Here is a 71,683-nt window from a genome sequence, read left to right on the forward strand (position 1 = left end):
ACTTGTCTCCATCTGACCTGGGTTATTTCTTCCTACTTCCTTTGGGTGCAGTCATTCACCCCTAGAGAGCTGAGTAGGAACAGTCTTCCTACAGGCAATTTCAGGAGATGAGACTTGAGAAAACTGTCTCAGCAATGTTTCACTGAAGCACATTGGGACTGAACTGAGAACAGACTCATATCAGACCCCTGGGATGACTCAACACAGTTGTAGAGCTGTGTCCCTCACCATTGCAGAAGCTGGCATGCCTCTGTCCCCTTCATCTGTCTGTTTCTCCTTTCTCCTACCTGACTTCTATGAGTTATCTCACTTTCAAAATTCCTACACAGAAGATCAGTTTGAGCTAGCTAGTAACCGCTGAATATGGAACACCCTGCTACAGAAATCCTGTCACTAGAGTGGCTCATGAGCAGCTCACCTCCAGTCCACAGACAGCTTCCTTGGGCTGTTGTGCTTCCTGGCCAATCAGTGTGATCAAAGGAGCTCCAGATCACAACACCATGGATTTCTGGAAGTGACAGTCACAAAGACCATCATTTTCGGTACTCACCCTGTGAATACAGGGACTCAGGGCTGGTGGGCTATGGGGAGCTAAAATATGGTAATAGACATGACTCTGCAGCAGCTGCTTCCTGGAGGCACAGCCAGCTGTAACCATGAGCAGGAAGTGTGAATAGGCTAGAAGAAAGAAGCCTGCATTGCATATTTATTGCCCAAGCAGAGCCATCCAGGAGAGACTTGGCCACAGAGAGCAAAAAAGAGTGTAGCCATGGGTGTCTGCAGGCATCTTGGCAGGCCAGGCAGCCAGGTGCAACCCAACAGCAGCCTGGGTTCCCTGGAAGGGAGGGAAGTATGCAATAAAGTGGTAAGTACAAGAGACAGACCAACACCTGGATAGACTGGAGTTCCTGGAAGCAGCCAGGCAGGATTCAAGACAAGCCCTCATCTCTGGAGCTGGGTTGTTAAGTTACAACAAGGCTGAAGATCATAGAAAATAGCACTGTCTTGTCCAATTACAGATCACCTTCTTACATGCCCCACAGCTCTTATTGGGATTTATTCCTGAATTAACTCACTAGATAGCTGGGCAGCAACCTGGCCTTGGCTGTAGAGGAAGGAAGGTCAGAGAAATGTGAAGACATCCCAGCCACTGGTGCCAATTAGGTCCTCCCAGGATGACTCCAAATAGTTTGGATGAAATAGATATTGCTGCCCCCTACCTGGCCTCCACTCCTACCACCTAATTTGTAAGTACTTAGGAATGAACATGAAGGAATGTCACAGGTCTGTCAAGCAGAGCTAGTTTGGTTCTTGTTGTTCATATTCCATTTCTATTTGTGTATATGTGTGTGCAGGTACTAGAACTTGAATTCAGAGACTTGTGCACTAGCTTGGCTTTTTCCACTCAAGGCTGGTGTTCCAGCTATGTTAATTGCAGCATTATTTACGATAGCTAAGATATGGAATAAGCCCAGATGCCCCTCAGTAGATGAATGGATCAAGAAAATGTGGTATATATACACAATGGAATTCTATGCTTCCATCAGAAAGAATGACATCTTCCCATTCATAAGGAAATGGAAAGACTTGGAAAAAAAAAAGAAAAAAAAAACTTATCAAGTGATGTAAGCCAGACCCAAAGAAACATAGGCTCCATGGTGTGTGTGTGTGTGTGTGTGTGTGTGTGTGTGTGTGTGTGTACTGTTTGCAGTTATTTATTTTTTCTTTTGTTTTTTCCTGGGGTATTAGTTTTATTCCCTGTTGTTACTGTTTTGTTTTTTTATTTTGGTACCCTTTATCTTGTATATAAGTTTATCTGATTTGTGGAAGGGAAAGGGAATCACAGAAATGGTGGGACAAAGGACACAGGGTGAACCAATGTAACATCAATACTCACAAGATACTATATTGGAAATGAAGTTACAACTTGGGGGAGGGGAGCTGGGAGGAGAAAAAATGGGAGAAAACAAAGGAGGGGAATTACACTCCTTACCTTACTTATGTAACTGTAACCCCTCTGTACATCACCTTTGTAATAAAATTTGAAATTTTTAAATCTAATTTTTAAAAGGCTGATGCTCTACCACTTGAGCCACACTTCCTCCTGGTTAATTGAAGAAAAGGTTCTCTCAGGTTTGTATGACCGAGTTAGCTTTTGAATCATGATCCTCAGAGCTCAGCTTCCTAAGTAGCTAGGATTGCAGCTGTTAGCCACTGGCACCCTGCCCATTTTTCTTTATATAGATCCACAATCTGTATTTTTATGCACCCTCTCTAAGATCCTACTTGGGTTTGGTACATTGTATCATGATCCATTTTTTATCTGGTTTGTAAATTCTGACACTCAGGCATTCCTGAGCCTCTCCAGGGTTCCATGAAAGCTTGGCCCTGTACAATTGCACGGTTCTCTCCAGGCCTGCCAATCCAGACCTACAACCTACTAGCAGGATATAAGAAGATTGCTTGAGTGCCCTGGGGCCATGGTTGGTTACTATCTGAGTCATAAAAAGAGGGCAGTCATAGAAATTGAACATCTGCATTGTTCTGAATGGTTCACCTATGGGAAGGTTACAGTCAGCCCAAGGACAACAGATGCAGCCCTGGTTTGCAATAAAGGAAGACTCTAGGGGGCTGGTTAGCATATGAGCCAATTCCTCACTCATTGAGTGAGCTGAACTTCTCAGCTTCATATGAGGAAATGACTCTATAGTAAATAGCAGTCTTTAATGTATTACTACTGTGTATTTTGAAACATGCATCTAAGCCAGTAGTGATAAGATACTAGAAACATATTTCACTTGAAATTCAGGCCAGAAGGAGGCCTTGGGTGTTGGAGAAGTCTGGTGAGTCAACTCTTCCCTTCACACATGTCGGAAATCAAGTGCCCCCAGGCTGGAAGCAGGCAATGTGAAGGTTCTAGAAAGACCATGAACTTAAGAGTAGGCATCTCTTTCTCCCTGGTCCTTCAGCTTCTTCTTCTACAAACATGAAAGTTCCAGAAACTACAACAAAAATAACTTCACCAATAGGAAAGGGTTAAGTAAATTATAAGGTTATTTGATTCAGATTATTTACTATAACAACAAATAATAGGACATGATATACTCATATCTTGTTATTAATATTCAACTTTTAAATAGCACACAGTGTTTATAATAAGAAAATATCAACATTACTAAAACAAAGCCAAAACTTGTGGATTAAAAGCATTCAAATTTTGAGTTTCTATTAATCCTCCTTTACATTTTCATTCAGTCCTTTATACATTGTCTAGATAAGGTGTCTATTAGCTTTTCTTATCATTTGTTTTTAGAAATTTCTTATAAATAGCTTTCCAAACTCTCTGAAACTCTGCTCAATTTATTTGTCCCTTCCTCCTCCTCCCTCCTTTCCTGCCTCTCTTCTCTCTCTCTCAATCTCTTTCTCGTTCTCTTTCTCTCCTCATGTTCATATATTTTAATTATAGAAAGAAGTTTCATTGTGATATTTCCCTATATGCAGGTAATGTACTTAGCTCAAACTCATCTCCTTCATTACTTGTTTTTTTAATTCCTCTCACTCCTTCCTGTCACCATCTCTTTTTGCTCCTATTCCCAAACATCTTCTCCATAGAAGCCTAGCTGGCTTACCACCCCTACCTACTTCCTTCCCATTTCTCTCCACCCAGTGCTTGGAAGTAAGACTCTGCTCCCATCACTCCATGAAGACTGTTGGCCAAAGTCACCAGGTGACTAAGTGACCAATCAATAACAGTGTCAGCCCTTCCGTATGTGATTTCTTTAGTGTTTTATACTCAGCAACTTTCTGCTACTCCTCCCAAGGTTCTCTCCTTTCATTTCCCATATCATGTCTTAGAGAGTTCACTCATAGCCCTCCTTCAGCCTCCCTCCTTCCTAGCCTTCCTAAGTGGTCAGCCTTCTGTTCTCTCCTAAGAACCCTTTCTGGTTTTGTTTTTGTTTTTGTTTATGGAGTTGTATGAGTGTGTGTGAGCCAGTCCTGGGGGTTAGGTGCTGTCCCCAAGTTTCTTTGCTCAAGGCTAGTGCTCTATCTCTTGAGTCACAGCTTTACTTCTAGCTTCTGGGTGTTTGATTGGAGATAAAAGTCTCATGGACTTTTTTGCTGGACTAGCTTGGAACCATGGTCCTCAAATCTCAGATTCCTGAGTAGCTAAAATTATAGGTGTGAACCAATAATTTTTTATAAAGAGTATATCATCTACTGACACCCTTTCTTTTAGCTCCCCTCTTATAGGTTTAGTTCCATTGATTCATTCATAATCAGCTTGAGCTTCAGTTACAACTCCAGCAAGCACCTTGAGCCCAAAAGATTCAAAATCCAACCCAACATGTCCTCCCTACATGCCATTGTCTCTGCTCCTCCAGCTCTGCTGCTCATTTCTGCTAGTGGTTCCTCACTCCAACCAGCTTCTGGGTGCAAAAATGAGGTGATATTCTGCATCCCTCTCTTTCCTTTACCTCCCTCACCCAACCTATCTCCAATCCTTTAACTTCCTCCTCCTCAGGAGCCCATCAACTTCTCCAACTCCTCCTTAGATACATTCTTCTCACCTCTCCAGGACACTGTGGAGTCTCCTTACTGATCTTATTGATCATCTCCCTCCCTACCCACTCCTTTCTCTAGCCTTTCTCCGATTTATCCTCCATGTTGGAGTAATTTTCATAAAATGCACACCTGATGACATTATTCCTACTTTAAAAGTATCTCCAGGTGATATCCTATCACCTTTGTACAGGCAAGCCCCATCACAGGCCAGGCCTTCAGCCCTTACATCCTTACATTCACAGTGCCTGGCCTGCACCAGGTCTCACCCTTAGCCAATCCATCCCAATCTGTTTTAATTCTTCAAGCAGATAATGATACTTCAGGCCTCCAGGTCTAATTCTAAAACGCTACCATTGTGTAACTTGGGCTGGCCAAGCCCTCCTTAGCCTCTGGGAACAAATGAGAACACTCTCCTGATGACAGCCTAGATTTCTTTGATCCATGTCATCCAAGAATTTGGCGTCTTACAATCTCTACTCCAAGGATTTTGAGGAGACCTCAGGAGTATGTCACTGCTGTCCACATACAAGTCCAGTTGCCACCTAGTGGTCTGCTGGGCACTTGGCGAGTCCCCAATGTTGCCTTCCCAGCATCCATTTCTGCCTTGCTTGCTGTGTAGCAGCCAAAGTATTGTAGTGTCCTGTACCTGCTTCAACTCTGAGGGAGCACCCTGATTGACTTGATCTAGGGTTTCTCAACATTAGTACTATTCACATTTTGGGGCAGGTGGAAGTGGAGCTAGGACTGTCCTGTACATTGTAGGATGTTTAGCAGCACCATTGTCCTATATCCTTTTGAGATGTCAGGCACACGCATACATATTCCTTATGACACACTGTTCCAGACATCGACAAATGTTTACTGGAGTGCACAATTACCTCTGTTCAAGTACCAATGGCTTAAGCCATTTCTATAATAACATTTCCCTCCACTGATATTAGCTAGTTTGGCACATATGTGCTAAATTGGTCTAACTTGAATAAAATTATAAGCTTATTTTTATCATTTAGTAGTCTCTCTTTTACCTGCTGGGTGAATCATCCTGGGAACTGGAAGCAGACATCTTGCAAAGACAAGGGGAGCCAGCTGTAGGAAGAGGCTAATACCATGGAAACAACATAAAATGTTTTCCAAATCAAGTTGCCTTAAGCTCACTGTACTGCTGGACATTTCTGTATACTAAACCTGTAAATCTTCATTATTTGTAGCCTTGTCACTTGCAACTAAAGCCAGCATGATCTCTCTATGCATTGTTTAGCCCCTGTGACTTAGTGTGCATTCTAGTGATCACCACTGTTCTTGTGCAAGTCTTCCAGAGGCCCTGGGACATGGTGTGAGGCCCAGGGGCCTGCATGTGTGATTTCTCAAGGACATGGTGATGTGATATCGACAGACTGCACACAGGATTGCTCAAGGCTGTGATAAAAGATGCAGACCTTTTATGGAGGCCTTTGCCCTGATTGCTCAGCCAAGCTCTTTACTTGCTCTCACCATCAGTGAGTAGTTGTTCAAAAATATGTATGGGTGCAACAGTCCCAGAATATTTTGGTGTTTATGAATAGCTAGTGCTTTGGACTTGAGTGACAACTTGTTGAGTCACTCTTCTCTGGAAGTTTACAGACAATACCCTACTACTTGTTGCAATTGAGTGTCACTGGGGATATGCCTGAGGCTGCTTGACACTATTTTCTCCCTCTGCCTGACTCCTTTTCTACCTGTATGGGCATAGGTTCTTTACATTTATTTAATGCTTATTTTATAGGGATGCTTTTTTGTAACATAAAGTACCATTTCAAATTATACATTTGGTTTCCCTTTACAAAAGAATTTTCTTTTCTTTTTGAATTTTTTCGATTCCACTTGTTCTGCCTACCACGGAGACAATTGAATTTATGCCGGACTTCTTTTATCTGCCTTGAACATCTATCTATGTTTCTCTACCTTTGTTCCTCACTATTTCATTTTATGAGATTTTTTTTCAGGTTTATCTATTATACATCTCACTCTTTCAAAACTCGATTCCACTCTTGCCATTGCCAATAAGGTTAGTATCTTTGTATTATCATCTCACATTTCTCCAGTTTGTCATCTGCCTTTTCACCTCTTCTCATTCTCTTCTTGCCACTTCTTAAATCTCTTGAGCTTCTTCTGAGTTCTTCTCTTCCTTCTTAGGAATTCATATTTTCATACATTCCTTTGAGATAAGGAACAGAATATTTTTCTGAAAATGTTTCCTCTATTCCCTAACATGTTTCTTTTATATGTTTTTCATCAGGTGTCTTTTTTTCTCTCTGTTGAAACAATTTCCTTGTAGTTTCTCTCTGTTTATTATTTAACTTGCAATAGAGAAGGTTCTGTCTAGGTTAACACTTTTTTTAAAAAGATTTATAGAGACTGTAAAGGGGCAAAGCAGGCCACTGACAGCATCAGCATCATTATACTCTAACCACATTCTCACCCAAAGCCCTATGTCCTCTGTCATGGACTCACTATGCCCTCAGGCCTTGGCAACCTACTCCTGCCTTAAACCATGAGGATAAGCAGGAGATTGTACCTGTAAGTTTATCTTCTTTGAATATTCTATTGTTTCTATGGTTTACTTCCATTTGTTTCTAAATAATAAGCTTTGCTGAGGAATAAATTATACACATTGCAATAGATCCATTTTTAAATGTATCATTTGAAAAGAGATTTAGTATTTGTATGCTGTCATGAAATCACTACCACAATGAAGATATAAAAAATTCTCTTCTTAAAGTATTTCTGTGTCTCTTCCTTTAGCTGCCCCATTCCCAGACAATCTAGCAATCTAGTTTCTGTCCTATAACTTTGCTTTTTCTACAATTTCATATTATAGCATAGTATGCAGAATTTTATGTGTTACTTCTTTCACTTGGAGATGTGAGCATATTGTTGTGTTTATCAATGTTTTGCTATTTTTATTGTGGAGTGATAGTATATGCAAATACTATGCTTTATTCACTAGTGAACTAAGAGGATGTAACAGTGGTAGAGTGCATGGCTGACATGCATGAGGCCCTGGATTTGGGTTTATAAACAAATGAATTGTTTCAGGTTTTGGACATTTATGAATCAAACTGGTACAAACATTTATCTACAAGTATCTGAGTGGACAATTATTTTTCCTCTTGGGCAAATACTAGGAATGAGTTTGATTGTTTGTATGCTAAGTGGGAACAATAGTTTTCCACAGTGGTATCCTAGATACATTCCTAAGTAGCCTGTCAGCTTTCCTGTTACTTATCCTCAATATTTAGTACTACAATTGTGTAAACAATTCAAAGTGTAGTGATATCTCATTGTTGTTTTAATATGTACTTTAGCATAAAAAATAGTGAGGACAAGCATCTCTCCATATGCATATTGGCTGTTCACATGTCTTCCAAAGAATGAATCAGTGTGTGTGTGTGTGTATGTATGTGTGTGTGTGTTTGGGTGTTTTCTTTTTGTCACTTGTGAGGCTTGAGCTCAGGGCCTGGGCACTATCTCTGAGCTTTTTCCTCAAGGCTTGCACCCTAGTGTTTAGACACAGTACCACTTCTTGGTTTTTCTGAGTAGTTTATTGGAAATAAAAGCCTCACAGACTTTCTTGCCGGGCTAGATTTGAACTACAATCCTCAGATCTCAGCTTCCTGAGTAGCTAAGATTACAGGCATGAGCTACTGGCACCTAGATTAGTTGGATATATTTTTAGCTATTAAAATCTCCCATGCCTTGCTCTATTTCTTTCTTGCTTGCTTGCTTTCTCTCTCTCTCTCTCTCTCTGTCTGTCTGTCTCTCTCTCTCTCTCTTTCTCTCTCTCTCTCTCTTTATCCTTACTCACTTCTACCCTTTCTCTCATTATTTATATTTTGGTACATAGTGTCAAACTCAGGACTTGAAGAATTCCATTACTGAATTACACTCTCAACTCTCTCAACTTGGTTTACTACCTGGATTAACTATAAACTGTATAGCAAATGCCATGGGGGAGATTCAGCTTGGAAAGGGGCATTGCAGAGATCATTTGAGACAATCTAGAAGAGATGTTAAGTGAGCTGTTGAATACACATGCCAAGAGTCCAAAAGAAAGGTCACAGCTGGAAATGTGAATTTGTTAAACTCCAGAACCGAGACAGTCTTTAAAGCCAAACTATCAGATGATATCACCAAAAGAGAAGATGTGGACAGACAAAAGAAGAAATTGAGGGAACGAGCCCAGAAACCTCTCAACATTGTGCTTACTGTGACTTCCTAAAGAAGTGGAAATAATTAAATCTATGGATTTGCATCTTTGATGGTTTATTAAGAAATACATCGTCATCCAATGATATATCACTGTTCATCTATGGTTCTTTCATGATGCAATGGTTATATTTAATTATGTTCAGATCTTCATTTCTCAACGCCACTTCCAAATCAAAGGAACCAGAGTTCTGTAGAGAAAGGGCCGATTCCAAATCTGCGGCAAGGGGAATGCAAAATAAATCTGGATATCTTGTTGTGCCAGAAAACAAAGAAATGATCCGAAAGGGACAGGTCAAAAGGGCACCGGCCTCACTTAACAAATCTAGGAGAAGGTGAGCATCAAAATGAATACAGTTCTGGGTGATAGGTATTGAGTAACATAAGGATCCATGAGCCCATCATGACAGGAAAAGAAGAGAAGAGAGAAAGAGGGAAGGAGGGAAAGCTATTATAATAAAATGCCAACTCATAAGCATAGAAGGGATGGTAGAGTTCAAAAACTATCATCCAACAACAATTAGGTTAGGCAATAATAGCAAACAGAATGTTCACACAGCCTCAAAGTACTCCCTAAAGATTTTGTATTAATCACAAAAGGAAACAGAGCAACTTCACAGCAGAGTAATCTGTCAAACACTACTTACAAAGCAATCAAAATTAACCACTAATAATGGAAGGAATCTCTGTAGTTTCCTGCCAGGGTGCTACACTACAAAAGACATAATATTCCTTATTCCGAGTTCTTGCAAAGGTGCACAACCTGGTTTTTATTAAAAGAAACACCAGATACACACTAACTGCTCAACAGTCTTCAAAATGACTGTCTTGCATATTTCAAAATATCACTGATGCAAAAAAGAAAATGCTGAGGAATCATTCTGGATTAAAAGGAATGAACAGTTTGACAACTACAAACAGTGAATGCTTCTAGATTGGATATTATTAGGAAATTTTGTAGTATTTAAATATGGTCTAAGCATTATATAATAATATTATGCCAATGTTACAAATATCCAATATAATCATTGTATTGTAATTACATAAGATAAGGCCCTGGTTCTTCAGAAAATTTCACGGAAGTGTTTGGGAATAAAGAATATACATTCTCTGCAATTTACTCTCAAATGTTACAGAACTATATACACATGTGTGTATATACATGTATGTGTGTATAAACATGCACATGTATATATATAATGCATACATGAGCATTGTACATTATACACGTTACATACTTACATGGATGCATGTGTTGGTATGAGAAAGCAGCTGTAAAATATTTAATGTTGAGTGAATCTTTGTTGAAGAACTGACAGGATTTATTGTACTATTCCTACACTTTCCAATAAATTTGAAAGTTTTTAAAGCAAACAGTTAAGACTACATAATTAAAAGTTAAGGTTTAAGCCAGGTATGGTAATGCATGCTGTAATATCAGCATTCAGAGGCCTGGAGTAATGAGATCACAAGTTCTAGGGCAGCCTGGGATATAGGACAAGACATTATCTAAAATGAAAGAAGAAAGTAAGGGAGGGGAGGGAACAAATAGGGAGAGAAGGGGGAGGAGGAGAGGGGAAAGGAAAGGTCTCAGGGGTATGGGTCAAGTAGTAGATCCTCAGCCCAACAAATATGAAGCCAGGAGTTCGAATTCCAGTACCACAAAAAAAAAGTGAAGAAAAAAGAAAAGAAGCCAAGATTCATTTATATATATTAATTAATATATATTAATTAATTAATATATTATATTATATATATAATTATCAAACTGAATTACAGAGAGGTTACAGTTTCATGCATTGGATACATTTCTTGTACTGTTTGTTACCTCGTCCCTCATACCCCCTCCCCACTCCCCCCAAGATTCATTTTTATGTACCTTTTAAGAAAGGATTCAAACTTCAACCTAGTTTATTGACTATTTGTTCCAGCTATATAAACTACCTTGTAATCCATAAATTCTCACACATACTTGGATCCATTTCTGCCTTCTTAGTCTTCCTAGACATGTCATTCCCCCACCCCACCCCCCTGCCGTGAGTCTGTTTTCACTGTTGCAGCCTTTCAATATGTTAACTACATGGTAGGGCAAGCCTGTGTTGGTCCTACTCAGGCTTTCTTTTCCATACAGGTATTCTTTCAAGAAACTTACAAAAATTTTGCCAAGATGTTTTGAGTTGCTAATTAGAGTTTTGTCATCTACAGATTAATTGAAACAATTGGAATCTTGTATTACTGGGTGGTTTTTGGCTTATTTTCCACTCCTTTTTGGGTTCCTCTGTAAAATCTTTCCCTTGTCTTTACATAAATCTTGTATATATCTTGTTAAGTTTACACCCATGAGTTTTGTTGCTGGAGTAAATGCAATATATTTCCATGCTATGCTTAACAGTTTCCTCATTATCATAGGAAAAACATTGGTTTTTTTTATAACTATATGTATGTGTAATTAATGGAACATTTGCAGTTTTTTTTAGATCAAAATACAAAATCATATCCCCTGAAAACAATAGTGATACTAAGTTCTCTTCAGACCTATGTATGGCCTGTACTCCCTCATCTTCTTTGATTCCACAGCTAGAATTTTCAGAACATTAATAAGCAACTGTGTACGCAGAGGAACCCTATCCTGTCCCTGGGCTTCATTGGGACGTCACTATTGTTTTCACAGTTAATGCTGATGTTGCTTTGAGTGGAGAGAGATTATCTTTGCAATGTTAAAGGAATGTTTTTCTATTTACAAAAGCAGCGCCTAGGATGAATGGCAGCATCTTGGAATTTTTCTACAACTCTGATTTACTAAGCTCTGATTCTATGCCCAGTTCTGTGCCAAAAGTTTTGTCTTCATTATTCAACTGACTTTTCATATGACCCGGACTGTTAGATCTCATTTTCCAAATTGTAATAGAGGAAAACAGATTGGTTGAAAAGTGAAGATAAGGAAAGGATTTAAACTCCAATTTTCTGATTTCAGAATCTCAGCTCTTGGGAGAGGGAGGGGGCAGGGTGCTGGTACAAGAGCTTGAACTCGGGGCCTGGGTACTGTTTCTTAGTGCAAACAGTTCCACTGTTCACTCAGGGATACTTTTCTACCACTTGAGCCACAGCTCCATTTCCAGATTTTTGCTAGTTAATTGGAGATAAGAATCTCACAGACTTTCCTCATATCCTCAGATCTCAGCCTCCTGAGTAACTTGGATTACACATACAAGCCACCAGCACCCAGCTCAGAATCTGAGCTCTTAACTCTCCATGACAGTGATAAGGTACCTTTCTACCTTAATCTATTGATCATATTACATAATTGAACATCTGCTTGGCTAGCATCAGCCCTGCTCATCCGTTGTGCATTGTTCAAAACATATGGCTGTGCTCAGTTTTCTAATATTTTGAGTCTGTGTTTATGAGGATGAGCTAGAGTTTCTTCTGCCCATCTGGCTGGTTGGCTTCAATGTCCAGCAATACTAGCTTAGTAAAATGTCACGGGCAGCTGCCCATCTTTCCTAGCACTAACAATATTTCAATAACACAAGAGTTTTGAGAGAGAAAAAGAAACTCCTCTCTGAAACAGTCTGTGTTTAATACTTTTTTGACAACTTTTTCAGCCTTGTCTGGAATATTAGTCTATTAATGTTTCCTAGCACTTCTTCAGTCAGAGTTAGTCATTTCTATTTTCCTAGAAAACTCTCCATTTCATTGAGACATTAAGTTTATTAGCACACAGTTATGAAGCCTATTTCTTTGTATTTTTCATTTGATTGCTATCATTTCTCATTTCTACATACTCTTGTTTTTCTCTTTCTCTTGATTAGGCCTGCCAATACTTTGTTTCATTTCTTGGACTTTTGCAAGATCCAGACCATAGTTTTATTTATCAAGTTATGTTTCCCATTTTCTAATCCATTAATTTCTAGGAGGTTTCATGATTAGCTTCTCTTTGTTTCCTTGGGTTGTGTTCATGGTAGTGACTGGCTTTTCTCTTTTTCTGACATCTGGAAATAAGTGTTTGGCTCATTTATTTTTCTGCGTTACCCTCATTAGCATAATGAGGTTATTGATGTCCATAATCGCTCCTCACAAGACTCAGGCGTTACTTAGAGGGGAGACACAAACTCCCATGTGACTCCATGCTTTTGTTCTGTGCTTATCCTTTGTGTTTCCACTTCTGCTTTCCTTGAGTTCTGGATGCCTGTACACTTTGTACATCATATAGGCTACTGATAACTTCTTTAGTGACCTGGTATAATTCCAATTTTTGAAAATTGTCTCAACAGTGACTGTAAAGAATGCCCTTTTCCTGTGTATAGAGCTCTCCTGTGACCCAGGAGCAAGCCAGAAGAAGGGACAGATGACCCTATGTCACTAAACCACAGACCAGCCAAGACAAACCCTCTTGACATCCAAAAGAGAAAGGACAAAAGAGGAAACAGGGATAAAAAAAAATGGGGCTCCATGGATAGCAAAGGTGCAGAGTTTACGGGTGACATTTGCCCATGCTGTCCTGCCCTGTGGTTACAGGATCTGAGGGTGAGCTGGCAGCTCCTCTACGGGATGCAGTGGCAAGCACTGAGCAAGGATGCTCCTTCCCGGAGCATCGACCCAGGGCTTAGGGTCCCTATTTCATATCTGAATGGGAAATGTCATCCCGACCACCAGACCCTTACAGTCCCCTTGCCCTCATCCCTGCTGAGGACAGACCTGCCCCTCACTGAAGAAGACTTCTTTCTCAGGGTGCTGTCAGAATCGGGCTGTGGGGAGGAGAGGATTGAGTCCTGACACCAACTCAGAGAAAAGACAGCCTAACTGTTGTAGGATCCAAGCCAGGGTCTCACTTAGAAAAAGACACAGTGCAGTAACACAGTACAAGAGAACAAAAATGTGCTCTTGTGGGGGGCGGGGGCAGGACAGGATGGTCCCTGCTGAACTCTAAGAGGGAGAGTCCCTCTCACATCCTAACTGCTTCCAACCATGGCCATGTACCCCCACAGAAGCCCCCAGGCCTATGCTCTCTGGGACCAGCCTTCTGGCCTTTCCCTGTACTCTCAGTCCCTTGTCCCAATTCTTACTCTTTCTATATCTCCCATCTTAGACTCCTCCTATGACAGAAAGGACTTGATCATGGAGAGGAACTAGGCTTTTTCTGGGTAGTCTGACATTGAATAAGGACTGGTTGGATATCATCATCAGCCTCCTTTACTTTTCCCTACTGTCTCCGTCCCTAATTGCTGCTACAACGAAAATTTATTAAACTGGGTGATTTATAAATAATGCAAATTTATTGCTCATAGTTCTGGAGGCTATAAAAGATCAAAGGGCCAGCAGATTCAGTGTCTGGTGAGGTCTCCTTCTCTGTGGCATAGACAGCCCTTGTTGCTCTGTCCTCACAAGACAGGACAAAAGGGACCACCAGCCTCCCCTCAGCCCTTTCACAAGGATCTGGTCGTCATCATGAATGCTAGTGCACTGGGAGTCAGATTTCAACAAGAGATTTGTGGGGGACACTAGCACTCAAGTGGTAGCACCCACTATCACTCCTTCTTAAATTTTTATTTAAAGATAGTACTTCCCAGCCCTTGAATGGAAAACAAGAGCATTGCTTTTGTTTTTTTTTTTTAACTCTCACTTTCAAATAATAAAAATTAAAAATACCCAGGCCTATTTGATGACAAAGTTTTTAGACTTGATTTTCCTTTTCTCCCCTGTCCCAGCAAGTAGCCACTGAAAGCGAAGGCTGGGGGGTGGGGGTGGTCAAAAGAGTGCAATCAGGCAAGGTGGCATTGGTGTAAGTCTTTATCCCTGTTTCCCTGCCTGCCTGGCATTTCTCTACCTCCCCCTGCTGGCATCTGACCCCTCCAGGACTGGGGCCTTGGGAAGGAGGAGAGAATAAATAAGGGGGCAGGCAGGTTCTCAGCTGGCAGATCCTGTCTGGCCTGGCTTTGCTCTGCCTGCTGAGGTCAAACTGACCAATGACCCTCTTGTGGTGCTCATTCAAGGACACTTTAGAAGCCACACAGGAGCAGACCCTTGTCTGTTTCTACACTCACTCAAGGTTCTCTGAGCCCTCTCAGAAAGGGCCCTGGGCAGGATTTTTAGCAGCTCTGGATTCATTCCTGAGTTCTCATGCCACATGGCCTTCTCTGGCCATGTGAAGCAGGTACATCCATGCTAGTCCTCAGTGAAAGCATATTGCCATCACTCCGAAGCCAAGCTCCCTCCACCTGGCACAGCCTCTCCCCACCCAGGCCAGGGGTCACGAAGCAGCCCACTGTGTCCCTCCCTCTCTCATGGACTTCCGGTCGACCTCAAGTGAGCAGGAGGCTGGGCTCACTCTCACTGTCCAGAGACTCTTCTCATATTCTAACACCAACCATCTGGCCAGAGCTTGTGCCTTCCCTGTGATATGGGGCCCAAGAGCAAGAAGGCCAGTCTCTTTACCAACTTGGCTGTTACTTCCACACATGGTCTCAAACTGTGCCTCCCAATTTCAGTGCATCAAACATAGCAATGTCCCAGTCCCGGTCCCAGCCATCACCTTCCCCTTTCATTGGTCCAGGTGCAGCCTGAGCCCTGGAATTTGAAGCCCCACACCAGATGATTCGAAAGAGCAGCTGAGAATGAGGGCTGTGTCCTCAGACTTGACATGTGTTTATGAAGTTCCCACAATGCTATTCAACTTGTGGTTCTTCTTCAGTGGCCAGCATAGAAGACTGCATTTCTAAAGCTCTCCATTACATAGTACCATCCACTTAAATATTTACATGCCTTGCAAAATTCTGACTTCAAAAAAGAAAAACAGTATACAAAGGTACAACACCTATGTGCCTCTGATCATATAAAATGATATTTATGGAAATGAACTGAAGGAGATGGAAATAAGTTTTTTTCCTTGTTGATGTTTTTGTTTTCTTTTCTTTTTTGTCTTGTTTGTTTATCTGTACTTGGATGGGCAAGGGGGCCACCAAAATGGAGGGACAAAGGGTGAGCAAATGCAGCAGTGATACTCACTAGACAGTATGCTGAAAATGAGCTATATAACTTATGTGTGGGGACGGGAGGTAAAAACTGGGAGAGAGCAAAGAAAGATGTGGCACTGTCCAAAAAGAAATGTACTCATTAACTAACATATATAACTGTTACTCCTCTGTACATCACGTTTATAATAATAATAAAAGTAAATAGGGCTGGGGATATGGCCTAGTGGCAAGAGTGCCTGCCTCGGATACACGAGGCCCTAGGTTCGATTCCCCAGCACCACATATACAGAAAACGGCCAGAAGCGGCGCTGTGGCTCAAGTGGCAGAGTGCTAGCCCTGAGTCCAAGGCTCAGGACTGGCCAAAAAAAAAGTTTAAAAAAAAAAAAAAGTAAATAAAAGTCAGGGCAGCCAGTGGCTCATGCCTGTCATCCTAGCTACTCAGAAGGCTGAAATCTGAGGATCATGATTCAAAGCAAACCCAGGCAGGACAGTCCATGAGACTCTTATTTCCAATTCACCACCAGCAAACCGGAAGTGGTCCTGTGGCTCAATGTGGTAGAGTGCTAGACTTGAGCTAAAGAGCTCAAGGACACAACCCAGGCCCAGAGTTCAAGCCCCACAAGTGACAACAAATAAATAAATAAAATAATCTTAAATGAAAATATAGCCAAGCAACAGTGGCTCACACGTATAATCCTAACTACTCAGGAGGCTGAGATCTAAGGATCATGGTTCAAAGCCAGCCCAGGGAAAAAAAAGTCCATGTGATTCTTATTCCCAATGAACCATTTAGAAACAGGGAGAAGAGCTATGGCTCAAGTAGTAGAGTGCTAGTCCTGAGGGGGGGGGGGGGAAAGAGCAGGGACAGCACCCAGAGTTCAAGCCTCAACAATGACATTAATTAATTAATTAATTAATGCTTTTTTTTAAGCTTCCTAACAAAACTGTGTAGAAACTAGAGAAAGCTCTCATATTGCTCCTGTCTCCACAGTGTATCTGCTGTAGCCAGTGAATGTACAATGGCCCCCCAGGATCACCCCAAGTCCATAAATTCTGTTTGGGCTCACACTTGGTGTCCCACCTCCTATGGGTGTGTCACCTAGGTGATGACATGAACCCCACAGGATGGTAGCAACTGCCCTAAACCCCTTGGTGCTTTGCTGGTTCACCCCTACATTGAACTCCTGGAGTTGGAAAACTTTTCTTCTGAGAATTGTATTTTTCACTCATAACTTCTAAAATCCCAGGAGAGGAGCAGCTGAGTTTCCCACCACTGTGAGCATTTGAGCCACGTAATTTTTTGTTGTGGATCCTCTGTAAGTTGTAGGGTGACCTGCAGGGTCCCCAGTCTTTGCCCACTGGCTGTCCTATACAGCCATCTCTGGTAGCAATGCTTTTACTTTTGGTTTTGTGCCCTACTGTGGCTTGAAGAAAACCTCACACTCTTGCTTGGCTTCTTCACTCCAGGCTAGCACTCAGCCACTTGTGCCACAGCTCCACTTCTCACATTTTGCGGGCTAACTAGAGATAAGAGTCTCTCAGATTTGTCTGCTCAGGCTGGCTTTGAACTATGATCCTCTGATCTCTGCCTCCTGAGTAGCTAGAGTTACAGGCATGAGCTAGTAGAACCCTGCTTTGTAGCAATGTTTGTGACAACCAAAAATATCTTCAGGGGGCTGGGGATATGGCCTAGTGGCAAGAGTGCTTGCCTCGTATACATGAGGCCCTGGGTTCGATTCCCCAGCACCACATATACAGAAAATGGCCAGAAGTGGCGCTGTGGCTCAAGTGGCAGAGTGCTAGCCTTGAGCAAGAAGAAGCCAGGGACAGTGCTCAGGCCCTGAGTCCAAGCCCCAGGACTGGCCAAAAAAAAAAAATATATATATATATATATTCAGGCAGTGCCAAATATCCCCTGATTACTGGCTTGATCTTGCTGATCTAGAACCACATGAAGAACATTGGGAAATCTGAAATTGTTCATATTTAAACTGGTGATTATGAGTAATGCTGTCAAATCCCTGTGGTATGCTAAGCGGAGTTCCAGATACAAAGGTGGGCAAGAGGAATGTTTATATAATAATATAACATCAAGTAGTGATTATTATGTGCAAAAAATAAAGTAAAACAGTAGAATAGTGGTAGCTTGAGTGGGAGTGAGCCAGCAGGAAAGGCCTCTCTGAAGACTCTTGGGCAGGAAGATAAAATGTAGGTGAGTTGGGTGACTATCTGGCTAGGGCATATTACAGGCTGAAGAAGCTGGTACAAAGGCCCTGTGGTGAAAGTGTGCTTTAATCCCACAGCAAAATCATAGAGAAGCCTGAGGATGAGGAACAGCTGGTCCCTACTCCAGCAGGCTCAGAAGGTGATGCTGCCCTGTTCATTTGGAGCTTTGAGGTCTCCGCTTTCCCTCCATTGTTATAGACATGTCATGAGCCACACTTCCAGCCATGTTTTAGTTATTTAAATAAAGCCTCAAGCACTTCACCTAGGGACTGGCCTCAGATCACAGTCCTCCTATTTGTTCCTCCTGATTAGCTGGAATGGTAGACATACAGCACCACTACTGGTTTATTTGTTGTTCCTCCAGAACTCTGCCTCCCAAGTAGCTCAGATTCCAGGCATGCATCATCACCCCTGGTCACTCTTTATAGGGATTTGTGGGCATTTTGTCAAATTTGAGTATCCATATGTTTAAAACATTTACTAAAAATATGAATTTGTGGATTTCTTCCTTTATTTATAATGGTTTTTGCTATTTTTTTATGAGATGGTATTTGGTTCACAGAATTTGTGATACATGGATATTTTTGTGGGTTTTCATTTTGATTAATATCATGACACTGTTTTCGGGCTGGGAATGACAGCTCATGCCTGTAATTCAGGCTTTTAGCTACACCAGAAGTGAAGACAGAAACATCTTTTTTGCCATCTGAGGCATAAAGTTAGCAAAACTATTTGAAAAACATACTGGAGGAATGGCTCAAGTGATAGCGCACTTGCCTCACAAGTGTGCAAACCTGAACTCAAATCTCTGTACTAAAGGAAAACAAAAATAGAAACAATCTCTCATATACTCCGAATACTGCCCATCTTCCTTCTTTCTCTTTCTTCCTTCCTTTCTTTCTTCTTTCTATACAGTACTGGTGTTTAAACTTAAGGTTTCATACTTGCTAGGTTGAGGCTGTAATGCTGAGCCACACTTCCAGCCCTGTTTTGCACTCCTTATTTTTAGAGTAGGATCTTGCTTCCCACCAGAATAATTTTACCTTATGTTTTGTTTTGTTTTTTAATCTTTCCCTCATCTTAACTATTTGTCAGAATAATTGTATGCTTGGAATTCACTTTTCTTTTTCTTCTTGTATTATTTTTTGATGTTTGCATTTGGTTCCATAACCATGTCCCAAACAATGATTTAGACATTAACCATTCTTTACTGGCTTAATTACTCATGCTTGTTTCTTCTCTACCACATCTTCCTTTCTTGGGTTCTTGATTTGACTCACTTCTTGGTTCATTGGTGGCCCTTTTAGAGCATTGTTTTCAGGAAGATTATATAAGTCTTTGCATGTCTTGACCTACATATGACTGACATCATAGCTATGTGCAGAATTCTTTAGAATTCTGGCGACCCTCAAAATTCACCAGACGATGCTTCATTGTCTTCTGTAATCTGAAGTTGCGTAAGTCAAGTCCAAGAGAAGCCAATTTTTTTCTCCATGGGTAACCTGTTTCTTTCCTGCCTAGATACTAAAAATATTTTTCCTTCAACCCAAAAGTATAAGATTTTATTTTTTTTTAACTGAGGAAGTATTCATAAGGAAATGGAAAGCCTTGGGAAAAAATCATACTAAGTGAAGTGATCCAGACCCAAAGAAACATGGACTCTATGGTTTCCCTCATAGGGAATAATTAGGGCATGTCTAGGATAGTCCTAGCAGAAGATCACAATAGCTCAATGGGTACATACAGATGACCATAAAGAGGATGCTAAGTGAAATGAATTCCAAGCTATGGAAATAAGTGTTATTTTCAATGTACTATGTAAAATTATGCCTTTTTTTGTTTTTCTTCCCTATGATTTTACCCATTGTCACTGTATCTGTTTTTGGTACCATGGGTATTGTATGTATGTTTGTCTGAATCAGGGAAGGGAAAGGGAACATCAAAATGGTAAGGCAAATGGTAAACGGCAAAACAATGCAACAGCAATAATTATAAGACAATATGCTGTAAACCAACTGTACAACTTGGAAGGGGGGATGGGGAGGAGGAAAGGTGGGAGAAAAATGAGGGAGGAGGTAACAAGTTTGACAAGAAATGTATTCACTGCCTTACACATGTAACCCCTCTGTTCATCACTTGACAATAAAAACAACTGAGGAAGTATGAGCTCCTTTCAATCAATTTTCTCCTTATACTTTTTTCATATCTGAGCAGTTTTCTTCTATTAGTTTTTTGATTATAGCAATTGAGTATAATGTGCATCTGATCATATAAAATAATATTAATCAAAATAAACTCCAGGAAATGGAAAGAAGAGGTTTTATTCTTTGTTGCTGTGAAGATGGGCACAGAAATGGAATGGCAAAGGGTGAACAAATGTAGCCGTGGTACTCACTAGACACCATGTTGAAAATGAACTATACGACTTGTGGATGGGGACAAGAGGGCAAAACTGGAAGAGAGTAAGGGAAAGGATGACATTGTAGTAACTGTAATCCCTCTGTATATCACCTTTATAATAACAATAAAATGCATGAAAAAAGGAAAGAACAGTAGAGTATAAAGAAATTAAGGGCTGGGAATGTGGCCTAGTGGTAGAGTGCTTACCTAGCATGCATGGAGCCCTGGGTTCAATTCTTCAGCACCACATATACAGAAAAAGCCAGAAGTGGCACTGTGGCTCAGATGGCCTTGAGCAAAAAGAAGCCAGGGACAGTGCTCAGGCCCTGAGTTCAAGCTCCTATTAGTCTTTGGTTTCTAATAGGTTCAATAAATATGCAAGGTACTGGTGGCTCACACCTGTAATCCTAGCTGTTTAGGAAGCTGAGATCTGATGATCAAGGTTAGCAGCCCAAGCAGGAAACTCCAGGACAAGCTCTATCCAATTAAATACCAAAAAGCTAGAAGTGGAACTGTGGCTCAAGTGGTAAAACAGTAGCCTTAAGCAAATAAAAACTAAGGGACAGCACACAGGTCACTAGTTCAAGCCCCAATACTGGCACACAACAATAAATAGAAGACATGATTGATAGGTTGGTCGGTGTTTCTTTTTTGTTTTTCTTTTTTACAATGTGGGTTTGTGCAAACTAAGCAAGAGCTCTACCCTAGCACTATATGAATAAATGAATAAACATGAACAAATCTGTTTTTGACTTTTCCTTTCCTATCTTCATTTTCCTATTGAAAGATCAATTCTCTAAGTACCACTATCCCCTGAGTTTTCATGTATTTATATCTCCCTAGAAGTCTTCGAGCTAGGTTTCTAATTGTGCTCAACTTAACACTATTCACAGATTACCTTTTCACATTTTTCTAATAATGATTTTTTATGCAAAAGTAAGTTTTCTAATTAAGAGTGTTCTATTCTGTAAGCACAGTGAGTCTTTTAGCAACGTAAGGAAGGGTGTAATATCCTACTCCACTTTCTTCAGTTCTGTTTTCTCTTATTTTGGGCATTATCTCCAGAGATAGTGACCTGGAAGTAATAGAGGGAGGCTCTAGGCTTGGACTTGAAGAGGCAATATGGCGTCCTCCTTGTGCTCTTCAGTGGCTCAACCACCACTGGGACACAAGCAACTCTATAGAAGGTCCCAGTAGGGGCAGAGGATACTCCCTCATCAACAGCTGACACCAATTTCCCATCCATGAGAGCAAGCCATGGTAGCTCATGGTGGCTCATGGTGGAAGCAATCCCCTCACCTATCATGCCTTCCGCTAACAGCAATCCTAGCTGAGTTAAAGACCAGAACCACCCCACACTGCTTTTCTTAAATTCTTCACCCACCAAACTATGGGGATCCTATTCAAAACTTAGAGGCATGTAAGTTTTGAGGTAATTTGGTAGGCACCTCCTTTCTAACCAATTGACCATTTCAATAAGTGTCACTTTTCCTCTGCTTATCTACCACTAGGAATTTTCACGGCCCTGTCAGATGATGTTGATTTCAACTCTCTCATTCCAAAGAGAGGAAAAAAGAGAAAGGTTGAACTATGCCATGACTTTACTTTGCCTGTCTGAGATCTATGCATGCAGTGAGCAGAGATTCCTGGAGGCCCTGGTGCCAGGGAAGGCTTTCCTGAAGGAAAGATTGAATACCAGCAGTAGCAGGGTCTGCCAGCTACAGACCAGAGGTTAAGTTCATCAGATCTAGCGAGCTCCATCCACCTCTGCCCTTTCTCTGCTAGCTATGGGGACATAATATTGACCTTTCTTGCTTGTTTCAATCCCCTCGGAACCTGTACTGACTCTCCCAGACTCCAGTGATTTCCCATTCTAGAGCATTTGAAAGCTAAATGTCCCCTTTCCTTTGCGGAAACCTATCCATTTTATCCCATGAACTCTCCAGACCAAAAGAGTTTGAGATATGTTCTTATCTGTGTGTATGCCAGTCCTGAGTCTTGAACTCAGGGCCTGGGAGCTGTCTCTGGGCTTTTATACTCAAGGCTAGCACTCTACCACTTGAGCCACAATTCTATTCCACCTTTTTGCTGTTTATTTAATTGAAGATAAGAGTCTCACAGACTTTCCTGCCCAGGCTGGATTTGAACTGCAATCTTCAGATCTCAGCCTCCTGCATAATTAATATTATAGGCATGAGTCACCCATGCCCTGAGATATGTTCTTGACTGGAGATTGGGCAGTACCAGGAACAATTACCACAAAGGAATAACAAACTCTGGAAAATGGTTTGGTATTAGCCAACCACTCGCATGCAACAGACCCAACAATTTACTTTTGAAGAAACTCAGGAATTTGCCCATTGGGATAAAAATGTTCATGACTATGCTGTTTACTATAGGAAAAAACGAAGTAACCAAATTTCATCAGCTGTATAGACAGATAAATCAAAGTATATTTATTACATGTAATAGACTGTTACACAGTAGTGAAAAATGAACTACAACTCCACACATCAGTGTGGAGGAATTGCAAAACTCATAATAGGGAGGGAAAGAAGGGGTCCATATATAGAATGGGAGGTAAAAATAAGGCATTTTTGTTAGGGCTGTATTCTCACATGGAAAAGGGAATGATAAAATCAAAATAGAGGAGAATGTGACTGAGGTAACTTTCTCTGAGATTGAGGCAAGGCCTGACAGACTTCTTCTCTCATCCTGAGTCGAGTTCTGTTGTGTTCATTTTATTGTCACTCTTTAACTTGTACACATACTTTTCTTTTTGTAGTACCAGGATTGAATTCAGGGCCTCCTACTTGTTCAACTTGCATTCTAAACTGTCATTCTATACCTAAGCCCCATCTCCAGCCCTACATTTTACTGGCAATTTGCTGATCTCACAGATGTTTCTGCCCAAACTGGTCCTAGGCACACTCCTCTAGATTTCAGCCTCCCGAGTCTTTAAGATTACAAGCATGAGCCACCGTCACCTGGCTTTGTACACATAATTTATTCTTAACTTTCAAAGTATAAGAAATATTTCACAGTGTAACAGATTGAAAAGAAAGATTCTACCCAGATTTATATTCAAGTCTTTACAGCTAATGTGTCCTCTAGACTAGACTTCTGCTACCCCTCCATTTTGAGTCTCAAGGCACTAGTCTCTCCTTATCTTGGAAAACCCTACCTCTTTCCCAGGGACCTCATGCTAACTGGTCTCAGAAAGCCCAGCGTTCAGTCCAGCCAGGCTACATCTCTTTTGTCTGAAGCCAAGTCTTCCTGGACCACCTTTGACATGAAGTATGAAATTCCTTCTTGTGCCTGAGCTCCTTTAAGTGGAGATTTTGTCCTGTGCAAGACTAGAAGACTCCTGAAGGATACAGGAGGGTTTTTTTAGTAAGCATCTCTCCAAAGACACAGGGCTGGCATTTGTAAGCAAGTCTGAGAATCTTACCTACGTTCCTTGAAGGTGGCTGGCTCCAGAGCACGAGGCTGGACTTACGGACTCAGAACTCTGGGCAGCATGGGGAAATGGACACGTCCTCATCCTCACCCAGGGCCAAGAGAACCAGGTTCCACAGCCAGTACTGGCCTCACCAAGCCAGCGGGTTGAAGGAAGGTGGCTATGAGATGAGACTAAAGTCACATCATCTGTTAACTGTAAAGTTTGAACCATTTTAACTTTGCTGTCCCTAGTCATCATGCCGTCAGTGTGGGAGGCATTAAGGAGGACAGCAAGATGGTGTCCCCCAGGAAGGTGCAGCCAGATGAAACAAATAATCAGAGGACAAATGAAGGAAGAGGTCAGCTTGAGAACTAAATTCCCTCAGACAGGAACTGAGAGATGTTACCCAGACACTGGACTTGGGCACATTCGAGGATTAGGGGGCAACAGGTATTTCCCCAGGACCCACGTGGATTCACAGAAGTTTCACCGAGCCAATTTTTGGCTCAGGCTTGAGAGGCCTAGCTGGTTCCATAGGCAGGTTGTGGGATAAGCAAGACTTGAGCAATCTGACATGGAAACCCACAGGCAAGCTGAGTTCCAAATCAGGCCCGTGGGGAATAGGACACGTGTGGAGCTCTTCAGTGGAGGAGTTGGTAAAGCATGCCACTTTCTAAAGGGATGCTTGGTCCTCTCCAGGTAAAGATTTAAGGTCACCATCAGACTTTCCCCAAAGGCTGGGACAAAGCTCCAGAATGTCCTAATGTCAAGCTTCCATCCTCTCCCCAGCCAGTGAATTAACAGAGCCCAATTCAAGGATCACTGGCTGCTCAATTTCAGATCACCCCCCAACTTCATCCTTTCAACTGGTTTGTATGATGGTTGGCACAAGATGAGTGATTTATAGCTGAGTCAAGAGAAGGAAATGGGAGGTGAATCTAACTTGCCTGGCTTCCTTCACAGTTCCCATGAAAATAGTCCAATGCTCAAAACAGCCTGTTCTGGTGAAAGAGAGAAGGGATGGAGTGGGCCTGAGATGATGAAACAGTCGTAGCCTGGCCTTTCCCTGTGGGCATGAATAGGTGATTCCTAATTAGGCAACCTAAAGACCCTGATTAGGAAACCCACCACCTTTGGACCTTCTCCCAGATTCTGATACCTATCCTAATGGGTCCCTGTGAATCTCTCATCTGCCAATGAGATTGGTAGCAAAGACATACACAGACCTGTTGCCCATATCTGGAAATTCCCTGTAACCAAATACTCCAAAAGACCCAGTGAGTCTGGCACTGGTGGCTCATGTCTGAAATCCTAGCTACTTAGAAGGCTAAGACCCAAGGATCATGGTTCAAAGCTAACCATGACAGAAAATTTATGAAACTCTTATCACTAATTAACCAGCAAAAATCTGAAAATGGAGGCATGGCTCAAGTGGTAGAGTACTAGACTTGAGTGAAAAAACTAAACAGGAGCATGAAGCCCTGGGTTCAAGCCCAGCATTGGCACACACACACACACACACACACACACACACACACGCCCAGTAAGTGTGCAGCTGGGTTATATCATGTCGTTCTTTTGTCCAACACAAAGGAAAAGACACTTCCCTGGGAGAGGTTACCTGATCTGAATTCTGTTGAAATCTTTCTTAATCCAGAAACTATTTCTCCCCATCTTCCACCTGTCTCCTCAGGACTTCTATCTCTCTTTAAGTCCCAGAGTGCAGTCTCATCTGTTTAGCCTCTCCATTCCCACCCCCTCCCCATAAGAGAGCTTCTCTCCCCAGTCCTTTACCAAAAATCCCAAGGAAGGGAATGATTGCCTATGCAAAAAGGACTGAGCTTCCTGATTAGCTAGGTAGCCAACCTCCTGCCTGTGAGGTAATGGGAGAGGAAGCTACTACCACAAGTACCTTAAAGACCAGGAGGAGACTAGAGAAGCCAGGGAACTGTGCCAGCTCCTCCTGGTACATATGGCCTGCAGCTTTGGTTATAGCTCTGGCTCTGTTTAGCTGTGACAGGGAAGTCCTGGTCCAGCAATAAGGCTAATTCCCTGCCAGCTCTCCCCTTGGGCGGCGAGGCGGGGGGGAGGGTGTTGAGATGGTTCAGAAAGCACACAGGAGCAAGAGGGAGGAAGGGGAGAAGGAGGAGGAGGGGGAAGGGGAGGACAGATGCCAGATACAGAGGCCTCCCCACAGCCAGCCTGAGATGAAGCCTTATACTAGATCCCATGGGAAGCAGGAATCTTGGTTGCCCTCAATGCCACCCTTTCCCAGCACTTTCACTGTCTGTGTGTCCCCTATCTGTCAGTCATCAGCTGAGTCAGAGCTACCCCGGGGCTGGGGGCTGCCTGCCAGAGGCCTGACTCACAGTGGCTGACTGGCTTCCCCAGCCCCTGCTCCTCCCTGTCACAACACGCATAGGGGCTGAGATCTGGGGAAGTGTGCCGCACCTCTCTCATGGAGGGCTCCTCCACAGAACCACTGTGCCTCTCGCATGGGCAGGATAGGCTCCTGCACCTGGGCCTCAACCACCTGGAGACCTTCTGCTGCAGCCTGTCTTTCCAGTTCACAGCCAGCAGAAAGCATGTCAAAGTGCTGGGCATAGCATGGCTAAAAGGTCAGGGCAGGTGCTGATGGCTCATACCTGTAATCCTAGCCACTCAGGAGGCTGAGATCTGAGGATTATGGTTCAAAGACAGCCCAGGAAAGAAAGTCAATGAGGCTCTTTTCTCCAATTAAACACCAAAAACTGAAAGTGGAGCTGTTGGTTCAAATGGTAGAGTGGCAGCTGTGAGTAGAAATATTTAATGGACAGCACCTAGCTGGGGTCCTGAGTTCAAGCCCCAGAACCAGCACTAAAAGAATAAATAACTAGTCTTCTCAAAGGCATATAGCCTTCATTTCATAGGCCCCCTCCCTCCTGAGTCCCACAAGAATATTGAAAAATACACTCACTTTTGTTCCATGGCTTACATACATTTTTTCCCTCATATTCTTCTCAGCCCCATCACCAGCTCTACATTGATGTTTTATTTTGTACCTTTTGTCTGGTATTTAAGTTTATCTGTTTAGGGAGAGGACAAAGGGGAGCACTGAAATGCTGGGACCAAAGGTGAACAAATGCAGCAGTGATACTCACTAAACACACATTGAAAATGAATTATACAGCTTGGGTGGTGGGGGGGATCAGGAAGGGAAAAACTTATATGTACTCATTGCCTGACTTATGTAACTTTAATCCCTCTGTACATCATCTTTAAAATAATAACTCACGAGTTTTCCATCTAAGAAGATAACAGGTCAGAGTGTGAGAACCTTTGGGCAGAGAGGGGCATTTCCATCATCCGCATAGGAGAAGCCAGCCTCCCCTTTCTCCAGGACAGACTCCATCCTGCCCTACAAAGGTCAGGTGCTCTGTGAGGGTGGGGTGAACCTAGAGGACTAAAGAAAGATCATTTCCGGGCCCTCAAGCCTCCTTCACCCAGTCATGGCCCCACCCCACAGCCAGTTCTTTGTCAAGGCTGTTTCTGGTGGCTTGAGGCCAGCTCTGACCCCCAGGTCATTTTCTTAAGCCTGAGTGCCTCATCAACTTCCCCCACCCTGTATTAGAACTGCCAGTTTGGCCCCTCAGGACACACCTAACACCCATTCCTCCAGTGTAAGCCCACACATGCCCTGACTCCTCTCTCTGCCTCATCACACCTCCCTGCCTCCAAGGCACAGCTCCCAGCCTGGCCATGCCCATGAGCCTCAGGATATCCCCACCCCAGGGCCACCTCAAACCAAGAGAACAGTTCTTGGGACTGTTTAGAGCAGTGATCTAGGAGGGTTGGTAGGGAGTTGTGGCCTGATTGGCCCCTTTATTTAACCTCTGCCTGACCTTCAGAAGGGTAGGTGGTAAGTGCCCATATCTAACAGCTTCCTACCCAACATGTAAGTAAATGCATCCCACCTTAAGGGTGAAGCTATTCCATGTCTCTGCAATCTGGGCCCAGGCCTTCCTTCCTGAATGCACACCTGGCCCTCTCTGACTCCTGCCAAGAGTCAGCCTGACAATGAGGGGAAGGTTCACTGTCCAGCTGTGGGACCCTAGGCAAGTCATTTAGCACTCAGAGCCTTGGTTTCTTCATCTGAACCAAAGGATAATAGGGTACTTAAGGTAAACATAGTGGAATGGTGAACAAAAGCGATCTCTTACAGTTTTACCATTTCTGACCTAAATGTAAAGCACTGCTTCTTAGTGAAAGAGAAAGTATGACTATTAGGTAATTAGGGATAAAAACTCGTGGGAAAAAAATGGTAACATCTTGTTCCCATAATGTTCCCTGTTCCTGCTCAAATGGTTCTTCCCATAATGCTGTGGGTTCCCACTCATTTTTTTCTTCTCATAATACCCTGAAAACCCACTCAACCAATGGAAAGAGCGAGAGCAGTAAATGCACAACCAATACAAGGCCCAGAAAGGAGATATGGGAGAAGCCTTGTACTGTAAAAACCACTCTTCAAGAAGATTCCATTGGACTTCTCTTTAGATTCCTCTCTGGATGCAGAATCTCATTACCGTGTTTCACTGCTTTTGTTTTACTTTCAAATAATTTTACTCTGTTCACCTTAAACGCTAGCCTGCCTTTCAACTCTTTAATGGGCAGAGATGGCATCATTAAGTTCTCAAGCTATGGGTTGGTTATTTTTTTTCTTTTTCTTTCCTTTTTTTTTTTTTTAGGTCTCAGACGGGGACTCGAACTCAGTACCTGCCATTTTTGCTCAGGGGCTAGCACTGTACCAACTGAGCCACACTTCCAACCCTAAGTTCTCCAGCAATGGAAGCTGTGATCTCTCACCTCTCGGAAGGCACCAGTGGGGGAGCAAAGGCACCCTGGAAACACAGATCCTGTAATTGAGACCCTGGCTCCTCCTCTTCTTCTAGGAGCCATGAGGGAAGCAGGCCAGCTCCGTCATACACTCTCCACTGTGATATGCTGCATCACCATTGCCCAAGAGCAAAGCAATAGGACCAAGACACCATGGCTCGGAAACTGAGCCAAGATTAACCTTCCCACCTTCTAAGTTGATTATTTCCAGCATTTAGACACCGTCATGAAAAGCTGTCTACCATTACCCAAGATGGTTTGCAGATATTATATAAGTACATGAAAAGATGCTTGACTCTACTAGCCATTAGAAAAAAAAAGAAAATTAAAACCACAATATGTTACTATGAAACTATGCAAATCGCTGAAACTAAAACTAATGACAATATTGATTAAAGATATGTAAAATCTGGATTTCTCAAACATCTCGGGTAGGGATAGAGAAGGACACAGTCTAGTAGTTTCTTACAAAATAAAACATATAATTTTGTAAGTGCAATCATCGTACCTTTTGTATCCCAAAGAAATAAAAGTTGTTCCCACAAAAACATGTTCAAGCAGTCTATATACAATACCCAGTGCTGTAAACTCTCCGAACATCCATCGGTGAGTGACTGGTTAAGTGAACTGTGGTATATCCATTCAGCATCAAACTACTGATGCATAAGCTATTGGTGTGTACAACAATTTAGGTGGTTCTTTTTTTTTTTTTTTTTTTTTTTTTTTTTTGCCAGTCCTGGGGCTTGGACTCAGGGCCTGGGTACTGTCCCTGGCTTCTTTTCACTCAAGGCTAGCACTCTACTATTTGAGCCACAGAACCACTTCCAGCTTCTTCTGTTTATGTGGTGCTGAGGAACCAAACCCAGGGCTTCATGCATACACGGCAAGCACTCTACTGCTAAGCCATATTCCCAGCCCTTGGATGGTTCTTAAAAGCATGACATTACGCTGTGTAGGAAAAACCAATGCCAAATTAGAACATATTGTATGATTGTATTTACATGGCCTTCTTGAAATAATACGATTATAGATGTGGAGAATAGATTAGTAGTTTCTGAATTTTGGGGAAAGAAGATGCTGAAGGTTGTGTAAGGGAACAGGGGTCCATGAATTCACACATGTGATTCAAAATACCCATGGTATGAATATCCATTTCCTTGTATTGATACTGTACTATAATGATGTGAGAAGTCAGATCACTGGGGGAAACTGGATGAAGGGTACATTGGATCTCTATCTAGTGTGAGACCAGTCTTGGACTATCTTTTTAATTTGTAGATCTATATTTATTTTACGATTTTAAAAGAAGAGAGGCGTTAGCATAATGATACACACTACCTCACATGAAACAACAGGGGCTTCATTCAGAGCTTCTCCCCTATCAAATGACACTTACTGCCCACCTGCCTCTTTTGTCCTCCCTTCATGTGATGACAGCAGCACCACCAGCATCCTCCATATTTTGAGCTCTTTCCCCTCCCATCTTAACTGAAAAATAAATTCAATCCCCTTTGCTCTGTCTCCAACCCTGCTTTCCCAGCTCTCTCTTGGGTTGCTGATCAAGCACACACCCTTCTCCCCCACACCAAGTGACCAGAATGAATCATCTTCCTGGCCAGAGTAAGCATGTGACACAAATAGGGCTCATCTGAGTCTTTGTAGAGGGTGACTCTGGGGTCTCTGCAGTTTGGGACTCAGAGTGAGAGACCCCCAAAGCACACCCTCTGAGGATACCACTCAGGAGCCTATTTAACATTTCACTCAGAGGGAATGAAAGCAGAAGTCCAGGAGAAGAAGTTGTGAGAAAAGGCAGTATGTCCAGTCTACACTAGGCAAAGCAGGACAGGCTTCTGTGACAGATCAGCCAGGATGGAAGAGCCAAGCAGCACCCCAAGGAGCACCCTTGCTCCACAGATCACCACGTTTTCTCTCAAGGAGCCTCCACTCAGCCTCAAATAGCACCTGGAACAGAATCAGCTCCATATGGGTGTAGGGTCACCACATCTCATTTCATGGAAGCCTGTCTGGGCTCCCTGTCACTTCCTGGCTGTACAGAATGTGAAATCTGTTAGAGGGGCCAGAGTCTTAGCACACCAGGGAGCAGAAGAGAGAGACCCTTTGCAGCAGTAGGCCAGAGCTGCAAGGCTTTGGGAAAAGGGTCCCAGGGCACCAGAGTCTGGGAATGGGCAAGACCAATGGAAGTCAAACCCTGAGCAGACCAATCTCTTGCAGGGAAACAGGTTCGGTGGGGGGAGGGGAGGACCAAAACCCCAGCCTGTTGTCCATCACTGTCCTGTCTACCATGCTTGAGTCCCAGAGTCCTTATCAGAAATAGAGCTTGGCCAGGTCTGCCTAAAACCCTAAGGCAATACAAAATTTGTTCTTTTTGCCTCTCTCTGTCTCTCATCCCTCTCTCTACCCTTCTTTCTTGCTTTCCACCCTACTCCTCCTCCTCTTTCTCTTTTATTTATGCTGTGTCGCTCTGTCTATCTCTCTGTCTCTCTCTTTTCCTCCCTTCTTACTCCCCAGGGCAAGCTGAACAGAGCTGGCAGAGCCCTGTCTCTGTCCTCCCCCTCCCTCTCTGGTCCCTTCTCCTTGATGACTTCAATGCTCCACTTCTCCCTTCTCTGTCCCTGGCTCCCAGCCTCTGCCATCCTGGACTGCCAGGCCCAGCTAAGGCCAGGCTGTTTTGGAAAAATGCTGGGAGGTGGCACAACGTGCGAATGTGCGGTCTTCAAGTTCCCTCCAAGCTGGCGCCTCAATCCCTGTATAAACAGTGTCAGTGTTTGCCTGTCCACTGGAGCCGTGTTCTCCTAACCAGGCTAGGAGATCCTAAGGCTAGTGGCTGCCTGGAGGACAGCAGGCAGACGTCACTGACCCATTGAGCCCCTGGGGGAAAGACAGGGACAGACAGGTAATGACAGGGCCAGCTATCCACCAGCCCGCCAGCCCCATGGCAGGGTGGTCAGGCCAAGGGCAGCACAGGGCCATGCTTCCTACACCACAGAGGACATTCCACTCTGAGAAACTACTACCTTCCCTGGCCAGGTTCCCTTATATTCTGGGCTTCTCACTGCCAAAGGAGCTCCGCCATGGGCCAGGAGCAGTAGGCAGGACACAAGACTCTCCCTAGCTCCGCGGCTGCCACTCTAAAACTCTGCTTTTATGGAAAATAGGGGATGCTTTCTGCTCCTCCATGCCCTGTGGAGGACATTGTTATGGTCAGGATGGGAAGTGGGGAGCAGAAAGGGCACAGAGTGGACAAACAGGCAGTCAATGCATTTCCAGATGTCTGAATGGTGAGGCTCTGTGACCTGGGCTGGAGAGGCTGTGTCTGGGCCACAGCACTGTGAGCTAAGTTGGGTATGACTGCATTGAAAAGAAGTGCTGTCGCCACAAACAGGCTGCTCAGCCATGGGCTGTACCTCCCTGGCTGCGGGAAAAGGACCAGGAGAGGCAGAAGCTAGGAGCAGCCTACTCAGGCTACTAAGAGGCTATTCTAATTCCTAGTTGCAGCTTGGAGGGAGGATGGGAAGCGAGGCCTCATCTCTTATTGCTCTGAAGCCTTGGTCATTGGAATCCTGGCAGGTACTACTTGCCTCAGCACTGGAGTGTGTGCCCCTCACTGCTTTTATCCCAGCCTCTGTGACACTCAGGCTGGGAATGGGCTGTCCATAAAATGTAACAGTTGGCAAACCATGACAAGGTTTTGGTCATCAAAAAGACTTGCGGAGGGGCTGGGGATATAGCCTAGTGGCAAGAGTGCCTGCCTCGGATACACGAGGCCCTAGGTTCGATTCCCCAGCACCACATATACAGAAAAATGGCCAGAGGCGGCGCTGTGGCTCTAGTGGCAGAGTGCTAGCCTTGAGTGGGAAGAAGCCAGGGACAGTGCTCAGGCCCTGAGTCCAAGGCCCAGGACTGGCCAAAAAAAAAAAAAAAAAGACTTGCGGAGTGCCACAACCTATGGCCCAAAACTGAGAACTGCCCCTTAGGCTATGCCATCTTAGGGCTCAAGACCTCCAATTCCTGCAATACAGGAATTGCTTATATTGTTTTTGGCTTGGGTTTGGGTTTCTTTGCTGGTCCTAGGTCTTGAACCCAGGTCCTGAGCACTGTCCCTGAGCTATGTTTTCCCAAGGCTAGCCCGCTGCCACTTGAACCACAGCTCCACTTCTGTTTTCTTTTCTTTGGTGTCGCTTGCTTTTTTTTTTATTAATTTGAGATGTCTCATGGATTTTCCAGACCCAACTGACTTTGAACCAGAATGCTCAGACCTCAGCCTCCTGAGCAGCTAGAATTATAAGTGTGAGCCATCCATGGCCAGCTCCTAATTCCCAAATGTGCATGATCATGATACCTACTTGATTCCACAACAGCCATGAAACAGACTTTGACACATGACAACATGGCGGTTGGGGCTGGACGTCACTACAAGATCTTGGTCCTCTAGTGGTCATGTTTCATATGACCTCTGGTTGTCAAGGACATATACGTGTCCTTACTCAAATAAGATGGGCTCTAAGGACAGAGTTCCAGGTCACTGAGTTTAGCCGAGAGATAACTGGTCTAGCTAGCTAGTCATGGCTAAACTCCACCGGAGGTAACTGGGGAGTATCCTTCCAGCTTCTCCATCTCCCCAGCAAGCCAGTCCCTAACACCTTTCCCTCCCCAGGGAACTGGCTCTCGCCAAGACTCTGCCACAGTCTTTTCTGTGCCTTCAATACCAGAACAGTGGGCTGGCTTCTCACAACACAGGATTTATGGAAGAATTTCCTCATGGTTGTATGGGACATGAATTTGGGTGGCCTGGAAAGGTCTTTTTAGTGAGGCTAAAAGGCAGAGACCACAGAGGCAAAGGAAACAAGGGTGAGTCCCTAAGGTTTATTATGGATGTCTATAAAAGAGCCACAGTGAGTATTTCCAAAATCGCAAAATGCACAACATTCTTATTTTTAATATGCAACATGGAATATTATATACAGATTACAACCACATGACAGCCAAAACACTCACACGGCACCAGTTCATATCAAAACAAAATACACAAGTGCTTTTTCAATATTAAAACAACTGTGATAAAAACATATTAATATTTTGAACCATGTTTACAATAGAGAAAAATTCATACTTTACTAAATAACAAATATTTAACAGCAAAAACTTTATACTAAATATCTATTTTGAAATTATAACAAAAATAGTACTTATAATAGTTTATAAAGACAGACACAAAAATTATAACATTTATGGGGGGGAAAAGTTTTTTGTATAAAATAATATTAGAGCAATCTGGGCAGGGTCAGGATGGTGCCCAGAACATAAACGCCAGCGCCCAACATCGAAAGTGCTTCATTCTGCAAGCCCGTCAGGAGGAGTTTTGTGGGGTTTCTTTTTTTTTTTTAATTATCAAGTTACAATAGTTAGGAAAGGCAAGTGAGAAAACATCATCCACCTAATGCTACCACTAAGAAACACACACACACACACACACACACACACACACACACACACACACACACACGAACACCAAGACTGGAACGCAAGGCAGAAAATCACTGGAGACATTGGAACAATGGAATCCTGTCAGCCAGGCAAGAGGTTTTCCTCCTTCCTCTGGTTGCCTTTGAGACCCAGCTAGGCACACTTAACCTTTCTTCCTCCTTCACAGGGATCTCCCTCAGCTCTTCCTTCTCTGCCCTCTCCCAGGCTGCCTGCTCCCAAGGAAACACCACGGAGGCCTCCCACCCCTGAAGCACCCTGCCCCTCAGCAAGGCCAGCCTCACTGCACACTTGGTCTACAACAGTGGGTTCAGGGAAAGGGGGATCAGCCTAAGGAAAAGTGAACCGTTATTTTTGTGGGTAACAAGTTCTAGAGAACCTTACAGCTCCTTTGTGTGCTTTCTTGAGTCTTTGCATAATTTGTTCTGTTTTTCAGAATTGAGAAGTGGGATTGAGGGGCCTCACTAACTTGTTTAAAATTCCAAGCTACTTTTGACAGTAATATTCGTTCTCTACTGTTTTAGCAGTGAAAAAAGAAGGAAGCAGCTCAAAGCCCATGCCAGTCATCTTAACTGCTCAGGAGGCTGAGATCTGAGGATCACTATTTGAAGCCAGCCTGAGCAGGAAAGTGTATGAGAGTTTTACCTCCCATTAACCACCAACAGAGCCAATGGTGGAGGTGTGGTTCAAGTGGTAGAGCACCAGCTTTTAATGAAAAGGCTAAGGGACAGTGCTCAGGCCTTGAGTTCAAGAGAGTAAAGAAGAGAAGGAGGAAGAGGAAAAATCTTTAGGAGTTGTTGGAGTGACGGGACATTGTGAACAGTGAGCTCTCATTCCTGTAAGGTGCCCCCCGTGGAGGGGGAGATGACACTAAGAGACTGCAAAGAACTGTTCCATTGGCAGTTGGGGGAGGGGGGGGTTGTTGTGTGCTGTTATTTCTTGTGTGACTAATTTTTCTTGTAAAAACCATTCATTGCACTAATAACATCAAAACCTGAATGGAGAAACCCACAAAGCAAAGAAAAAAAAATCTAAAAACAGACAAAATTGCTTAGAGACTCACCAAAGGACACCCTACCACCCCCCCCCCATCATTACCTGGAGGCATCCCAAATTGCCAATGTTCAAAATGCCAGGGGCAGGAGCTACTCTTCTTCCACCCAGTCATCCTGACTGGCCCATCTGCAACCAAATCACTTCTGACAAATCCCACATACTCCTCCCAGCTCCTCCTGCAGCCTCCCTCCCACAGTGTCTGCAGACCACACAGGGCCTGACCACACAGCTCTGAGGGAGACTCTCTACCTTACCTCCCCCTGCTTTCATCTCCTCCCCATCCCCCCTGAGCTGGGCTTTGGCAGACAGTGGCATAGAGGTGGAGGGGCTTCAAGGACATCTTTCCAAGGTCTAAGGGCAAAGGGTAAGACTAAGAAAAGGAAGATGGAGGTCTTCAAGCCCCATCGGAATGAACCCGTATCCTTCCCCATCCTCACCAGCCATTGGAATGGCACTGGGTGAACAGTGGCCCAGCCAGAAATTATGGCAACCTCCAAATCCATATGAACAGGGCTTTAACAGGACAGGGAAGAGGCTATAGACAGTTACCCTACCTCCACCAGGGGACACCAGGCAGAGATGCTGCATTTCAGCTTCTAGGTTTAAAGCAAATCATTTGTGTAGACCCCAGGAAGTCTGGGCCAGGGGGATGGGGTGAGTTGGACCAGAGATTCCCTCCTTCTCATTCCCAGAAGTCCTGCTGGTGACTGCTGGGATGGAGGCTAGGAGATAGAGAATATGTTTGCTTCAAACCTCAGGTTGCCCAAGATCAGTGAATAAATATGGGCTGGGGGGAAGCATGAGCCAGGGATTCCATTGGGTCCCTATAGGGAGTGGCCTGGTTCAGAGGGTCTTTCCTGGGAGTGAGATGGGGATGTCAGTGTGCTTGCCCAGGGCCACTGGGGAAGATGCTGGGAAACATATCTGGGGCTCCTGAACCCCAAGATCAAAGGAGAGAACAAGTAGCAGCAATAGATAATGTTGAATGTCCAAACTGGCAGACCTGGGTAGGAGGTGCTCTCCAGACGAGTGGCAACCCCTTCGACACCTAGGTTTGCCTGTGTTGTTGGATTACCCAGGATGCTATTCTTCGGCAGCCACAGCAAGTGGGCACTGACTGAGCCATAGCAAAAGGGAGTGGCAGAGGTGCTAAAGAAAGTTGGGGAGGGGCTGTCTCCCTCCCCAATACAATCACCTGGCCACCAAGGAAAACACAAGGGATGGAAGGGATATTCAGAACATCACAAGCACACACTGTAGCACAGCCAACTGGCACTAACACTGTCACAGGCATGCAGATCCCCAGCCAGGCCCTATTCTAGGAGGTAAGCTGGGGACAAGGGGAGGAAGTGGGGGAACTCTGGAGATAGCAAACATCAAGAGGAGGGCCCACCTCTGGGAAAGATGGGGCCCTTTTGGCTTTGGGGAGGATTTGCCAGGGAGGGGGGCAGAGGAGGGCAAGTATTGGGGACACTTGCCCTCCTGTTCCAGCCCCTCCCACACACAGGTTTCTACCTCTGTCACCCCACCTCTGCTAGGCTGGGCTAAAGCAGGGCGAGGCCCTGAGCAGAGCTACACTGTGGCACTCAGCATGGCCTCCGTCTCTGGCAGAATCTTATTCTGGTTGGAGTCCAGGCCAAAGAATTTGACGCTGAGGCCATCCACAGGGTGGAGGACAGGGACCAAGGTAATGCGGGGGAAGGTCCGGGTGGCCAGCTCAAAACGGCTAGTGCTGGCCAGTTCCACTGCCAGAACCTTCAGGAACAGCTTGGCCAGGTGCTTGCCCAGGCAGGTTCGGACACCACCACCAAATGGGAGATAGTGGAAGCGGCCATCTTTATCTTCACTCCTTGCCTGGCTGAAGCGGTCAGGGTCAAACACGTTCACATCTTTGAACACAGGTGCCGTGTCATGGGTATCCCGGATGCTATACATGACACTCCAACCTTTGGGGATCTGGAAACCCTGGAAGAAGATAAGAGCCAGGAAGTGGGTGATGAGAACCAAAGGAGACCAGGAGAGGGCCCAAACCTACCTGCCTGTTCATCAAGATTGCTCTCCCTAGAGGTACTGTATGGTGACCCTTGGATACGGTCAGCCTCTCTGCATGCTAGTTCAGTCTCCTGTTTATGCATGTCACATGTAAATTCACATATGACATGGAGGCTGGCTTCATCCCACAACTTATTGGGGTTATGTGTTTCCCATTGGGCTAAAAGCTCCCTGAAATCAAGCACTGTCTCCCTGTCACAGCATGATACCCAAGGGGCATCCTTCTTATAGATCAGATCCTCTCAACCCCAGCCCCACGGGGCCCAGCCTCACATCAAGCTCGAAGGTCTGCAGCACGGTGCGGTAGCCACCGGAGACAGGAGTGAAGAGGCGCATGACCTCCTTGATTACACAATCCAGGTAGCGCAGCCCACTGAGGGTGTCCAGGCGCATGGTGCCTTCGCAAGCACAGCCACCGCTGTGAAGGATGCCCTGGGCCCGCAGCTCTTCACGCAGCTTCTCCAGCACTGCAGGGTGTTTCAGCAGCTGCATGATAAGTGAGGTGCTGGCACTGGCCGTGGTGGCATAGGCTGCAAAGATCAGCTCCAAGGTCCCATCCTGAAGTGGCAGAGAAGAGAGACATTACTGGCCATCTGAGTCAGGACAGCCCATTCTGCCAGTATCCCCAGGGCCATGGCCAAGTGAGAAAGAGCCTTCCTGCTTCCTGTGACCAGTTCTGCTCCTCTGAGTCTCAGGTGCTGGAGCTGTGGCATCACTGTAGACAGAGAGGGCACCACCAGACCCTGGCTAGGCAGGAAACACACTGCTATGAGCCTGGGCAGAATCATTTGCCTGTTAGTTCCTTATGTAGAGCTCCTTCTCACTCACTGCTCCCTTCCTGGCCAACCCCAGTGAGTACAATGAGATCCTGGGAGAAAACAGACCAATCATAGGAGAGCTATGTGGGCATGTGTGGTGGCAAATGAACTCTAAACCCCAGCTCTCTCTTCTATCCCCAGGAAATACATTATTAGGAAATCAGAGGGATAGGCAGAGTATAGGGCAGCCCAGGATCATAGCTATGAGTACCCGGGAGAAGACTACAGTGAAGAGGTTCAGAGGAAGTGATTCTGGAGAATTTGGATGAGCCATCAGGGTTAGCTAGGGAGTAGTACACTGGGACCTAGGGCTCCATGGAAAGGCCCCAGTGGGTTACCTCATCACAGTCCTCACATTTTTTTCTCAAATTTATGTGTTGAATCCAGAGAGAGGATCAAAGGGCCTGGGTCCTACTTGTCATGGCACTGAGACTTCTTATAAAATGGAAATTACCCCAGCCTTTCTGGCTACCCAGTCCAAAAAAAAAAAGTTTGGAACTAGGTAGAGTGTGGAGAAGCAAAGACCATGGGGGATGTGAAGCCTCAGGTAAGGCACCTTTATAGGGAGACTCAGTGAGCACCTGGAAAGCCAGGGGAATGGAACTACTTGGGGTCCAGTGTGAATGGTCTAGGTGATGGAAGGCCAGCTAGGCTGGGCACTTGTAGTGTTACCAACTGGAAAAAGCTGGGGAGTTAGAGGAGGGGCTTGAGTTAGGTCTAAATCTTCCCAGGGCTGGGACTGGCCTCAAGCAAGTGGCTTCCTTGAGGGCCTGCCTTTCCTTAGATAATCTTCTATGTCTATTAGGACCATGCAATAGACTGAGAGGCGAACTTTGGGGAGAAGTTTCAAGGGGAAACTTGTCAGCAAGTCACCAATACAGCCAGTTCAGAGGGCCAAGGGCCAATTTCCAGCATCTTATTAAAAACAACAGACACAGCTGTGGGCAAGAGCAAGTGCATATGTATGGCCTGGCCACTGTGGAGACTTCCTTATCCCAGGACGTGGTGTGTACAGCCCTTAGCAGTCTCCTGCTGTGAGCAGAGAAGGGTGGTTCAATGTATCTTCACAGGAAGACCAGAGCAGACACCTTTCCGTCCCAGAGAAAGCCCCAGAATGGAGTGTGGGCATGACAGGAGTGACCCTACCAACCTTCAACTCCTGCATGGTCATCTCCTTCCCATGTTCCTTGCTGCTCTCAATGAGGATGTCCAGCGCATCTGAGTAGTCCTTGCCCTGGGTGCACTGCAGCTTCTCCCGGATGGCCTTTTCCAGGCTCTTCTGTAGGATCTGCCGAGCCTGGATGCCCTAAGGAAAGATGAGGCTGTCATCCCTCCACCCATGGGTGAGCTCCCATCTGAGCCCCGGATTGCCTGGGGAAAGCTCTAGTGTGCCCCACCTAACACCTCTCCCCTCTGCTGACATGCCAGTGTTCTGTGTGTCTGTCTCTGCAGTCAGCACTCCTTCCCGCGCGTGGGCTGGTAGAAAGCCCATTCCCTCTCCTGTCAGGTCCTGATTGCTCACCCTTCGGTAGCCGCTGAAGGGCAAATCCACAGGCAAGGAAAAGACATTCTCCACAAATTGCTGGTAGACCTCGAAGAGATGTCCTAATTCCTCCTCAGGGATGCTGAAACCCAGAAGCACCCGGATGGCCATGCGGAAGGTAAGCTTCTGTGCCTCCTGGTACACATTGATGGCCTCGGGCTGGCTACTCCAGGCACGGAGAGTATCCTGGATCACAAGCTGAATCTTGGGCAGGTAGCTCTCCAGGGCCTCATGGCTGAAGATCTTGGAGAAAACCTGCAAAGCAGAGACATTGGCAGTGAAGTATGAATCCCATCTCCAGTCCCTCCCACTGAGCTTCCAGAGATTTCCAGGCAGGCTCCCCTGAAAGAAAGGCAGGGAAGGACAAGGTGAGAACACAATTCAAGCATTTTTTTTTCTCAAGGTCAGGCCTCTTCTTGTAATTCACAGGGTTGTCTGAGCTGGTATCTTCTTTCTCAGCCCCCAGAAGGATGTGTCTCCCCACAACGGCAAAGTCTTGGGAACTGCACAGTCCAGCTGCCATTGAGTCACAGGAATTGTGGCTATGCCACCCTACAGGGGAGTCCTACAGGGGTCTGATTTGAGGCTAGAATTCCTTCTGATAAAGGGGTACATCCCAAGACCCAAGATAGAAGTGTCAAAAGTGACATATGGATTAAGTGGACAGGGAAGAGGTGGGAAAACAGTAAGTGGCTTCTCTTCTGTTCCACTGGTGGGACAGCTAGTGCACAAGCAAGACTTTCTAGAAACCAAAATTGTACTTCCTCCTTGTGAAACAACTATGAGGTAGAAATTCTAGGGAGTTCAAAGCTGTGCGATTAAAATGTCTTCAGTGCAGCTAGTCTGGAGGCAGGGGGATGAAGGCAGTGGCTTTCCACGCCCAAAGATTGCAAAAACAAACAGAAACTGTTTTAATCTTCCAGGGCCATCTTAATAGCCAAGGAACCCCATTTCCACCTCCCTGCCTCAAGCCCTCCTGATTGGCTCCACGTCCCCCTCCCCCTATTCCCTGCACATGTTTTTCACACTGCTACCTTCCATGAAAAGCGGAGGGAGAACGTTAGTTTATTTACTGACAGCTTTCAGGTCTCACTTATAATAACCAACAGCCTCGGAGGTGTCCAACCCCCACCACTGTAGCCAAGGGAAAGGTCACAGGGGAAGGCAGACAGAGGAGGGGCAGTGCAGAGGCGAGAGCCCCCACCGGCCCTGTGCAAACCACATACACGCGCCCGCCCTCCCTGCCTGCCCCCCAAAAAACAACCTGCGCACAAACTGTAAATGTGAGAATTTCCCCTGCAGTCAGCTTGAGGAGGAAAAGGTAACATTTTCCTGGCCTGGGCCCTGCATGGCTAATGGGAGGGCTGGTTTGAAGGAATAACAGTGCTGGCCCTTCAGTGGCCCAGCCAGGCTCACACAATAGCACTTTCATTCCGAAAGTCCCGGTGGGCAGAGAGGGGGAGGGAGGCCAGTGAGGGGCAGAGACTCCCACACTGTTCTGATGGGGCCACTTTTGCCACAAAGGGACAGTTGAAAGGTAGAAGGGTGGTAACAGAAGGGTCCCTAGTTCAACTGAGTCCTGAAAGGATCAATCGCACTTTGCCCACTTTTTTTGGGGGGAGGGGTGTCTCAGAGTATTTCTGGGGGGACTTCAGCTGCCATTTCCCATCACAAGGTTATTGCAAAGGCAGTGCTGGGTGAGTCAGCCCTTTACTATGGTGCCTTCAGGATTCTAGAATCAGCCCCTGATCAGGGATACTTAGGGAGAAGGAGTGGAATCCAGATGCAGAGTGCAAACCTAGCCAACTAGGGACCTTTACAAAACAGCAAAGAGGGCGGGAGGCCAGTGCAAAGCGCTCCACAGGGGCTGAGCAGGCATATGGAGAAACAAGGCAGGGCGGTGGGGCCAGCCCTCAGCAGAGAGGCTGATGCTGGAGCAGGAGGGTACAAGGAGGTTACACTGGTTCAGAACTGGCCAGCCCAGTGCCAGTGCAGAGCAGAGCACCAGGGGTACTTTCATGGAAAAGTCAAGGTGTCCAGGGCACAGGAGACCTGGGCCCCAAAATGTGGGGCAGAGGGGTACAGTGCAGTGGCCATACTCACAAAGACCAACCAAAGTCAAAGCCAGATGGGAAAGAGTGCACTAGGCACTCGGAGACCTGAGTTTTAACCAGAGATTTCCCAATAATTCGTTGTGTCCCCATGGCCAAATCACCTGCCCCTGAGTTTATTCTGTAAAAAGTGATGAGCCTGGACCAAGTAACCTCTGAGATCCCTTTCAACCCACAGAGCACCTGAACACTTTTTCCAAGAAGATACTGACCCCCTCCAAAATAGCCAGAACCTAGCAAAGCTCATGAAACCTGGAGAGTGATTGCCGGTTCCCCATACTCACACCCTGGCTATGGTGGCTCAGGAAGGGCCATAGCAGGGTCATGATGGGGGAGTACCAGGGCCTTCTCCAAACTCTGAGGAGGAGGGGCCACGCAGGACACTGCCAAGCCCTGCCTGTCCTACAGGTTACACTCCCTGCGCCCTCTAGTGATTGCTGGCTGAATCACAATCCTGGCTTAGGGGCCAAGGAGGACAGGGACAACGTGGGAAGGCAAAGGATCCAGAGGAACTTGGAACTGAGAAAGCACTCCAAGTCAATGAGTCTATAATTTGTCCTCTGGCAGGAAGGGGTCCTAAGCAAGACCAGGCACACGTTGCCACTCTGAACCGCCAGGACTTCAGGCTGTGGCTCTTCAAAAGAAAACCAAAGCCAAAACTAGGGCTCTTAGCCAGACCAGTGCCTTGCCAAGTGACAGCCAGCAGGTCATTGCCCCTCTGGGGCTTAGTTTCCCAACTGGTCTCGTGAGGGGCTCTATTTGCCTGGTCTGTCTCTCCACAGAAGCCTCCTAAGGGGAGGAAACCACCCAAATGAGAAGCCGAAGGAAGGCAAGTTACAGGATGTCTCCCTTGCTCAGGCCACCAAGTGCATGCGCCTGCCTCCAGCCCAGCTGTTCCACAGGCATCAGGGCCTCCCAGGCACTGGGAAGTCTCCGGGACTTCATCTTTGGGTCTGTGCCCAGGGTTAACAACGAGGGCACTTCCCAAAGCTGGGCAGCCCAGAAACCACCGCCCACCACAAAGGACAGGCGGAGGCGGAGGTGCTGGCCAGGGCAGAGGGAGGCCTGGGGCTGTGTCAGGGTGTGCTGAGTCTGATGCCATGGCCTGCTCGGGTCAGGACTAGGGCACGCTGGGAAGGTGCCTGGGAGTGGCTCCGTGTGGAGAGAGGAAGAGTTCCAGCCCCCAGAGCTGCTGCCCTGACCACAGTCATCACAAGAGCCCCAGTTGCTTTGTTTCCCTCTGGGGCTTCCCTGGAATTCCCAAAAGTGAGCCAAGAATACCAGACAAAGGTCATTGGGAGCCAGTCCAGGTCCAAGTAGAGCCCGGCAGAGGGAAGTGAAGGTGTGGACTCAGTGCCAGGGCTGGAGCTGGGGGAGGGGGAGAGCAGAGGGTCTCCCAGTGGACTTTGTGGGACTCGTAGGGGCAAAGGCAGGAAGAAGGATGGGCTCCTGTCTGGAAGGACATCCTTGGGTAACTAACTCTTCAACCCCCCACACTTTTCTCCCAGAGCACACAGCCCTGTTCTCATACTCTCTAGAATGAGAGTTGAGTCCACAGCAAGGGTCTAGGGGCACCTCTTAGGCTTGTCAAGAATTCAATTCCCTATCATTTTTTCCCCTAAAAATGTTTTCTCCCCCAACCAGGCCTTTCCACCTTCCCATTTCTCATCTGGTGCCTCTGGGAGTGGGGAGTCTTTCTGTGAACCACCACAGCCCTGTTTGGTCAGATAACCTCCCACAGTCTGCTGGTAGCTGTGGATGGATGGACACATGGATGGGCAGCCGCAAGAGTGGGCAGAGGCTGAGAGGAGCCCACTGCTTGGCCAGTGACTCAGACTGGGAGGAATGGAAGACGCTGCCCAGGAGGGCTGGGAGCCTGGGCAGGCCACTGGAGCCTCAGAGCCTCGGCCTGTGGAGTGGAAAGAATAACAGAAGGCGGGCAGCCATCCGTCCACATAGGGGTGACGCCAAGGTGTGTGTACTTTATACTCAAATAAGGAGGGAGACAAGCGAGGACGTCATCCATCCAGCTGCCTGCATTTCCACTGGGCCTTGGCTTCGCCTCTCCTTGGGAGGGGAGGACCCAGACAGCCCCTAAAGGGCTTATGCTAGGTTCTGGCTTGTCCCTTATGCCTGTCCCTTCCCTAAGTCTATGGGAGCAGAATGCCATCCCCACAGTTCCAGTCCTCCACATGGAGCTGTCAAAGCATGTGATGGAGAAGGGGAGGCCGTATTTGCAAATACTTGCTGAGTCTTCCCCCTCCCCCACCCCCAGTTTAGAAAAAGGTTACCTAGCTGTTCTCATCCTCTTTCAGCCACAACAAAATCCCCTTGGAAAGCTAAAACCAAAGGAGAGGACCCTGCCCAGGTTCTAGTGGCCAGTCATGACTGAAACTTCCACCACTCCAAACCCCGTGGTACTGACACCTACCAGCCCTCGTGGGCTCTGAATTTATCTAAAACTCAAGAGGATGCTCCTCTATGGCGCAATTTGATTTTAAGGGTAAGGTCATCTCTTCTTGCTATTCTAGTGTGGTAGCATTTCCTAGACCCCTGGAGTTTGTTCCTTTAGGCTTAGGAAACTCAGGATGGATGCAATGACTGTCACAGGAGGCTCAGGACAAGAGCAGACCCCAACAAACCTCCTCAATATCAGCCAAGGCCATGTTAGCCTTCCAAGTCTGGGAAAATGAGCAAACACGTCATCCCTTCAACCTTGGATCCCACCCCACCCTAGGAGAAGAACACAAAAAGGAAGAAAAACAGGAAGAGGGTCCCCCCCACGCCTAGCCCTCCCACCAGCCTGCTGGCTGGCACAAAGGCAAGCCCAGCAAGAGTCTCACTCCCAGACACCCTGGCAACTGACTGAGCTTCCTCCCCCGCTGACCTTCAGAGAGATCCGCTCCTGCACACCCCAGTACCCACTAGGTTCACTTACTAGTGCTACAGTAACTTTTGATTGAATTGCTGGAGCAGAGCTCCTAGTGACTGGGCTGCCAGTCCAAAGCACACACCTTCCCATCTAATCAGCTGGGAGCTTCTGCCCTGAACTGAGCCTTTTAGATATGACTGTGCAGAGGCTATATGAATGGGTGCAAAGGACCTTTTGAGTCAGATGTGAGTTACCCTTCAATCATGGGCACTCCTGGCTTTGCCCTACTGCTGGGGCACCTAGCATCTGTATCCCTACATAAAGCCTAAGATGCACTGGGTTTCTAAGAGGAGTGCAATGGTCCTGAGCCTCATCACCACCCCAGGATGGAGGCCCAAGGCCAGGTTAGTAAGGGACAGCAAGTGAGTAGGCTGGCTTATTGATTGCTGCTGCCAAAGCCTGTTCACCTTCTGGCCTCCATCTCCCCAGCCTCTCCAAGGCTAAATACATCACTTGAGATGTTCCCCAAGCTTCTTGAAACTATCTTTGAGTCTGGTGTGCATTGAAGCTGCTCATCTTAATGCAGAGGTCCAGCTTCAAAGAAAGAGGAAATACCCAATTCTGCTCTGAAACTGGCATCTCAAGCTTCCAGAACTACCCCTTTCCCCTTCCCAAAGTCTCTGCCAACCCTCTTCCTAAGCAGACTCCATCCACTCTTCTAGGGCAACATTCCATGTCTCGATAGGCTCCATCAGAGACAAGACTGCAAATGAGGGAGACAAAGAGGAAGTGGGAGGCCTGGGCTGTAGGGACACAGGCCTGGTTTTCCATAAGTAATGCTATGAGACTGGGCAAGCCTTTCTGGATTTTTGCCTGGCAACCCCACCCCTGCTGGCTCTAGACCACCAGGGCAGCCAGGGCAAACACCTGGAGTGCAGTGATGGCAGCAAGGAGCCCCCTCCCTACACATCTGGTCAGACCTCCCAGAGAAGGGGTGGGTCACTAGCCCCAATGGAAACATTGACGTTTCTAGTCCCTGGCCAGCCAAGGCCCCTGCACACCTGGACCCATTTCCTGCACGTACATCCAGACTGGGCTGGGGTCTGGCCTCGCAGCACATTCTCCAGCTAGGTCTCTGATTGCAGGGTGAACTACAATGTGCATGGTAGCTAGCAGCCCCCAACCCTGGCTACATGGTGCTGGCCTTGGGTCCAAAGAATGGCCACCTTCTCCAGGACCATGTGGTTATTCAGAAACAAGGTCCCCTTCCCTATCTTCCTGCCAGGTTCTACTTCTTAAAGGCAAAGATCAGCTGTCCTGCTTGCCTATCATGCAAGGTTCCCTATGCACACCAGTAAATTTAGGATTATGGGTCATCATTTGGGGAGATATGTGATGGGGAAAGGTCCTCTGTCCAGTTGACTACTCAGATGGCCCATATAGCCAGCAATGGCACAACACAGAAAAAGCTCTGCACTTGTTTCGCCCCTTACTCAGGATGGACTGACTCCTGGTGATTTTCCAGCTCAAAGGAGCTAGAGGGCCAGGAGCTTAGAAGGGGAAGATCATGGATCCCTCTCTCCGGTTCTCAGTTTCTGGTCCCCCCACCCCATCTCTTCTTGCCCTATATATTTCTCTGGCAGTTTATCTGAGCTATCCTCTCTCCTCCAAGTGCATAATATAAACCAAATCCCTGGGACTTTCCATATATATAATCTGGAAGCTGGGTGAGACTCCAAAGCAACAGCCTCACTCTAAAGCAAGCGGTAACCCCCCTCCCCCACCCCAAGGGATCTTACATTGTGGTCCTGGCTAAGCCTTCTTTTCCAGCTAAGCACCCCACTCCCATCCCAGGATCTTTCCTTAGGTGTCTGACCTGATTCAAGTCTCACTCAACCTAAGCTTCAACGTCCCCAACCTCATGAAAGCCTCTGTAGGAACAAAATGGAAAGCGATGGCTTGGTTTGGAGCAGGGTTCCTGAGTCTTTTTTCTGCTCACTCTTTGGACCATTCCAAATGGTGGAGTCCCTGAGAATAAGGCAGGGGGCGGGGGGGGAATCTCTGTCCAATCTCCCAACAGTCTCCAGGCTCCCCAGCCCCAGTTAATACAACTTAAGGATGCTGTTTTAACTGCTCCCAGCTCTGAGTGAGACTGATGGGAGAGAGGCCTCTGGGAGCAACCTTCCAGTTCCTGAAATACCTGCTTGGAGATTCCTGCGGGGGGGGGGGGGCATGCAAACAGATTCCTGTTTGATTTTTCCTTCTTCTGTCTACTACATAGAATTATTACCATTCAAGGGTGGGTCTAGGATCGTAGGAGATGCTTTCGTGAAAACAGCACAGGACGATCCCCCATTTTCACCAGCGCCACCTCTCATACAGATGTCTCCTCGAAGGTGTTCCCCGCCCCCATTGTCCCTCCCTTCTCCTGCCCTCCCATCACTCCTCCGGGAGATGAGAGGCCCCACTCTTTCTTAGGAAAGGAAGAGTGAGTGCTCTGACCCAGTGGAAAAAACTGAGTGGAGAGGCTGTGCAGCCTCCCTTCTGGCGGCTTCAAGCCCGCAGGCCGGCGCCCCGCCCGCCGGCTCAGCTTTCGGGTTACTACAGTTCAAACAGCACGTGCCGCCCGCGCTCCGGGCCGCCGCGGCGGCCGCCGCCGCCGCGCCGCGCAGGGAGGGGGCGGGGAGAATCGCTCCGAGCGCGCTGGCTTGCCTCCTCCTCGGTGGTTCCTACGGTCGCTCGGGAAATCCACGGGATAAACACCCGCTTTTGCTTCCTCTTGAAGGAGAGGTAGGTGCGCCGAGATCTCCGGGCGCACCCCCACGACCCCACTGGTGGGCACCGGACCCGAAAGCTCACCAGACCTCTCCCAGGCAAGGCCCACCAACCGCTGCCCACATGGTGTCCCCTGCTCCTCCAGCACAGCCCTGCATTGCCTTCAAAGCCACCTGTGGCAAGAGGTCTAGGCTTTATTGTAGACAGATAAGCCCTGGCAATTCCCGGGGAGTAACGTGGCGCCAAGCGGAGCGCCGGCCCACGGCCCCGCCCGCCCCCTCCTTTTCCAGTTCCGTATCGCACTGCGAGGGCCAGCGTGGGCTGCTCCAGACCTCGCGCGTTACGCTTTGTTCAAACCACCTCCGATTGGGACCCCCTGGGACCTGGCGTTGCCCACCGTGCAGCTGGCCCGCGAGGGTAGCTCCGGAGGAGGCCTCTCCAGGCCGGGGATTCCGGCTGAAAGCCGTCCAGGCGAGGGAGGGGAGGCTCCAGGCTTGGAGCGCAAAGGGGAGCAGAGATTCCAGTGGGGACATTCTCCGGTCTCGGCGAACCACTTACCCAGAGGGGAGCTGCAGGACACAAAGGAGCCCGAGCCCTTACCTTGCGCTTGTTGCGGTGGATGTCGCCGATGGAGTTGGCCACCGTGTTGGGGCCCAGCAGCATTCGCGCGCTGCGCGGCCACTCGGTGCTCACGAGGTGGTGCTCGCCCATGAGGATCTTTCGCACGTTCTCGGCGCCTGTCACTCGGATCAGCGGCCGCCCCAGCAAGTGGGTCTTGAACACGTTGCCATACTTCTCCCTCCTAGACGACTGGAAGCCGGAACCCTGCGGGGGCCACACCAGAAAACCTCTCTCAGGGCCCACACGGGGTCGGCGAGGCCGGGGTGTCGGGGTGGGGGGCGCTCATCTGGAACACCGCTCACCTACCCCCTTAACACACACGCACACAGACACGCACGTAGGTTTTATTTTTCATAGTGTGCACACAAGTGGGAAGTAGGGCCTGGAGGACAATAAACAATGCGAGCAGGCGAGAGGCCCAAGGACACCCGAGGAAGGCTGTTTTTAAGTAATTACTTTAGGAAAGGAAAAGGTGTCCTGACCGCTGGACCCGAAGCTAAAGCCGCGGTGTTCCTCCCCTCCCCTCCCCCACGCGCTCTGCAGCCTCTCGGAATAAATATTTCCAGGCTCCAGGCCATGCATGGGCTGGCGAGACCCCGCGGGGTGGCCGCAGGCCAAGGATTATTTATAGCGGTGAGTGGTCCGGGCCCAGAGACGGTCACTAGAGATGGGGGAGTGGAGTTTCCTCCGTTCTCCGGTGTGGCCCGCGTGGGGACCCCGGCGGCCCTCCGAGGGCTCTGCAGGGAGGGGCCATGGACCGAGAGCCGCAACTTTCCTAAAGTAGTTTGCTCTGGAAAGCACTGAGACGGACTTTCGTCACCGCCTGGCAGTTTGGAACGGGAGGCGAAAGGCGCTTCCCGCAGGGCGGGTGGGACCGGGCGGGGTACCCCGCACAGGTAACCGGAGCCCCAACGTCCGCAGCGGCCTGCGCGGGCCGAGGATCGCGGGGCCCAGGCCGGAGCCCAGCGCTCCAAAGTCCTGGCGAGCCCGCGGCGCGTTGGTACCGGAAACCGAGGGGACCTCAGAGGGGCGGGGGCGTCTCGCTCCCCTTTGACGTCGGCATTTGCCACCCCAGCCCTGGTTAACCCTTCTCCAACCCAAGCTGGGACGATGAGAAGGGGAGGGGCGCCCTGTCCAGCCTTAAGAACTAGACCTAGGGAACGGGGTCGTGGTCCCCCAGTGCACAACTCGGCTGCCCCTTTCCTGGATCGGTCCCCTTCCTCACTTTCCACGGAAAGCTATTCTCCAGCTAGATATGTACGCACTCCACCCAGCCCAGCGAAAAGTGACTCTGCAGAACCCGGATTCCTATAATCGCTTTTCCACATGCGCCTCCGGCCCCAGCGCGCGACAGGGAGCGAGCCGGGAAGTCCCGCGCCAACGAGAGGGGGGCCGGGCCGCGGGGGGCTCGCCCCACTCCCCGCCGCCCCGCCGCGACGCCCAGACCCACGGCGCCTATTCCTTTAAGAAAAAGTTAGGCGGAGGTGGGGTACGACCGAGGAGGGGGGGTGAGGACCGGGGTTCCCTTCTTCCGTCTGCTACACCGTCTCCCTCGCTCCGTCTGACTCTCGGTCTCTCCTCTCCTTTTCCTCTGTTTTTCTTTTCTCTCGACACAAAAGTTGGGTTGTGAATTTTCCGAGGTCGCCACCGCCTCGCCCCCCACCCCCGCCTCTGATCTGCCTAACTATAATTAAAGTGCGTTTTTTGTGGCATTAATAAAGAGTTATTTGTCCGCCGTTTCCACAGTCTTCACAAAGAGGACTTTCATAGGGGCGGCCGCTCGGGCCGAGAGTCCAATTTATACAAAAATGTTGTATTTTTAGCCCTGGGCTCTGTTTAGATGGCGCTCAGTGGAAACGGAGAGCCCTTGGAGGTCCCCCCGTAAAATCTGATAAATGACTCCGAAAAAAATAATGCTGGGATTCAGAGGGCTCGCGTTAACCCCCTCAGCACCCCTCAACACGCACCCATTTTCCCTCCCCCATTGCCCGCTGCCCCGGGGCGCACTGACGGGGAGGCACGCGTCCCTTCCACGACTTCTGTGCGGGCTGGACGTAGACACTCCAGAGGTCCTTGTGGGATTGGGGGGGGGGTCAAGGAGACTTGGGCCGGGGGGGGGGGGGATCGGAGAAAGGTCAGGAAACGGGATGGGGTGGGAGCATTAACCGACTGCAGATTCCGCAGTTCAGCTCTAACCAAGCGGGAGCCCTTGCCAGTGTGAGTTATTTTATTTTCTAAATTCTCGGCCAAAAGCCTAGACCACCCCGCAGTTAACCCTTTAAATGTGGTGGCCAGGGAGAAATTCTAGAGATTCATTTGAGAGGGCACAGTCCGATTGGTTGAAGTGAACCCCACCCCATTGGACAAACAACCCCCCAAAGAGATGGATCAACCCTGTGACCTGGAAAGACCACAGGGTAGAGGAACGTGGAGTCCCCCTTCCCGCCCTCGCCGGGCTGTCACTTGGCCTCCTGCGGGGCGGGGCGGGGCGGGTTGAGTGTGAGCGCGCGCACGGATTGCACGCGTCTGTTAATTTCAAGCCAAGCTTTCAAACCTCTAAACCCACGGGTCCCAGCGCTCACCTTTCACATCACCTTTCCCGTGTCCGGGTTGTCTTGTTTCCAAGCTTTTGCTAACTGTCACCATTGGACAAATGTGCGTACACACGGTTGCCCAAACACACTTGTCTTGATCACCTCCAAAGGTGCCCCCCTCAAGGAAAAATCTGGTGTGTATCAAATTGCAAAAGCGATTGTCTAGCCTTTGATGAGGTTAACTCCAGGTTAATCTGTTACCTGTGTCTGGCCCTTAACGCGCTGGAGTCCCATGATCTCCAACACAGTAGGGTTGTGTGGCGTCTAACAACACATATACACACACACAGGCACACACGCGCACTCTCACACACATGCACTGCATCTCCCACTTACATCTCCCAAGGTTCTCTCTTCTGCTAAACTACCCCCACCCAATAAGTAAATAAGAGCTTCTCCCCACCCCCACCCCAAAACCTGAGAGCACTCAGGTCTCTGGCTTCTCATTTTCCTTGGGTTAACTTCTTCCTCTCCCACCACACACTTCCTCTCCCAACACACACTTGCGAGGACCGCGGCATCTGAACCTGGTGTCGACGGCTACACAGCCAGAATGCAGCCCAGGTCTTAAAGAGAACTATCCTAGCTGCCCTCCCGGGTCCTGCTCTGCGGACTGTTTTTGATTCCGAGCGCCCCTATTACAACTCGGGACGCTGGCGGTGACTTGGGGCTTTCAGACCAAAGAGTGGGGGAACCCCGGCTGTGGACAGGACGCCCCTTCGGACTCGCTCGGTGCTGGGAATCCCCGGGGCGCTTTCTTCCTCGCAGCCCCGCTGGGTCGCCCTCCACCGCGGCACTTCAATCTTGGGAGTCCCCTCGGGTCCGGGAATCCCTCTTAGCAGCCGTGTGTGCCCGCGCACCCGGCGCCTGCGGTTTCTGAGCCCAGCCGCAGGCGGGCAGGGAAACCCGGGCAACCCAAGCTGCGAGAAGGGAAGGGGCGGGGCGGGGACCGGTGCTTTCAAGCTCCCGGCGCCCCCTGGCCGGTCCGCCGCTCCGTCCGCTCGGGCGCTCGCCGTCAGCGGAGCCCGGAGAGCAGCGGAGCGAGCGCGCCCTTACCTGCAGCAGCCAGTGGCCGGTCTCTCCGATGAGCGGGAAGCCCATGGAGCCCTTGGGGATGGGCAGCTTGCAGCTCTTGTCGCGGGTAGCAGCCCAGCGCAGCTGCCACAGCTGCTGCGAGACGGCCAGCAGCAGCGTCACGGACACCAGGCACGCGGCGAGGGTGGCCAGCGCCGACACCAGCTCCAAGCCCTCAAAGAGCATGTTGGCGGCCGCTCGGGGGATTGGCTGTGCCGGCCGCGGCGGGGGAGGGGAGGGCCGGCCTAGAGCGGCGGGGGAGGGGAGGCTGGGGCCGGGGGTCCGCGCACCTCCAGCCGCCGCGGGCACCGAGGCTGGGGCCGAGGGCCAGGGAACGGAGGGGGAATGGGAAGATTGCCTAAAGGAAGAGAGAGAAAGAGAGAGGAGACAGGAGGAGACTCGAGGTGTAACTTTGTTTGTTTGTTTGTTTGTTTGTTCGTTCCTTTACAGCGGGCTTAGGGGCTGCTCAAGGGGCGGTGAGATGAAGCCTTGGATCAAGCTGGGGGATTTGCTGTCCCCCCAACCATCACACTCGGAAAACTTGGGAAAACTTTGTCCAGCAGGAGCCCCTCTCTCGTAAAGCCCCTTCCCCTGCTCGGGAGAGGAGAAGTGGGGGGGGGGGGAGACAGAGAACTAGCGGAAAGTGCAATCTATTTGTCAAGAGAATCTCCCCCAAATTCCTACTTGGAAGGAAAAAAGAAAAAAAGAAAAAATTCTGAATTCAAAAATTCCAACGAACCCAGAAATTTGGGGGGCGTGAAAGAAGATTCCCTAGTTGAGGCGAGTGGAGAGGCCCGAGCCCACCGTCTCTAGGCTGACCCTGGCGGAGCCCCCCAGTCGCCGCGGCACCCCGAGGCGGGCGTGGAGGGTGAGGTGGCGAGGCGGACGCTGTGGGCCCCGAGCGCGGGTGCGGAGCTGGCGGGCCGCGGCCAGGACGGGACGAAGCCGGCGACAGAGCCCCGGGCGGGCGCTGAGGCAGCGGCGGCTGCGGCGGGCGGGCGGGAGGGGTGAGGTGGGGTGGGGTTGGGGAAAGGAGGTGGAAACGGGGAGCTGGGCTATTGTATCAATTAAGAAAAGGCAGTCCGTCCCGGGACGCGGTCTCTCGGCTGGCTCTGGAGTTGCTGTTGGGGAAGGAAGAGGGGAGGAAAGAAGAAGAAAGGTAAAGGGAATGAAAGAGGGGTAAAGCAGGAGGCAGGATTTCAGGGCTGATGGTTTGAAAAGCGTCTCTCAATGTGATTTGCGTCCAAAGCGAGGCGGTGCGTGTATTTATATAGAGGCGGGAGGCTGCGCCGTGGGCGCCGCGCCAGCCAGCGCCCCCCTCCGCGCGCCCACAAAGCGGGAGGCGTGGTGAGAGGCCCGGCCCGCGGCCGGAGCGTGTGAGCGCCCGCCGGCCTCCCGCCCTGCCCCGCCCCGCTGCCCGCCGCCCCGCCGCCCCGCGTCCGCCCGGACCCACTTGTAGCCGCCGCAGGACCAAACTCTGGTCACCTTTCGCCTCCTCTTCCTTCTCGCCAGCGTCTCTCCGAGCCCGGCACCTACAGACGGACGACAGAAGACACACGCGCGCGCGCGCACACGCACACACACACACACACACACACACACACACACACACACACCGTGCGTACTCGCTTGGTGCCCGCTTGGCTGCTAGGCTACTTCCCTCCCACTTTTCCTCCCTCCGGGGTCCCCGGCCCCCTTCTCCAGCTCCAGGCAGTCCCGTGTGCTCCGTAGTCCCCGCACTCCTGTGGGGGGGGGGGGACTAACTACCCCCTCAACTGAGGAGGGGGGCGCCAGCAACCCCTAAGATTGTATCTAGGGTCTAGGAGCCCCATATAGTGGGGGCGTGCGGGCCCTTATCTCCCCATCCACTCTAGCCCTTGTTCCCATCCTTGATCCCTCCATCCTCAAACCTCAGGTGTGCCGAGGTCCCCTCCCCTCATCTGGCTCTTGCCCTACAGACCGGGAGGTTTCCCAGGGCTGCAGACGCCTCAGCCCCAGCCCTCCTCCCCCCACCCCCCGACGCCGTCCAGACGCCCCCCGCGCGCGCGCACACACACATTTCATAGCCCCTGTCCGACGCCCGCCAGCAGACTCGGGGGAAGCCCGATGCTGGCCGAGCACACCGCACCGGGGACAAAAGCTGCAGCCCCAGCTCTCGGAGGCGGGAGGAACCGGGTACAAACGTTCATTGATACAAATGAGTAAATAAACACGCTGGGTGAGCGCGGCCACCTTCCCGGCGCGCCCGCAGAGGGCCAGGGGCGCGTGCCTGCCAGCGGTGTGCATGTGGCCCCGGGCCGCACCTGTGTGCGCGCGCCTGCGTGCACCCCTGTGTGGGCCCGACGTCTGTGGACAGAGGTGGATGTCTACAGGTCCTTGTGTTCTCTCTGGAGGTGTGTGTGTGTGTGTGTGTGTGCGTGTGCGCGCGCGCACCCACGTATGTGTCTGTAGTATGGTCTCCCCTGCGAGGCGGAGATGGAGCTGGGTACACTAACCGCGGCATCTGCCTGGCTAGTGCGCGGCTCTTCCTTCTCTCCTGCATCCTCGTTTCCCCCAGCCCTCTAGTCTCTGGTTCACTCGCACTCCAGGAGCAAAGAACGAGACAGTTCGCCTTTACTAGAGAGTGAGGTACACGTAAATGAAACCAGGTTCCTGTTTTAACACCCCCCGACGCGCCCAGAACTGATTCTGCTTTAGAACTCACTAGAAGAGAATGCGTGTGAGCGTCTAAGATGCTCGCGTGTTGTGTATTGCTGGGCGAGCGCTTCCGTGGTTGACACGGCCAGCGAGGGGACGGCTAGCTCTGGGTCATCTCGACTCACTCTCATTCTTTCTCTCTCTGCCCTGGAACCCCACCCGGTGGACAGTTACAGTACTACAGATCCCGGGGAAACCGTTCTCACTTTTCCATTTGCCTCTCTAGTGCGAAATCTGTTCCAAAGAACTTCCCAGTTCCGGGAAGTGTGGTCCCTGAGTTAGGAAGTACTCTCTATCAGAAGATTTTTATTTTTTTTGCAGGACTGTTAAATCTGAATTTGGTAACCCAGGAGCAGTTAGGTCACTCTAGCCCATTCCCTGTTAAGAGGATTGAGGCTGGGGGTAAAGGGGACAATTGTTGAAGTCCAGCTGTCTTGAAGAACTATAGGAATCCCAGTGCTCATCTACTGGTGGTAAAATCCCTATGGTGCTCTTGGAGAATTCATCCTTAGAGGACCTGAACACAGTTGAGCAGAGAGGTGCAGACAGAGTTCCCACAAAGGCACATAACATATCCACAAGCCTTATCTACAGAATAACAAAGTACTCTTCCCAGCCACCAACCTGAGTCCACAGAAGTGTCCACTCTGTAAATCACATGTCTCCAATTGCCTTTCCTCTAGTCCCCTACTCATTGGGGGAGGGGGGGTATCTTTGACCCACTCTCCCCTCCCAATCCTGTTCAGGTGCAGAGTAGGAGTGGGGAGGGAGTGGGGAGGGAGCATGGAGGAAATTTCTAAATTCTTTGACATTGTCCAGCTACCAAGTGGGTTCCCAGACAATGTTCATGGGGACATAGACCCACAGCAATAGTTACTATGCTTCCTAAAAAAAAAAAAAAAAGCAGAAGGGGGGGGGGGGATTGAGACAAAGGAAAGCTGACAGCCATCTTTGCCAGTCAGATCCATCAGAGAACATTATTTCAGCCTAAAGGGGACTTGTTTCTTCTTTTCCTTGTAGGTAAAATTTTCATTTATTTCTTATCATTCTGAGATTAAGGATTTACCATTTAACAATGCAGTTTATGAATACAATACATCTTGATCGATCTTCCAGACTGAAGCCTGACCCAGACTTCAGTCTGATCTATAACCCTGTCCTAAAAGATTATGGCTACTTCCTCATGAACTGTCCCAAAACTAAAGCTTAATTTGACCCAAAAGATTCTATGAGTATATATGGGCTCTGGGTTAGAATCTTCTGGGCTTGTGTCTGGGAATGTGGCTTAGTGGTAGAGTGCTTGCCTAGCATGCATGGAGCCCTGGGTTTGATTCCTCAGTACCACATAAACAGAAGAAACAAGAAGTGGTGCTGTGGTTCAAGTGGTAAAGCACTAGCTTTGAGCAAAGAGGCTCAGGGACAGTACATAGGCCCTAAGTTCAAGCCCCAGGATAGGGAAAAAGAAAAAGAATTTTCTGGCTTTCAAATAATATGCCAGTCCCCCATAAGAATCCCTTTCTACCCAGCCTCCCTATAGCCAAGCACAGGAACTCCTGGCCACTGGCATCTCTTCTGAAGCACTTTGTATGGCCCTGGGCACATCATATTTCAGGGCTTGCCTGGAGTGCTTTGAAATCAGTGATAGTGGGCTGGGACACCAGTCCAGGAGGGAGGGGTGCTGCTGGCTCAAGTGGAGTTCTACCTGGAGGAAATTCACAGTGCTTGGCAGAAGAGGCTGGCAGAATATGGAGAGCAAAGCACATCCCCCTTACCACCATGTGCAGAAAGCTCCCCTGTGCAGGGGCCCATCTAGCTAAAACTCTCCTCACCCAGGCACAAAGCTGCCTGGAGTACTGACTGTCCTGGGCTTCCTCCACCCAATGCAGTAAATCCATCGGCCCCCCCTGTGTGTGCACTCCTGTAGAGCCAACAAATCTCTTCCCTGACTATTCTCTGATTTCACTTCCACACAACACTGAGGCAACACTGCTCTTAGATAAATACATTTACCTATCACTTCTTGTACTGATACGAAAACTGGAGTCTAGTCTAGCCTCCCCTACCTCATTGTTTGATTCTATTCTATCTCCCACCAACTTCAGCCAGTCCCCAAGAACGGAGAAATCCTTTGTTTAAAGTCTATGCTTCCGACCTGAAGCCGACAACAAAAGCAATTTTTAATTTAATAGTTGATTTTGCATAGTTTGGGTCCTGAATGTTTTTCATTGAAATTGCACAGGGCCTCCCCTATGGACAGTGAACTCTGGGGGACAAAACCTCTGAGAATTCCACCTCAGAGCCTTCTTTCTGTTCTCAGCCCTGTTCTGCCTCCCTGGCACCATGGAGCCCTTGGAAAACTCAGCTCTCAAGTCTTCCTTATCCTCCCTAGGGCCACAAGCTGTTCCCTTTCCATGCTCAGGCCCTGCTGTGCCCTGTGTGTGCCCTGGCGGGGCCCATTTCCTGCAAAACTCCTGGGACAGATGGTTTTCCAGAGTTAAAGCACGTACTGCTTTGAGCAGGTGAGGAGGGCCTTTTGGCCCTAGGTTTGAGCTTGTGGTCCCAGGCCTATTTGCCTGCCATTCTCCTTTCCTTGTCCTCCTTCCAGAATAAATGCTGTAAGACCGGCCATAGTGCTGGCTATAGCCCTCCAGTACCCACTTCTCAAGGACAGTTTAGAGGACACTCTCTGACTGTGCCCTGGCTGTTTTGAGGGGCTGGATCCCTGCAGTCCAGGCCCATTGTGGAAATCTCCACATGTCCCAGATTGTGCCTTTCTGCCTGTGGGTGGTAAACTCTCCAACTCTCCTTCCCACCCTCACCCCTGCATCATCAAGGATTCAGGGGCTGAATTTACTGACCTCCCTCAAAACCACCGCCTGCCAGAAACCCACTGGCTTCTTCAGATATGCCATCCTGCTATTGGCAATGCTATCAGACCCAAAGCTGGATTTCTGGTTCTGGTTTACTCTTTAAGGGCTTTTGTTGTTTTGTCCTTTAGCGAGACTCACCCCTATCCCCATTTGCCACCCCCAGGTACTTTATCTTTCCTTCTTTTCTGAATTTTAGCCTTGTTTTTGATAAACAGCCCTTTCCAAGGGATATGACCTGAATCATCGCTCCCAGACCCTCAGACTGTACTGGCTTAGAGAAAGCCCCTTGCCCACCCTCTAGAGTTTTCTTGGGGGGGGGAATAGTTCTTGGGATGGGGGGAAAACAACTTTTGCTAGTTTCTCTATTGTCTGAATATGGAGCAAGTCTTATCCCATTCCGCATCTGGGAATCTCAGCTCCAGATACTTGCCTCGGAAGGGCTTTTTGAAGCCATGACAGTATTCCCATCCTCCCAGTCAAAACCTCTATATCCAGTTCTTCTCCCGCCCCATACCCAACTCAGCCCAAAGCACTCCAGAAAGGGACTTGCCAATGGAAGGTAGGAGGAAAGCAGCTGACAGCTGTGTCCAGATCAGCAGTGCCCGCGAAAGGGTAGTGTGCTCGGTGGCATTGGGACACAGGCAGTGCCCCAAGCTGGCTGTGGCTGGCAGGGACACGGCCGCAGAGATGGCGCTCTCTCGGGCCCAGGGAGCCAAGAGCCCTTTATAGCCTGAAACCTGCCCTGGCACCGCCCACTGGGCGGTTGCAATAAGGGCCTGCAAGTAGGGGAGTCGCTAGGAGCTGGGAGGGCATCCTTCCCAGGCCCCCAGGGCCAGGCCCCCATGCAAGAGAGTCTGGGATTCAACCTCCTCCCACCCCAGGCAACTCTATGTTCTGGTGTGTGTGTGTGTGTGTGTGTGTGTGTGTGTGTGTGTGTGTGTGTGTGAGCGTGCATGCGCTCATGCTTAAACGTCCATTCAAAGACCTCAGATCTCTTTTTCCTCATCCTTTTTCTCTGGCAGTAACAGTTTTTGAAAGGGTGGGGAGAGCAGTGTGTTTCTGCTCAGTTTATCAGATTACACTCAGCGACAAAGGACTGAAGTGCATTTTCTTGAAGGCTTGACAATTGGGATCCAGGAAGAAAAAAGAAAGGCATGACAGAGAACCCAGAGCTTTTGTAGACGATAAAACACCCACCATTGTGAAAAGCTGGGGATGTGGCCGGTGGATTTAAGTGAATTTGCCTTCATGTTGCTTGGTGTTAAAAACCTGCTGCCCCCACCTTCCACTCAAGCGCAAAATTCCCATGAAATTGCAAGATTGTTGATTTTTGAAAAGGAACACTGTTCATTTTTGCCTGAGCAAAATCAGTCACACTCAAGGGTAGCCTATTTTCTCTAGTGCTTTCAGGGGCCATAGGTCCCTTTTCCCAGCAGTCTTCCTCCCCAGTGAAGACTTCTCAGAGAGGTTGTTCACTGAGCTACAGGTCTCTCTGATTCCCCAGCGGGCTGGCTGATAGCAGCCTTGCCCAGAGCTGACTGGAGAATCAAGTTGGCAGGACTCTGTACCCTGAGTCAAAAATGCTCTCAGCACCAGGCCCTGGTGGCTTACACCTGTAATCCTAGCTACTCAGGAGGCTGAGATCTGAGGATCAAAGTTCAAAGCTAGCCTGGGTAGGAAAGTATTTGAGGCTCTTATCTCCAACTAACTCCCTTAAACTGGAGGTGGACCTGTGGCTCAAAGTGGTAGAGTGCTCTTCTTGAGCTGAAAGATCAGGGACAAGTACCTAGGCCCTGAATTGAAGCCCTAGGACTGACCCAAAAAAAATGCTACCAACTCACTTCCTCTTGCCTGAAGACTTCTTTGCAGAAGGTAAAAAAGGCAAAGTCTCAAGGCCATGCAGTTGTCCATGCAATTACTATGTTCCTATCACACTGACACTACACCACAGCTCCAAGTTCACCTGAGACCCAGATACTACAGTCGTCACTAGTTCCCTCTCCAAACCCTGGTGTGGGGGGCAAAGACAAGAACTACCCCCTTACTATCCCTCTACTCTACCCTGAGTGTTCTGATGACCCAGGGCAGCCTCACACACATATTTGTGATTTCACCTGGTCTCCATTCTGTTGGCTTTAAGAGGTTCTTCGGACTCCAGTCCTTTTAACTCATTCTCCCCACCAACATTGCCTCCCCCCATTTCACCCCTGCAAACTCTCTGCTTCCTCTTCAACCCAGCTTTAGAACTTGTTCTTTCTACTCCCTCTATCTGCCCCTCAATGAGATTGCCACTCTAAAATCTGGAGCCCCTTGGATGCTCTTGAAAATTTCCCCTCCATTGCTTTCATTCCTTCTTCACTCTGCTGCTATTCCAAATCCATTCATCCTCATGCTTGCAAACAGGCAAGAGGGTTAGCAGATTACAACAAGGACTCTGGAGTCATTTAGAATAGACATAGGCTCAAAATCTGCTTCTCCACTTACTAGTTTGAGCAACAGATACCTCCTACCTGGATTAGTTGCTTTTCCAATATGGTGAGTGGATAGGATAAAGTTGAGAGTTGAGGTAACTTCCCTGATGGGAAACTATGGTGACAGCTCAGATAATGCTGATAGTAATCATGGTAACCATAACACTGGCCTGTGTGCTGGACACCTGGGGAGTCATTCATAGTCCCTGTTATCTTTACTTTACAGGGGAGGGGGTGGTCTGAGGTGTCACATGGCTCAACAACTTGCCCAAGTGGCTAGAGCTGCACTCTAGGGGTGAAATGCCATCTCCTTTGAGCTCAGTCTTCCTAGAGGCTGAATCTTCCCTAGAGGCTGAGTCTATAGCCCAGCTCACTGAAGGCCTAGGCCAACTAGTAACAGTGAAGATGAAGCAAAGGATAGATTCCAGAAGGATTTAAAATTAAAGTCCAAAAGCGGGCACACTTAGCAACTGTGATGGGAAGTAAGAATGGGGAACTGGGTGTATGGTGATGAGACAGCCTGAGCAGGGATCTCGGAGGAATGAAACTGATGAGTGCGGTTTGGACCATGCTGTCTATGTTCTAGAGGGTTACAGGCTAGTCATGTGGAGCCCTCTGCTGTCTGTTGGAACGCAGAAGATCTACAGTCTGGAAGACAGATCTGGAGTGGAGAAAGTTAGTCATCATGTGTTTGGCTGCGTAGCAAAGACCTGAGAGTGGAGAAGCCTGTGCAGATGGAGAAGCAGGCTAGGAAAACCTTAAGGAACATTCACATGTAAGGCACAGGAGAGAAAAGAGTCTGGGAAAGAGGGACCCCTGTCTTTGCCCCAAACACTTGTCCTAATTCACTGCACTTGCAACTGATCACTCCCTTTGTTTGTTTCCCCTTAGCATTTAGAAACTCAAGTTCTCAAGGAACTCATTGGTTCCTCTTCCAATCTCAGCCTCTTCCTAGCTTAGGGTCCCCAACACACACACACACACACACACACACACACACACACACACACACGACAATGAGAGACATACAGATAGGCACAGAAAGATACATCTGGATACACAAACCTTCTTGGCACATGGACTCCCATTTGTAGCATTCTCCAGCCAGATGCCTCTTCTCTAGTGTTTAATTTGGCCACCTTGTATTTGTATATAAAACTGTCTCCCCTGGGCTTTTCTCTACATTGTGCAGTGGCATACATACCTTTGGAGGCACTTCCCACGTGAGCATGGGTCTCGTCTGCTCTGAGATTGAGACTGCATCGAGGCCATGTCTTTTCCATCAGTGTGCCCTCTGCACTATGCTCCCCCCGCCCCCTGCAGGCAGTGCATACCTGAGGAACACACCCTGATATATGGCCTTCTGCTTTATGTAGAGGCCTGAGACAGCAAATGGACCTGTGGGGACAGGGTTATGAGCACCAAGTGAGTTCAAAATCTTGTGTGGGGTTGAGGAATGGGAAGCAAATCAGGCAATGAGGGGAGGTGGAATGGAAATCCTTCACTCACTGTGTGAGCACCCCGGTGTTGGAGAAGTCAGAAGTGAGGGGAGCCTTGTCATTTAAAGACTGGGAGACAAAGGCCTGGGGTAGAGAGGGAGAGGAAGCCAAGAAACCAGTAAGGAAGAGAGACAGGGATGGTTGTGCCTGGCAAGGCCTCTACAGATGATGCTAGCTGTTAAAGTGCCAGTCCTTAGGTTGGCAAGACATCTAGTAAGAGTCAAGGCATTGACCTCAGGGGAAGTGGCCACTCTGGAGAAGACAGTGGTAGAACCATCAAAGGGAGACCTTTGATGAACAGAGGAAAGTTCCAGGTACTTCTCTACTGCTCATATTCTTGCTCTCACAGGCATTCTGACACCTGATCATAGAGATTCTATGTTCTCTGTGGCACTACGCATGTCAAGACCCCTTCCCATTCTCCATGAGCTGGTGCATCATGGTTCCGAGATTCTTGCCTGGCAAGAAGAGAGGGCCACCCACCTCTCTCAACACCTCCATACCCCTCCCCCTCGATGAGAAGTAACTGGTTTGGCTGCGAAACTTCCCAAGAGCAGAGACAGACAGAAGAAAGCCTGATGGAGTAGAGAAGGGGCAGCGTGGACTGCTGAGAAGTCTATACTGATACAAAGAAGAACCTGCATGGCCCTTGGTCTGGGCCCCAGTTATGGGTTTCCAGCTCTGCTCAGTTCTTGGGCTTGTCATTCAGGACTCTGTTCAGATGAAACAATGGTCAGTTTAGGGGAGGTCAAATAAGTATTACAAGGCAAGGGAGCCCTAAGGTTAGCATAGCCATCATGAGCCCCATGGCGGTGGGACCCTATCCACCTTCTGCCTCCGCCTGGTCTCTCTCAGACCCCAGGGAAGCCATAGCATTGGCTATAGAGCAACCACAGAGATTTCTTTAGCCACAGCTGGAGGAGGATCTGGAAAGAGAAAGTGATTCCTTCTAGCCCTCTCCATAACCATGCACCTTAGCTCAGATAAAGGGGCGTGGAAGGAGCATAAGCCGGGGAGTGGACGAACTTGGTCCCAGGTATCATTATGTCACCAGCACATAATCTTGGCCAAGTCACTTGATCTCTCTGAAGTTCAATCTTCTTATTAAAATGGAGAGTCGAAGTTTTGCCTTGCTGGGCAACTGGTAGTGTGAGGAGATTTTATTTTACCTTTTTAGATAATGCATGTAAAACACTTGGCATAGTGTCAGGCACACCCCAGAAACAGATTCACAGGGAGTTGGGGAAAGCTAAAGCTCTAGGGGCCCTTGCTTCTATAGGCTTTTTGTAAAGCCCTAGCAAATCAGATTTTATATGTTTTTTTTTTCCTTATACAAGGTCCCTTGAATCATTCAAGTTTCAGGCCCCATAACTCCTTGCACCTAAAAGATAGTTGTTGTCCCTATCATCCTACCACATTCTCAACCCCCTCTACTTGACCAGGCACACTTGACCACGCTGCCAGGGAGGACTCAGTCCAGATAGCAGGCCTGAGTGAAACCTCTTTTCCTGTGAAGCTGGCCCCAGCCCTGGTCTCATTCCTGAGCTCGGCTTGCTGCTTCTCCCTCCCTCCCCAGAAACTCATTTAGATCCACACCCTGGAATCCTTAGATATTAAATACACACACACACACACACACACACACACACACATCCTAACTGGATATATTTGCTCCCCAAATCACAAACTTTTAAGAAGCTAGTTCTAGGACTGTGCTAGGCAACAGAGGGGCTCAGGAATGGGCCTCAGGAAAACAAAGGCAACTTGGCTGGCCTCCCCATTAGCACCCGTCTCCCTACGGAGCCTTGGAAGGGAGGAGGACATAGGTTCTGCTCCTCAGTGTCTGGGAGATGGATGGGCCTGATTTTTTTCCAGGATTCCTCCTCATAAATCTGATTTGGCCCCTCATCTGTCTAGGCCAGTCTCCATGGAGGTGTGTGGTAGTGATGAATGGGCTGCCTGACTAATGTGACGGGGTGGCAGGGTCTTGGGGAGGGGCTCTCTGCTGATGGATGGTCCTCATGAGGGCATATTGCATTAGACACCCATAATGCAATCAGCAGGGCCATTATGTTCCCAATTTGTTGCTCCTCCTCACCAAGGTGGGGCAGTGGAGCTGGAAGATTAAGGAGGATGTCAAGACTTTGGAGTCACCTGGGGGGATTTGGGGAGGGGGCAAGATTTCTCCATTGGGGGAAGACTATTATTAGGGAAATACAATAATATAGTGCCAAAGAAAATGCATAGTGGAAAGAGAAGAGAGAGGAGGTTGGGGCCCAGAGAGAAAGAATGACCTGGCCAAGGTCACCTTGGGACCAGAAGAAAGAGCTGGAATTAGAACCCATGTCTCCAGCTTCCTGTGCCAGGCTACCCAGGCATAGAGGAGACAGTAACAGTAGGAGGAAAAAGCTGTCATTCTGCCCTCTATATTGCTGAATGCCTGCATAGTGTTCAAGAGTCTACTCACATGGCTATAGCTAATGGTTGTCGTCAGAAGGTGGCCTTCTATGGTTTCCTGCCCAAGCCATAGATGGCACCCACTCTGGACCACCCACCGTGTTGCCCTAGCTCCCTACACTAGTTCTGATCACTGTCATTTTAAAGCAGACGCCCACACACTACATTGTCTCCATCTTTCCTTATGCTCTGGGTCACCAGAGAGGATCTTTCAAACACAATGTGCTTTTCTGCTCAAAAGCTGTCAGCAGTTCTCTGCTGATCTCAGGATGAGGGCCACCACTCCAGGCTGGCAGTCAACGCAGCCTCTCCCCAGCCTCAACTCTGAGCACCCTGGAGCCCACCCAGCCTCTTCTGTGGGGAAAGATCAATGCTTCTGGGGTTTTCAATTGGACCTTAGGCAGGAAATCAGTCACCATGCTCCTCAGCTCATAGACATTTCAATCATTCAGGGTTCACTCTTAGTTCTTTGTCTTGTACAATTGCCAGCCCTGTGCTTGATCTTCTCCTTTGGCCCTCAACACACACTACAGGAGGCTGGCAAACACCAATGGATACATGCCTTTGAAAATATGTCTATGTATGCATGTATGTTGAACTTACATAAATAATATGGCACTCTAGAATTCATTTTTATAGTCATTTTTATGTTCTTTTATGTATTTCTAGCTCATTACTTCTAAGGAGAACTATTGCAACGTAAGTACCCACTACTTTTCCTTTAGTGATAGATGCCCAGATTGCCTCCAACTCTGTCACCCCAGTGTGTAGTAAATGACATTTTCTCTGAGTATTTAACCAAAAGTGAGTTTATAGGGCCCTAGGGGATGTGCAAACTCAAATTAAGTTCTACTGGGTGACTCTCCAGAGAGGCAGCACTAGCCCACAGTAGTCAACAAAGCACATAGTAGTTCTATCTCCCTGAATCCCCAACTTGCATTATTTTACTTCATTTTGCCAGTTGGATGGGTGTAATGTGACCTTTATATATACTAAGGATCACTGCTTTGAAAGCTTTCCCTTTAATATCATTTCAGATTTAAATATCCACTTTTCCCTGTGTTTCAAAACAATCACAAGCTGGACACTGGTGGCTCACATCTGTAATCCTAGTTACTCTGAGATTTGAGGACCAAGGTTCAAACTAGCCCAGGCAGACAAATTGAAGAGTTCTTACCTCCAACTAATCAGAAGTTAAGGAATAGTTCAAGTGGTAGAGCTCCGGATTTGAGTGCTAAGCAAGAGTGCAAAGTCCTGAGTTCAAGCCCTAGTGTTGGTACACGCATGCACACACACACACTCTCTCTCACACACACACACACACACACACACACACACACACACACACATATCCCACAGCCTTTGTGACTTTCCAGTTCGTTACCCTTCCCTGGTACTCCAGAACCTCTGAACAGACCATCCTAGCACTTCTATTCTTTTTTTTTTTTTTTTTTTGCCAGTCCTGGGGCTTGAACTCAGGGCCTGAGCACTGTCTCTGGCTTTTTTTTTCTTTTTGCTAAAGGCTAGTACTCTGCCACTTGAGCCCCAGCGCAACTTCTGGCCATTTTCTATATATGTGGTGCTGAGGAATCAAACTCAGGGCATCATGTATACGAGGCAAGCACTCTTGCCACTAGGCCATATTCCCAGCCCAGCACTTCTATTCTTGTAAGCCTTTCTTATTCATGTACTACCCTCCACCTTGGGATCTAACACAAATTCCTCCCACATGGAACTGTTGGGGAGTGGAAGCGAAGAAGGTGAGGGAGGAATGGAATAGCATGGGTTGTATAGGTGGGAGCTAAAGTTAGGGCAGTTAATTATATGTTCCTCTCTACTGATGCATTAAAAGGACTTCAAGTACAGAAATTGTATGTTCTTTAGTACCTATGCTCTCTCTTGCATACTTTAGGATCTCATTTAAGGAACTATCTCAAGTTATTTTACCCTATTTCTCAGTTGTTCTCTTCTGCCTAGAGCCAAAGCAAGACCTCTCTTAGCCTGAAAAGACTTTTCTTTAATGCCAATTCTGGAATTGATGTCTCATGAAGGAAAGACATAGTAGAAAGATCATGGTATGCAGAATAGAGCCACAGTGGGAAAGTGGCTCAACAATTCTAGGCTTCCGAGTTTGTTATCTGCATGATGGAGGTAGGACTAGTTGGGAGGTATTAACCATATGGCTGTACTCCATGTCCATCCTCTCTCCTACATCAGGCCTCTTCCAAAATTGAATTCCTCTTCTTGCACAAGTAGAACCCATTACTTTCTTTCAAACCAACACATCTCCAGAACTTTTTGCTTCAAGTAACCCTGAAACTTTTGTACATCCTGTCTTCGCTTCTAGTTAACAAAAATTCTGTTAATTCACCTTTTGTGTTGATTCTTGGATGAAATCCTCATTGTCATCTTCATTGCTACTGACCTTCCAGTAGAGGAATCTTGAGATCAAAGTTTGTTTAGAGGCAATGTAAACACATCAAATCTGCTGCTAATGGGCTTTCTTAGGTTAAATCCTACCCTCACAGGTCCTCCACAAACCATCCCAATCATCAATGATCAGAAATCTACCTGCTCCCTATGAAATAAGTGTTACAGGCTATGTCAAGGAACAAAGGACTTTTGACATACTGAAGGACAAGATTGCTTGACATTTCTTCTTGTATGTCAAAGAAAAGATCTTCCAATGGTGGCACAAAATACAAGCAAATCTTACTTATAAATATTTATACAAAAATCCTAAATTAAGTGCTACCAAGTAAAGTCCAAAAGTTCACTTATAAAAAGGTAATATACCTTGATCAAATTGGGTTAAACCCATAAATGAACCAAAAGATGTTTCAAGATTAGAACTCCACTATATTAACAGGTTTAAAAAAATTTACCATTGCACCTGGGTGTGGTGGTGCATGCATGAAATCTCACCATCTGAGGGGAGGAAGCTGAAAGGGGTTTAAGTTCTAGGTCAGCCTATACCACAGAGTTTCAGGCAAGTCTGGGCTATGCCACTCTATTTCAAAAACAAACAATTTGATCATTTCAGTTGATACTGAAAAAAGTATCCGATAAAATTCACTACTGTACAACACAATCTGACTGTCTCTGTTAAGCAAAATTTCTAAAAAAAAATGCCAAAAATGCAAGAAAAAAAAACCTGTAAACACTTCCTCAACTTCTTTCATGAAGGTTTTGGAGGCTTTATTTGTACTTCTGGTTCAATTTTCATTGAGCATATATTTTTTATCATCTTTATTTAAGCTTACAGATTAATTTCCACAAAGTTGCATAAAATATCCTCAACACTATTTATATTTAAATGATCACTTATGTGTCTCACAGCTGTGGCTGCTTCCATGTTCTTATTCCTAGTTTTGTTTAGGAATCTGAAAAGTAATTACATTTTCCCCCATTTCTTCTCTTTGATTAGGTATGCTTAATGGCTTGCCTTTTTAAATCCCTATACTAATAACCAACTCGTTGACTCAGAAAAGAATATAGGCTTGTCATTTTCTACAGATAACACGGATACATAAAATACAGTTTTCTAGGGCATGAACTGAAAACCTACCAGCACTAATAAAATGCATCAGGTAACTTGTTCAGATAACATGACAAATATAATCAATAACTTTCTTATATGTTAGCAATAAAAATTTGAAAATGCAATTTAAAACATACAACAGATAATATGAATATTTATGTGAATTCAGATGAGTAAGCGAATTCATGAATAATGCAAGACTTATTATGGGATGGAAACATAAAACTTTATGAAAGGCATAAAAGAAGACCTAGAGACTAACCATGTTGCGATGTCAATTTTCCCCAAATTGAATAAATTTAATATAATTCCCATTCAAATCCCTAAGGCATTTTAAAAACCCACCTTCACAAATTAATTCTAAAGTTCATCTGTGGAGCTATGTACAGGGAGGTTTAAGAAATCTTTGAGAAAAGAAAACAGCTCAATAGTTCTCCCAACTAGATGTCATTTTGTTACAAAAATTTAAATGTATGTATTCTATAGATCTTGACAAACAGACTACTAGAAGATTCAAGAAACAAATCCAGGTGTTGCAACTCACAGAAGAGACAGCTGATAAAAATGGGTGTCTAGAGTAACCATTTGATAAAAGGTTCTATTTGGTGGCCTCATGTCTGTCATCCTAGGTATTCAGGAGTCTGGGATCTGAGCATGGCAGTTGCAAAGCCAGTCTGGGCAGAAGAGTCCATGAGACTCTTAATTCCAAAAAACTACTCACCCCCAAAAAATCCAGACATGGAACTCTGGCTCAAGTGGTAGAATACTAGCCTTGAACAAAAGAAGCTCAGGGACAGCACCCAGGCCTGAGTTCAAGCTCCAGGAATACACACACACACACACACACACACACACACACACACACACACCATGAAAAAGGTTATATCTACATCTTATAAAACTTAGAATAAAATCTAGATAGACTGAATAGGCAAATATAGAGTTAACTGAAGTGGTAGTTCGGGGGGAGGGGGGAGAAAACCTTTCTAGATAAGATATAAAACTCAAGAGGTTAAAGGAAAAGATAATAAGCAAACAACATAAAATTCCAAAATTCATATAACAAAAGCCACCATAAATGAAGATTTAAACCATGGAAGTGGATTGTATGGATGAAGGATTCTGAAACTAGCCAGGCACTGGTATGGCTCATGCCTGTAATCCTGGCTCCTCAGAAGACTAAATCTGAGGATCACAGTTCTGAGCCAACTGGGGCAGGAAAAGTCTACTCATCTCCAATTAACTACAAAAAAGCTAGAAGTGGAGCTATGGCTCAACTTGAGCAAAAAAGTTCAGGACATTGCCCAGGTCCTGAGTTCCTGCACCACCACTAGCACATGCACGCACACATGCACAGACAATTCTGAAATTGTCTACCAGGATTGACTAAGTACATAGCTGATGGATGGTTTGAGACCAGATCTCCCTCTTGGAGAGAGAAAAGTAATAAGGAGAGACTAGAATGATCCAGAGAATGTTTAGAGTTGAAGACATCAGTCTGAAGTCATGTCATGGTATGCCTTTTAACACACATGGGTGTATATCCATGCTCAGAGAGAGGGAGAGGGAGAGATACAGGGATATTTAGAGATTATCTGTGTGTGCATGGGTCATCATGGACACTAGAGAAAATAAGTCTGTCTGCTAAGAGCCCAAAGCAATGACGTCCCAAAAGCAATGAGTACTCCCAGGATCCTTGGTTTTTAAAATGTCATTCTCTAATGTAAGGAACCAGGGATTCAAGAAGGCTTGGTTCACAACTTGGGGGCTATGATTTAAGTGAATAGTTAAGTAAATGAACAAATAATGAGGTCAATGAGACACATCTTCTTTACAGAAGAATAATTTATGGACATAGTTTTGGTAGGAGGGAAATCTCTGCCCTGCTCCCTTTAGCTGCTTAAGTGTAGAATGCAAGAGTGAGTTGCTAGTAGAAATTAGAAAGGAAAAAGTAGTAACTTGGTGATGGGGAGACCTGGTAACATGGCAAGGGGCATTCTGGCAGTGGGGTCACAGGGTGTTGTGTCCCCGCTGATGCATCCGCAGACTCGTCACACCTGGCATTGGCCAAGGTAGTAAAGCACAAGGATAAACAAGCAAAAGAAATTTCAAGAGACAAAAGTTTCAAACCCTGTACATGCATCACACAGCACGGGGGAGGCAGAGAAACTCTCCATGGGTCCTGTGTTATAATCAATTGTGTTTAAGTTGTTATGTAATCTGCTGGATATTTTCTGCCATCAATTTTATAATCATCTTCCTTTCCCTCCCCCACTGCACCAATAAGGTAAAAGTTAATGGACTTAATAAAGAAAAAAACGTTAGATTCATTGAAAGGTGGCATATCTTTAGTGAAAACTGGGACATGTTATGGGAAAAATAAATCAAGTGTTTGTAGTACCAAACTATACATCTGGAGCAGCTGTGGCTTTTCTTCAACAGTGGTCTCTCTGGAACCTCACACCCAGGGATCCCAAGGGTCTACTGCATCCTTTCTTAAAACAGCAAGCATTCCTTCAAAACACGAATCATAGTCAGGCTTCCCATAATCCCAGCATTCAGGAGGTAGAGACAGGAAAATTGCCAGTTTGAAGTAAGCCTGGGCTACATACATAGTAAGATCCTGCCTCAAAAACAGAACAACAAAAAATAGGTAGGTAAAAGACTGGGAAAAGTATTTGCCCATATTATGTTGAACAAATAATTAGCATTACTAGAATCAGTGGGTTGAGAATATTGTGACACACCCCATCTCATCAACAATCACCACCCCAGCTTCTCTGCAAACAGCACACACACTGAGTGCCTTCCTTTCTGTGCTACATCCCTACTCCCAGTAGCCTCTCATTTGTGCAACTCACTCAGCAATACTGAACTGTGCACCAAAACATCTCTTATCATTGGGGATAAATCTGAGAACAAAACTTCAGGCTCTTGTGGAGCTTACAGGGAACAAAGCAGGGTAGTTATAAACCAGACAGGCTGAGCTCACTCTGTGTGTCTGTGATTGGGTTGCAGATGGCCATGTGATCTAGTTCTGGCTAATAGGATGTAAGAGGAGAGGCTGGGAATGTGGCCTAGTGGTAGAAGGCTTGCCTCATATCCATGAAGTCCTGGGTTTAATTCCTCAGAATCACATATATAGAAAAAGCGTGAAGTAACACTGTGGCTCAAGTGGTAGAGTGCTAGCCTTGAGCAAAAAGAAGCCAGGGACAGTGCTCAGGCCCTGAGTTCAAGCCCCAGGACTGGCAAAAAATGAAAATAAAAAAGATACAAAAGGAGGTAGAGATAGCTCTAGATTAAATTTAAATAATATTGAAAATATAATTTTAGAGAAATGAATATATAAACCTAAAGAAAGTTGGATATCATGACTTCTAAAAGAAGGATATTCAGCTCCTGCATCTCCCTGGCCTTTTGCTTTTCCTTCTCCCATCTGGAATTGGTGTCTGGGGAGGAAGCAACTTTCCTTTGCCTTGGAAAGGACAACCACGGACAAAAGGACAGGAAACTAATAAAAAGAAAATAAATGCCCATGACTTGTTGCTCAGTTGCTCTTGTTTTCTATTGCTTATGCTTAAACTTTCAGATGTTTTCCTCATGTCAAAAACCAAATTACCACTGTCAAAATACCACTCTCCAAACTTAACAATGACAAAACCCTTATTATTAACTGCAGTAATAGTCTCCCTTTAACTACTTGTAGCTGAATACATGTCCAACTGGTAAAAATATAGATAGGCAATTTGATGAACTAACTACAAATGGCTAGTGAGGAATAATGATTCCACCTAACTCAAATTGGCAATTGCAAATGAGAATATCGGTTCTCTCCTCTCCAGCTTAGTACACTTATCAGGGGTGGGCAGAAATGGTCACTCTCTCTGTTGTTTGAGTAAAAATTAGTGCAGTCTTTTAGAAAGTAGGATTGTCTATTACAATGTGAACTATAAATGGCTACAGATAATATATAGCATATATTATCTATGCATATATAAATGTATATATTATATACAACTGTATCTACATATATGTACATAATGATACATATATGCATATATATGTATGTTTATGTATGTGCATTTTGGAATTAAGAAAGAACTTTGGGTTTTCAGAGCCTCTTTGATTTCTGAATTACAGAAAAGCATCTGGGTCTTCACCACCAAATTGCCTCTAAAGTGATTGAATTAATTTATCCTTTCCTTCGAGATTGTGTTTTTCCCTATCCTTAGTCTCAGTAACATTAAGCTTGCATATTTTTGTCAATCTGATGCATATGTACATTTCAGTTGTGCAATGAAAACAAAGGAAATGTGCAACATGGAAGGAGAGACCTCATTTGTCACAGGAACAAAAAAAATGAAACATCTACAATTATACTAAATAGGATAAGGGGGAAAATCCCATT

The 71,683-nt window shown here is 47.1% G+C and overlaps 2 protein-coding genes across 2 annotated transcripts in view; both read right to left on the reverse strand.

Annotated features, from left to right (window-relative positions):
• Positions 1–34,987: 34,987 nt before the first annotated feature.
• Positions 34,988–52,966, reverse strand: LOC125356323 (cytochrome P450 26B1). Its single transcript, XM_048352733.1, has 7 exons — positions 52,480–52,966; positions 51,723–52,098; positions 48,052–48,276; positions 39,673–39,948; positions 39,301–39,456; positions 37,606–37,890; positions 34,988–37,245 (listed from the first exon to the last, which is right to left on the reverse strand). The coding sequence occupies exons 2-7, from the start codon at positions 51,924–51,926 to the stop codon at positions 36,853–36,855; spliced, it is 1,539 nt and encodes a 512-aa protein (XP_048208690.1). The 5' UTR covers positions 51,927–52,098; positions 52,480–52,966; the 3' UTR covers positions 34,988–36,852.
• Positions 52,967–70,811: 17,845 nt separating this feature from the next.
• Positions 70,812–71,683, reverse strand: part of Exoc6b (exocyst complex component 6B) — a 530,388-nt gene continuing 529,516 nt past the window's right edge. The window contains exon 23 of the transcript XR_007211870.1: positions 70,812–70,821. The gene's annotated coding sequence lies outside the window, so the exon portion shown is untranslated. The remainder of the gene's footprint in view (positions 70,822–71,683) is intronic.

The sequence above is a fragment of the Perognathus longimembris genome, chromosome 8 (assembly GCF_023159225.1).
Source record: "Perognathus longimembris pacificus isolate PPM17 chromosome 8, ASM2315922v1, whole genome shotgun sequence".
NCBI lineage: Eukaryota > Metazoa > Chordata > Mammalia > Rodentia > Heteromyidae > Perognathus > Perognathus longimembris.

Excerpts from the sequence above, each read along its gene's own strand:
- LOC125356323 (XM_048352733.1), bottom strand. The coding sequence starts at position 51,926 with ATGCTCTTTGAGGGCTTGGAGCTGGTGTCGGCGCTGGCCACCCTCGCC. Across the intron at positions 39,457-39,672 it reads CCTTCAGCGGCTACCGAAGG|GGCATCCAGGCTCGGCAGAT; the intron begins GTGAGCAATCAG and ends ATCTTTCCTTAG. Across the intron at positions 37,891-39,300 it reads TGACCATGCAGGAGTTGAAG|GATGGGACCTTGGAGCTGAT; the intron begins GTTGGTAGGGTC and ends CTGCCACTTCAG.